Source organism: Physcomitrium patens, chromosome 18, assembly GCF_059467195.1.
Source record: "Physcomitrium patens ecotype Gransden chromosome 18, ASM5946719v1, whole genome shotgun sequence".
NCBI lineage: Eukaryota > Viridiplantae > Streptophyta > Bryopsida > Funariales > Funariaceae > Physcomitrium > Physcomitrium patens.
This window is the reverse complement of record NC_143427.1, coordinates 5,134,409-5,195,356: the sequence shown is the minus strand read 5'-3', so window position 1 is coordinate 5,195,356 and position 60,948 is coordinate 5,134,409. Positions and strand designations below refer to the sequence as shown.

Sequence of the window (60,948 nt, the reverse complement as noted above, 5' to 3'; positions counted from 1 at the left end):
GTGATTGGTAGGTTGAAAACTTGGCCAACAAGGATGCCATGTGTCAACATATTGACCACTTGTAATACAAGTTGGACATATGGCGTACACCTAGGAAACTTGCCTTACAAATTAAACATGTGTCTTGTAAGTTGGATGCATATTAGAGGTCTTATAGCATGTCGCCACGTATTTTTTATTTAAGTAGTATATATAGAAGCAAGAGAGAGGCCTTTCTCACTCTTATCAACTCTTTTTTTGCTTTTATTCTAGTTTCAAGAATCTTATGTTTTTTAGTCTTTAGCAATAGCCATTCTTAAATATACATACTTTCTTTTATTTTTTCACTTTCTTTTTGATACAGATCCTACAAGTTTATACATCTTCTTCTAGTTTGTATCCTTGATATATGCTCAAAACATATTAGAGACATTTTGCATAGAGAATTGTAAGCCAACATCAACACCAATGGAAAAAAAAAAAGAAAAAAAAAAAATTAAAACCAAACATGAAAGAAGAAGAAGTTGATTCAATGTATTATAAGAGCATTGTAGAGAAATACCTGCATTTTATATATATTTGACCATACATATAATTTATAACTAAATTGATTAATAGATTTATGGCATAACTACAAAAATTACATCTACTTACAACAAAGAGGATATTAACATATATTAAAAGCACACACGATTTTGGCATCTTATATTATAAGGATTACAAATCAAAACTTTTAAGATATATGGATTCAAACTTGGTGAGCAATATAGATCATGCTTGTTTTATAACAAAGCTTATATTCAATATTAAAACACCATCAATCTCATGGCTCCCAAAAAAACAATCTATAGTAGTATTATCATCATCAACAAAGGTTGAATATAGAGCTCTAGTAGATGTGTTAAGAGAAATCTTGTGGCTTATTATGCTTCTTCAAGATTTATACATTCATGTCAAATAACTATTCAATATTCACTAAGATGCTGCTAAAAATATTTAAATAGCTATAAATCTAGGTATAAATCCATGTAGCAAAAATATTATAGCTTATTATCACTTCATAAGAAAAAAAATTGAGTCTAAAGGTACTAACCTTAAATACATTAGAACAAGTAGCTCATATATTCATTAAGTGATTAAGATGGATATTTTTTAATAAAATTAGAAAAAAAAACCTTGTATTGTAAGTATACAAAGTATTACAAAAAATTATAGATTATCCAATTATTCTACTAGAATAAAAAATTAAGCTTTTTTTCTAGTTTTAAATACTTTAAATTATGCTCTTCTAGAGCCTTTTACTTTTTTATTTTTTTAATTAATATAGAATCTAAGCTAAAATTTATATTGAATAATATAAAATTTATTAGGTTGAAGAAACTTTAATCAACAATATAGAACATGAAAAGATTGCTCTTATGATATAGTATTAATCAATACATCATCAAGATTAAGAACCTTTGATGAAGAAAGCTGATCACTGGAAAAAGTATTTCTGACAAAGATGGAATTTTTAACCTATATTAATACCTAAAATATAAAATTCTCTAAATAATCCATCAACCAATCAAAGATGTTGAAAAAAAATTCAAAAGGGCCCAGATTCCTAATAAAAAAGCCTAAAATTGCACACAAAAAGATTATCAATATCAAAAGAAGAAAATATTATTAGACATAGTTTTTTTATTTTTTCAAATTTGGATTGTATATAGATACCTCTCCTCAAGTTTTCTCTCAAATCCTACTCTTTGGTTTGAAAAAGAATCCTAGAGTTGCCATAGGTATGGAATTTTGTGCCTTGGGGTCTGATTTTAACCTAAGTTGCCAACTGGTCCTCTCTGGATATTAATTTTTGATAATTTGAGGTAATTTTTACTTTAATCTATTTTTAAATCTCTTCTAAACATGTCTATATAAATTTCTTATGTCACTTACTTTGATTTTTTTCCATTTATGCTTCTACAAAGTAAATAGAAGTTCTTTCTATAAAAGACAACATTAAGACTAAATCTTTTACTACCTTTCTATCATTTATCCTTATTTTTTTATTGTATCTTTTTATTAGGCTCTTCTATAATAACATCCATATTTTTAATTTTTACTATATATTTTTATTACCACATAACACTGAAAAACTACTATACAATTGTTGCAAGCTATTTATTGAACTTAGATCATCCAAGACTAAGATTCCAACAAATTAGAGAATTTTTAATAACTTCTAGCTTGAACTTTTATCATAAAAAATAATAAAAAATAAAAAAATAAAATACTAATGCTCCAAAAATTCTAAGCTTTAGAAATATGGCATCTTAGTCTTGACAAATAACAACTATAGACAGAGTCATCAATATTGTATTACAGAGTTAAATTTTATTGTAGCTACAAGGATGAGAGAGGGAGTTGAGTAATCTTATGATACATCCTTATGACTAATTATCAACATAGATTTGCTAGCTATTACAAATCTAGATCTAATTGTATAAAAAGCAATAATTACATTAAAATATTTATCTAGGATGTATAGTTGTAATGGTACTTCATAATAGTGTGTCTTCAATGATAATCATTGTATTGTGATGGTATTTTTTCTCTTAGAATACATTACATTTTCCAAGCTACTACATCAGCAAAACATGTCAATAAACATTGCAATAATTAGGAACCACCTACAAGTTAACTTAGGGATTATTTGCTTGTACAAAAACATCACTATTAGCACAAAATGGTAATGGCTATATATAAAAATATTAGAGAAATTAATAGCAATAAATCTCAAGTAGATGACTTAATTAAATAAGTCCAAACTTTGACACACAAAGTAATGAAAGTAAAACCTTCATTCCACACTCATGCTTTGGTGTGATTTAGTTTCTCATTTCTTGATTCAATATGGTATCAAAGTATAGTTGCTAAACTAGATAGAAGAAACTTTGACAATACTATCTTGTAGATATAATAAGGACCAAATAGTAGAAAACAACCTAATATTTTCTAATTCTTGAGACAATAAGAGAAGTACAAGAATAAAAGGGATTTGCCATGACAAAGCATCAAAGCTATATTGTCCCATAAATTCAAGAAAATTACTAATCAGACTTTAAAGCACTCCCACAAGCCAAGAGTGGATGATTCCAAGGTAGAAGAGAGAGTTATTCCATGCTTCAATCATTATGGACATAGAACCAACCTTGTCAATAACTAAGCCACACAAGTTAGAAGAAACAAGTAATTTCTCAATATAGAAGATAAAGATGTGAATACTTTTCATAAAAGATAAGTTTTGGCATATTATTTTTTCAAAGAGCACAAATTTGCAATATGTAACTAACACCATAAGATCATCAATTTTCTCAATGCTACAATATTCCAACAACTACAGCATGATAAGTATAAAGTAATGGCCATGTTAATAATGTCCATATGATACAATACCATCCATTATATTGCAAACTTCTACAATCTTGCACAAGCTTGACAAGCTCTATATGTTCTTTTCAACAACAAGAATGTAATCAAAACAATGTTACTACTCAACTAACTCTATTCTACCATAATAGAAGAAAAAAATTATATTATAGATTATTTACAAAAAATCAACAAAATTACAATGCAATTGAGGTTATCTAGAGAAGAAATATTGAAATTGCAATTGGTTCTCATTTCACTCAACAAATTGCTGCAAGAATATAAAAGACTTGTCTAAAATTTACTAATTCTTCAAAAGCTCCTTACCTTTGATAAGCTAGGTGGTAAACTACTTGTCAAAGAATCATAATGGTCTTGAAGGTCAATACAACATGGAGAAGTATTGTTTATTAGATATTAGAGATAATATTCCATTAATAAGAAATATAATAGAGAAAAGTTATGAAGATCCAAAGAACTGCATCATCCATCGTAATATAGATTTTCTTCAACACCTTCAAGGACAATAACTAAATGAAACAAACAATAATAGTTGTGGCTTATGGACCTAAGGAATACAAATTCCTACTTGCATCGAGAAGATCAATCACCAACTCACAATCAAATATTGCAGTAGTAGAAAAAAAATCTAAAATTAGAAAGAAAATAATAAAAAGAAGAAGCAGAGTTCTTTGACATAGTGACTCTTGCCATGAACCTAGAAGAAAAAGAAGACTCTTGGTATCTCGACAATAAGACATCAATTCATGTCACAAGAGATAGTACCAATATTTTGCAATCTCACCTTGGCTTCAATAATAATACAGATAAGATCCGTAGATAGACATTCTCATTCAATTATACAATAAGGCTCCATTACAATGAATTATAGAGGGATGCATTGAGCAATACAAAAAATCCTACATGTACTAGGTATTAATAAAAACTTGTTATCAATAGGCATAATAGCAGATATGGGTTATATTGTAATTTTTTCTTTTGATAGATATTTAATAATGACAGAGAAATCACCACCCATCATTATAGTAGAAGGAGTAAGAAATCAAAATATTGGCCTCTATAAGCTTGTGACACCAAAAGAAAAAGAAGTCAACATGCTCAAATTCTTCAATGCACAATTTTGGCATCTACATCTATGACGCATTGGCATTTGCATCTATGACCATTTTATAAGAGTGAGTACAAGCATAACAATGTGTCATAGATACAGATGCCAAAGTGCTCACTTGGTGACAATTCAAAATACAAGCTGACATGAAATACTCAAAATTCTTGTGATCAAAATATACTATAACTGGATTTGAAGTGCCTTCTAGATAATGAGGCGATTCTTGAAATAAATCGTGAATTGCAAGAAGTTCTTTATCGTGGATCTCATAATTAATCTCTGCTATTGAAAATTTCTTGGAATAAAAAGCTATTAGATGAAATTTTTCATCTGCTTCCATTTGTTATAATATTGCACATTAGGCAAAGTCTAATGCATTTGTTTCCATAAAGAATACCTTAGAAAAGTCGACGCAATACAAAATCAATACAGAAGTAAATTCTTTCTTTAAAGTGACAAATGATGCTTTGATTCCTTTATTCCACTCAAGTTTGTCTTTATAAGTCAAATGTGTAAGTGGAGCTGTAACTTGAGAAAAGTTTTTGATAAAGATTTGATAATAATTGACAAAGTTCAAATAGCATTGCACATCTTGTTCTGTTCTTGGAATCTTCTAATCTATAATAGTTTGGACCTTCTTGGGATCCATCATAAGGCCTTTGTTAGAAATGATGTACCCTAAAAAGTCAACTTGAGTAGTGTGGAATACACACTTTTTTAACTTGGCATATAATCCTGCATCTCTAAGTTTTTGTAACATACGACAAACATGAAGTTCATTTGTCAAGTTCTTTTGTGTTCTTAGAGTAGATTAGAATGTCGTTTAAATAGCAAACAATAAAATCATCCAAAAATTTACAAAAAATATTATTCATAAGATGTTGAAAAGAAGCCGATGCATTCGTGAGTCCAAAAAGCATGACATTATATTCAAAATGTCCATACCTAATTCAAAAAGCAGTCATCTATTTATCTCCTTTGATACAAATTAAATTTTATGCTCATCGTAGATCTATTTGGGTATAGATCTTTGCTTGATTGAATTGGTCAAGTAGTCCTAAAATCAAACGCAAAAGATATCTATTTTTTATAGTAATCTTATTGAGTCCTTAACAATCTACACACATCTGGAAAGTTCCGCCTTTCTTCTTCACAAATAAGATAGGAGCCTCAACTAGAGATTTAGAGCCTCAACTATAGATTTAGAGCCTCAACAAGAGTGAGCACTTTGGCATCTGCATCTATGATACATTGGCATCCTTGTACTCACCCTTGTATCACAAATGGCATGTCTTACATACCAATCAACACAACCCTCTTCTACATATGTGCATTAGTTAAAATTCACAAACCAACAAGACCAAAAGTTAGCATCAAATGGATGACCAAAAGACACAAACTCTTGCATGCCAACTTAGTTTGCACCTTTCAAAAATATCTCACTTGGCAATTTGAAATATTTTTCACTGCTACAGACAACTACAGCCGGAGGGCATGGATCCTTTCCCTTAAGAACAAGAGCAACACTCTTGCACACTTCACCGAATTCCATCAACACGTTGACAAAACTAACATCAAAATACAAAGCCTATAAACAGATAGGGGGGCCAGTTCATGTCAATTGAATTCATAGAATCTGTAGAAAAGCTGGCATTATACAACAACTCAGCACCGCACATTCCATACTAGAATATAGTTGCAAAACAAAAGAATCGTACAATCATAGACAGGGCGATGAACATTACTATAGACGCACAATTGTCGCACACACTTTGCCTAGAAGTAGTTGCAACAGAAACCTATCTAATCAATATCAGCCCCTCGAGATCAAACCAAGAAATGTCACCAATGGAAAAATACATCGGTAAGCCCATTGACTTGAGTAGGCTTAAAGTCTTTGGTTGTGCCGATAATGTTTATGTGAAAAAGCCAGAGAGAAGTAAACTTGATGCACAAGCCAAGCTATGTATCTTCGTGGACTATGACTGCCAAACAAAGGGCTACCGCATCTATGCCCCGGAGAAGCAAAAAATCTTCGTCACAATAGACATGCAGTTTGACGAACAGACCATGGCTATTCTACTTCTCTAAATAGATACTAATCGACCAACAACAGACGCAACAACATCACCTTTGTCATTGTAGTTCTCGTTCACACAAGTGAACCAATGCAGATTCATGCAACTCGGTATATCGTCGCTCATTTGTCGGGTCCAAACAACAATGACGAAACTAGTGTCATGACCTTGCGCGAGACAACATTGTCGCCGCTCTAGCACGACCCAGCACCACCGCATTCACTTGAACCAAATCAACAACTTAGCATCATGCCCCCACTCAATACAACATCGAAGCATTCGTCAGACCTAGATCAGCAACCCACACTATTGCAAAAGTCCAGAACCACTACAACAGCGCCGATCCATCGGTCATTGAGGTTACGGGGAGCTCCACATTATTTCAAGGATTACTACATATTCTCAGCAGAAGCCATCCCAGAGCCGACAAATTTCCACAAAGCATGTACCAATCCCAGATGGCGTGCCGCAATGAAGAGTGAATTTGATTCATTCATCAAAAACAAAACCTGGATATTGGTGGAGCTGTCCCCCGGAAAGTAGCCAGTAACCACTAAATGGATTTTTTGAATCAAATTGAGCGCGGATGGGCTGTCCGAACAACTCAAGGCCAAATTGGTAGTACAAGGTTTTCAGCAACAATAAGGCCTCGACTACCAAGAAACTTTTTGCCAACTGTAAAATGGACAACCATTCGAATCATAGTTGTAATAGCGGCATGGAAACAGAGGGAGATTTTGCACCATGATGTTAAAGCTGCGTATCCAAACGGGATTTCGACCAACAAAGTCTACATGACACAGCCCAAAGGCTTCGAAGACATCAAACAAAGAAGCTTTGTATGCGAGTTGAGACGCTCCATCTATGGCTTGCGGCAATCCAGGGACGCATAGTACACTAAATTTGATGCTTATAACCCTCAGATTTGATCAAAGCAATATCCATTACAACCTGTACATCAAGGTATCCACATCCACACTATACACACTTTTGATCTTTTATGTAGATGACAGAATGCTCACATGGAATAACACTATTGAGATTCAAAAAACCGAAGAAGCATTAGAAGAGAGGTATAAAATGTCGGATTTAGGCAAAACAAAACTTTATATAGGACTACAGTTTGCAATATACCCGTGTTGAGCCAGTAGTAGCCCTTTCAGTTTGTGAACAAACCTAATCAAGAAGTTTGGCCCACAACAATCTAACCATTGTACCACACCAATGGAGGAGTCAGCGCATTTACATTCCCGCATGGATTCTGAACCAGTAGATGTTGACATATACCAAAGTTTGATAGGAAGTTTGATCTTCATTACCTACACCAGAGCCAACCTATCCTATGTTGTTACTATACTAAGCAAGTTCATGGCAAATCCGTTACAAGCACACATGAGTGCGACAAAACGTGTTTTATGGTACCTCCAACGAACAATCAAAATGGGCATACTCTTCCCAAATCAAAACAACATGCAGCTTCGTGCCTTTCTAGACTCGGACTGAGCATGTGATGTAGATGGAAGGAAATCAACCACTGGCATTCTCATCAAACAAGGCTACGCACTAATTACATGGAAAAGTAAACTCTAACCTACTATAGCAACTTCATTGACAGAAATCAAATACCGATCACTAACTGAAGCAGCAAATGAAAAAATATGGACTAGACTACTATTAAACATCAAAACAACCAAACCGGCTCCCTTCTTTTGCAACAATCTGAGCGCAACTAAATTAATTAAGAATCCCATCCTACATGCAAGAACAAAACAATCAATATCCAGCATCATTTCATCAAAGAAAAAATTACATAAAAAGAGATTGAAGTCATACATATTCAAAGCAAAGAGCAGCATGCAGACATCTTTATGAAGTCTCTCGCAAGAACCATCTTTCTACAGAAGTCCAGCAAAATCGGCCTCAAAAACACAGAAGGGTTGTAAATTGTGTCTTTCAATGCAGAGCACCAGATCCGTTGCTGAGGCCGCTCAAATACTCTACCACATTTTCTCCTTCACTCTTAGACCCAGTAAATTATAGAAGATTTTCAATCACCATATATTCAAAAGCTAACAAGTCATCATGAAAATAAAGCTATACAGGCTCTACAAGCAAGCCATATCAATGTGCATTTTGAAGATACCCAATCCTATCAAGTTTTGTAAATTTTGCTACCAACCAGTTGAGCTACAACTCAACTTTCCGTTGCAACCTCTTGTTCACCTCTCGAAGCTACACCAATAATACGAAATCTCTGTCGGCTTTCACCCTCAACCATATGTACTATGTTACTAGGTTGTCTAGTAGTCCAGGCAACAAACTTGTTTTTACAAAGTTTATATCATCGACACTCGCCTTCCTCAACAAGAAAATTGCACTCGATAGATAGTTCGACAGAGTCTGCAAAAATCGACGTGCAAGCAACCAAAATATTTATATAAAAACTCCAAGTAACTCGGCCGATGACAACTCTTCAATGTCAAAAAATAGCGGCATACCAAACAGAGGGAGAGAAATGTTTGAACTGGGGAATGTGACGTGAGAGAGTGTTGGAGCACATCACATTTTCCAAGCTACTACATTAGCAAGACACGTCAGTGAACATTGCAACAATTAGGGACGTCAAGTAAACTTAAGAATCATCTACTTGCACAAAAACACCACTACTAACACAAAATGGTGATGACCGCATATAAAAACATTAGAGAAAGTAATGACCACAAATCCCAAGTAGATGACTTTTTTAAATAAGCGCTAACTTTGACACACAAAGCAATGCAAGTAAAACCTTCATTTTGTACTCATGCCTTGGTGTGATTTAGTTTCTCATTTCTTGATTCAACATTTTCTTTGTAACATGTGTTCTTTGTATCACAAACTACCCTTTTTTCTTCTTCGAGTTTTTGCCTTGTGTTGAGCTTCCTCGCCGAGCGTTTCTTCTTGTCTGATCTCCATTCATTGTCTTGTGGTTGATCAGTAGGATCTCGACAAGCGCATGTAGTTCGCCGCTTGGAGGTATGCTCATCTGGGAGTCGCACTTGCAATCGAAGGCTGATTTGTTGTGCAAACTTGAAATAAAGTGCATCATGATACGATTGAATCTTTTGTGAAGATAAGAGACTAGATAATATTTTCTATACACTAGATATCATTATGTTATATTGAACATGGCTTGCAAAATGTATATTTTCTAGAATACTACTTCTTATTGGCTGATTTGGGTTTTAGACCCTCGTAGTATTAATGCACGATGGAATTTGCAAACAAACAATTTCTTGCGAAAATTTGACTCAAGCGAAAGAAGTTCAAAATCTAGAACAGATGTCAAGCCTACCACTCACAGTAAAAGCAAATTAAGATAATTCCTGTACACTCATTTATTCACGTGGATTTTTTTCAATATCTACTTCTTTGTTGTGTGTTTTTGTGTGAATAGGAAAATGATAAACAATTAAATAAAAATATTAAAAAAAACTTAAAACACTAAATAAAAAACAAGACAAAAAAAAACACACAAACAAGTGAATGCATTTAGATTGATATCTCACAATGAATTCTGATGATAACAAGTACCGTATTGCATATCAATGAACAAACATGATTATGAAAAAATTCTACTACTTTATAAACAAACAAATAAAAGAGTGTATATTTATAAACTTTGGTTTGATTTAGATGTTGAAGGGATATTTTCAGACTAATTGAAACATTTTGTTGAATATTCTTTAAAAATTTGATTATCATTTTGAGCTTATTCAATTCTAAAGTTTAATCTAAAAATAAAAATAAAAATAAAAACACTACAAGTAATATTTGATTCGTGAGAATTACCTTGGTTTACTTCCATGGCTGCAAGTAGACAAATATATTCATTTTGGTAACTAAGAATGACTAACTATATACATATAATATGATATGTATTCTAAGAATGACTAACTATATACATATATACATATATATACATCTATATATCTTTCAAACTTCATTTGACTTATTAAAAACTAGCAAGAAATTTCAATATTATATCATTTATATTATAAACATATACCAAGTTCAAAAAAGGATTTTTTCAATACATATCAAATATTCATATATTATATCAATTTAGAATTTTAAGAAAACTTGTATAAAATCTCACAATTAATATAAATACTTATTTTATTTATCTGTGATTATATTTATCTCAATATATTATGTCAATCATTTTTTATAACAAAAATAATTTTCTATTTCTCATCATTCTTATAAAGATGCTACTAAACTTTAGCAATTGGAACACTTTACCAATGTTATAGATTCCATGCACACACCAATCCATTCACTATGATGTGATATTTTATTTAAATTTTTATTTTAAAAAATTAATAAAAATTAATTTCCTAAAATTTTAAAGATCAAGATTCCATTTATGTCAAGAATTTCAAGGCATCATAATCTAATTTTGTAAATCAAATGCACTTGATTACACTATCATCTTCCTATTCACCAATTATAATAAATTCTTCTTTGATAGATCACCCTTCAAGTGGTAGTGGCAAAATAGGGGCATCTACTTAATAACATCACTTATTTATAATTAGAAATAAAAACACCTCCTATCTCCTCTTTTCATGTACAACATTGTAATATATATATATATATATATATATATATTAAATAATCAAAATTAAATTTTTCTTCAAAAAAATCACAATAGTACCACACTATATATATATATATATATATATATATACAAAAATTAGAGTTTCCAAATATTTGACACTCTTTTAGGTGAATCCATTCAACTAAACATCACAAACATTTCCACATACAGGCCCAACTTATGGAATCAACAGCCAAAGAGAGCAAATACCCATACACATTTTAAATTTACCAAATGTCGTATACCAAATACCCACATCTCAAATCCTCGCATCGTAAAACCACCACGAAAATATTAAAAAAAGAAACAAAAAAAACCAAAGTATGTTTCAACAACCAAAACACACACAAACACAAACACCAACACTGGGTTACATGCTCAACATCGTTGTCTACTCTTCCCAAATCAACCACAACCGCATCTCATTCAACACACACATGTGTGTATTTGTGAATGAAACTGTGTGTGTGTGTGTGTATGAGTGGGAGAGAGACAGAGAGAGAGTGGTGTGTGTTTGTTTGTTTGTTTGTTTTTGATTTACAGCATGAAAATGGTGTTGCAAGTGTATTCTCATCTCTTAACAAATGTGTTGCAGGAGATTCAGCAGCAGCAGCAGCATGGAACATGACTCCAGCGAGAGCTTGACCAGATCCATACGGCGACGACGGAGGCGAGTGAGAGAGCCACATCGAGACACGCAGAGTTGCTTGAATCAAGCACAGCAAGGCAAAGAAAGGCACGCAAAGCAAGCACAAGAAAGGTGGGTGTGGTGGGTGGGTGCGAATTGTGTGACTATGTTTGCAGTGCGCCGTGATGGGAAGGCAGGCACAAGGGCGAGCAAGCAAGCAGCGATGGCTTCTTCACGGCGTTAACGAGGAGGAGGAGAAGTGTTCAGTCAGGAGTGTCAGAACGTGGAGATGGTTGCAGAAGAAGAAGAAGAAGAGCCTGCTGGCTGGCTGGCTGACTGGCTCAACCAGGCGGAGGTCACGAACTTGGCCTGGCCTGGCCTGGGGGGGATGATGATGACAGATTGCCAGCACCCCACCCCCCACTTTGCAACACGTTACTTACAACCCTTCAGTGTCAAGGGGGTTCGGTCCGAACGCACTGCGCCAATAATACAAAGATGCTCAGAGAATGACATGTATGGTTGGCACACTCCAGCAGCGAATGATTAGACGTCGGCATTATAGGAGGTGGGGGTGAGGAGGGGGAGGGAAACAGGAGAAAAACCCGCAGTAGCCGAGGGAATAAAAAAAATAAAAAAAATAAAAAAAGAACAGAGGGAGAGAAAGAGAGTGAGAGAGCGAGTGAGAGAGAGAGAGAGAGAAAGTGAGTGATATAGATAAAAACCCAGCGGAAAAGGATCTCGCCTTCCCCTCTGCCTCTGACGGTTGCGGACAAAGGGAAATGCTGCTCAGTCTGTAATTTCATTAGGAGAACACTGTGCAGTGAGCAGCAGCCGGATCCGGCTCTGGCTATGGCCATAGCCACGTCCACGATGGCTGTGGCGTCTTCCCCTGCTACATCGCCATTTGCTCCCCGTTCCTGGAAACTCGTCGCCAGTTCAGCATCGCTGGGGCCCCGCGTACGTGTGTCGAGGTCAGATCCAAGCTTTTGGAAAAGCTTGCGAAGTGGGTATGTGGGGAGTTGGAGATCGAGGGAGGTGAGGTGCTGCACAACGTCATCGTCGTCGTCTTCGTCAGCTGCAGCAGCACCACCACCACCAGCGACCCAAGAGCTGCCAAGGAAGCTGCAGGAGATAGTGCGCATGTTTCAGAGTGTGACCGAGCCGAGAGCGAAATGTGAGCAGTTGTTGCTGTATGCCAGCAAGCTGAAACCGCTCGCGGAGGAGCATAAGCAGCCGGAGAATCGTGTGGAGGGGTGTGTGTCGAACGTGTACATTGTGTGCGAGGTGAAGCCCGAGGATGGGAGAGTGTACCTGGAGGCCGAGTCGGATGTGTTGCTGACGAAAGGGTTGGCGGGGTTGCTGGTGGAGGGGCTTTCTGGCGTGATGGTGGAGGAGGTTTTGAATTTGACGCCCGAGTTTGTTCACATGCTAGGGCTGAAGCAGAGCTTGACGCCGTCACGCAGCAATGGCTTTCTCAACATGTTGAAGCTGATTCAGAAGAAGACGTCGCAGCTTAATTCGAATTATGTGTCACCATCGACGATAACCGCCGACAATGCTCATGATACTGTGCCCATCACCTCCATCAAAACCAAAGACGACCGCTCGGATACTGCTTCCCTTGCCTCAGAGCACCCTGCCCTGTTGAAGAAGAAAAAACACGTTACTGAGAAGAAGAAGCTTACTGAAGGGTTAACCGAATAGGCTCATCCGCGACGCATTTCAGCAGTGAAGGCTGTGTTGGACCGATCCCAAGGATGAAGACTTGCTGCAGGATGAGCTTCGGGAAGGTGGTGTGTGCATGCTCTCTTCCTCAACACCGTGACACCAGCTGAGGCTGCTACCAAGTCCTAGACCCTGGGAGTAATTGTGTGCTCTAGTATCCGATCCCCAGTCAATTGAGGCGGAAAGTCCTACTTTTCAAGTGCGATGTAAATAAGCAATTATCTCCACCAGGAGTCTTCCTTTGCTGATGGAGCTCCTCAATTCATCTAACGCATTTTCTCGTCGCGAATATAATGCTCTTGATTAACCGGTGACTGACTTACAGGCGTATATGCAGTTATGGCCTTTTCCCATGCAGGGTTAAGGCTGTAGATACTCTTTAGTAGCTCCATAAATGCGGACGGAGCTCAAAAATTAGACGTGGAAGTCATTTTAGTTTGTATAGGATGGAGAAGATTCAGATCTGCAACGGTGGAGCATTTCTCATGCTGTAGATCACTATGGTTTTGCAAGAACCATCAACTTGTCACCGTTTTGTGGACAGATGCCTTGTTTGAATGCTAAAATAAGTTTTTCGATGACGGTATGCTTGTGCTCTTAGTCTTGATCCTTCCTGCCTGAGTCGTGGAATGTTTGGCCTGCAGAACGCTACAGAACATTTGAATTAGTATCCGACCGAGACAGTGGTCTCCATTGGAAGTCGTGAATGTACCTGGCTGATTGTGCTGGGACCAGAGAACCTCTCGCTTCACCTACTGCTGGCCTCCAGTTTCGTCTCGGTTGTTTAATTTAGTTCAATTGTCTAATGAATTGGTCTTTAATTAGTACTGTAGATATTCAGCTCAACTTATACTGGTCCAACTGCCATTCTCTCCTAACGTTGTTGGATATCCCTAGTATAGGAGATGCAATGCCAGTTGGTTGTGTTTTTTGTTTGCTTTTTTGTACATGTGTAACCAATTTGAATTCGTCAGAAATGCATCGCTGCATGCATCTTTAGACTTCAACTTAACCTTAAAAGTTTTGGTATCGACTTAGAACCAAGCGAAGCCCAGCCTAAATCATATGAGTATCCATCTCTACTAATGCATATCATAAGTCGAAAGGCATTAGTATTAGAGCCACTGTGAAAGTTGGGTAACAAGAGGCAACTGGCAATCAGAATTTTGCTGTCACCTTTTTCTCCTTTGTGGACAGCAAAAGCTAGAGGTAACCGCTAGAGCTTTATTCAAGAGGGATCACTCAATTTCCGGATTTCTGCTCTGCGAAATGATGATCCCAACATAATTGAACACTCGAGAACTCCAAAAAGGGTATATTCAAGGCACACCAAGAATTACCATAATTCAGACTTAAAGAGCAAAGACTACGAAGGCAGACGAGTACCTATACTTGCCATCAGGCCATAGTATTTACATAGAATATGAACAGTATGGTACAAAGTAAAACAAAGTAGTTCCGACCCACGCGCCTCCACTTCTTCTAGGAGAGTTATTCAGTCTTAAAAGAGGGATGTCGGAGCTCTCAATTGTGAGTTTCTATTCCGTCACTTACCCTCCACGATCAAGAAAGGCTTCCACCAGGTGACAAGCACCCAATGGATGTTGCCTGCTCTAATACTGGTGCTATCGAGCCTAAACTGAGGGCCAGCACTTCCCAACACTAAGCCAACGCTTCTGCTGATGCCTCAGAATCACGTTCAGAGAGCAACGAGAAAACGTGACTTCGAATTGATCAGAGACGGCGAAACTTCACAAATGAAAGGCATAACCTACACACTTCTGATGGGCATTTTAGAACAGCCCTTCAATAACATCACTTCGCAGTAACTTTTCCATCGACCAGAGTCTCTCGTACAATGTGTTGCATGCACACCTAAGGCGCAATCACATGCATGCAAACCTGACAAATAGCAAACCGGAATAAATGGAGGACGGAAGCAGCCTGTGAGCTGGGTATCATGACGAGCGTGCGGGTAATCAGAGCATATTTAGCATCAGACACTTTTAGCGGATAGACCTGAAGCACTCTTCAATACTACGAATGCGATAAATTCCATGACTCCAAAGTGTGAGAGTTCTGCAACTACCTGTTGAGGATGGAACCAGGTTCAAGTCACCCGTCTATCGCAGCTTTGAGATCCTTCACAACCATTGTCAAGGAACTAACTGATCAGGGAGAAGGTTCCTCTGAAGAGCTTATCAAAAACTTTGGCTTTTCGGAACCAATATTGTCATCCATCACTCCAACCCTGGACAATTTGTTCCTCGGACTTGGCCTGCTCATGAAGCTATTTCCTCGAACTGATCTAGGTTTGAGTTGCGTAGACATAGATATCATTGAATTCTTAGGCATACCCTTGTCAGAGTTGCAGCGTGGGCAAGCTGGGTCTTGACGAGCACTTTCAGGAGTAATTTGCTCGAGGCATTCAGTATGGTAGGTGTGGCCACAAACCAGTACCCCAATAACGTTACATTCGTGAAAGCCCATGACGCGCGAAGAGGCCCAAGGAGACCGTTGAGCAAGTGTGCGCGAACACACTCCACAAATCTGCACAAAACAAGCAGTCTCAGCACACGATTGAGGATACAACGGGACCTTCAGCATCTGCTATAGAGTGTATTAAATAGCGTTCTTTTTTGTCTTCGCAAAAGAGATCGATCTACTTCAACGCTAGGATAGACGTTTCATGTTCATGAAATAGAATTATTCATTTTCTCCTGGACGAGGCTGTACTAAGAGGCGCATCCTGCGTAAATAACGAACACTATCCTTAATGCCAATCAATAAAGACACATTCAAAAAACAATTCCTTCCCAATCACCTCCAGAGTGCTTAACATACAAGAATGATGTCAAGAGTAACAACAAAGGAACACCTACCTCTGAACGCGGACTGGGCAAGGCTAACTGGGAACCACCAGCGGTGATTTTCTCCATGTACACATGACCAAAACTTCTGTCATAACTCTCTCGACTAAGATTCCAGCCGCAATCATTTTGGCTTGTGACATTTGCCATCCTTAACCATTCCTGCCGCGCGTCAGGACCCACTTCCATGAACCCATGGAATGTTGACCAGTCAGAGGAGCTCCCCCCCGGACTAGAACTCCTACTAGAGCTTGATCGGTTAAAGGAGAACCGACCATCTAAGGATGGCACTCGACTTGGACCTGCCGGGAGAAAACGTCCTTCATAATGCTCTCTTCGTGCAGGATTTTCAGGCACCAGGAATGAGGGCTTGGACAAAAAAGAGTCGTCCACGTGGGAAGAGGATGAAAATTTTGAATCCGGATGAGTGGAGAGGGGTTTTGGGGCATTGTCACATGGCAACGAAGTACTCTCCAACTTGTTTGAAAATGCACGTGGGCGGGTAAAGAATTGCTCCTGCAAATATGTGCATAGCGTTTTTTTTTTTTTTTTTTTTTTTTTTTCGGATCCATCAGATGCGTTTTCTTCTATAAAAAATCATAATTCAAACCAAATCACTAATAAACAGGAATATATTACGACATATAAACAAAAAAAACCAGTACGACATCAATCACGATTGAGAAAATTAAGTTACATTTTTTTAAAATGCTTTTATCTTCAAATATCATGGATACGAAAGACGGGATTTTGACTCCCAACACCGAAGGCAGGGGTAGAATTGCCACGTTCCGCATTAGCACTTACCGCTTTGGAAGAGGGTATCGAAGTTGACGGGCTAGCTGCTATTTCTGCAGTAGAAAAGTCTCAACATTTTCAGACTGCAAGCCCTAACTACCACGTCTATCCATCCAAAAAAGACCAAAGACATGATTGAGAGAAACCCTCCGTATTGATCAGTTCAAAAGCTTACCGTAGTCTCTGGACATAGTTCCGACAATTGGCAACTGAATCTACTTTTCTTGAGACACCTCAGATTGTACTGACCAAGCCAAAGTTCAAGAACATGAGTGGAACATCAGTAAAGGGCGAATTAGATCGAGAAAAACATATACCTGATTCGGTTGTCATTGAACCAGCAGTACGATGACTGGATGAAGCAAGAGGATTCCATATAAAATTGTTGGGACTGCCTCCATATAGACTCCCAGATGGAGTGCGGAAATGGTTGTAATGCCTACCACCGTCTACCCTTCTCCAGCTTCTACTTCCGCGACTATTTGAAGACAAAGATCTCCTGGGAGTGGGAACCGTTCGGGACGAAGTACCCAGGTAGTCATCACTTTGAGAATGACCCAAATGCGAGCTGGCGTGCGGCGCTGCAAATCCCTCATTGGTATGCCAACGAGGCTTGTCCCCCACATTCGGCCAATTGTGAGCATTCTCGGACGGTCCATGTGGCCTTGCGGCCACACAGCAAAGGGACCCCGTTTTGGCTGCCTGGGTACACACTCTTTTCTTTCCTCTCTCAATATGATGGACTTCCTCCTCCCTACGACTTGGGACAGGTATCGCCGCCGTTGTGCCTAACTTTACGTTACTATGTTGGAATAGGTGTTGCGTGCGTAGATGTTAGAGGTGCTAAAATTCCTGCATTGCACAAAATCATAGACCAACATTATTAGACTATGCGAAATCGGACTCGATCTCTCTGCCAGCAGCTAAAAAAAATTCATCGAATACCACAAATTGCAATAGATTGATTCCTGAATATCCTCACTGCAAAACCAGCTGCATTTCAACAATTATTCGCCAATTCCTAATCATGGGGTAGGGACTGACCTGGCAAGTCGTCGCAAAATAATATCCTGCACCCTCCAAGCATGATATCCAGTTGTAGAGCACGCACTTGTGACAATGCAATGCAACTATGTTGATAAGCGTTTGTCATGTCCTGAATATCATTCTGTATAAGTTCCAGCGTCTAGATGAAGTGAAATTGGATAGAATGCTTCGGCGTGAACGCTACGCCCAACGCACACACTGCGCACACGAAAATTTTAAAATCCTTAAATTAGGCATGAACCGCGGAGGTTGTGCAAATACACCGGCTAAATTCAGAAATCAGAACCTGTTGTTGAGAACCATCAAGGTAGGCCTACATTTTTCATCAAGACTAAGCAAGACGATGTGACCACGTCGCAACTCCTTGATCGGGTTAGCACATTAAGAAATTCAGGCACGGTCGTACTGTCGAAAGGGCCTCCAAGAAAGCGAAGAGCCATCGCTCACGGCCCAAAGTCTGTGATTCCACAGTCCTTGGCAGAGCCAGCCAATTCTACCTAGCGCGGCCCTCCCAAATACTCAACACACCTTACATAAAACATGGAGAGAAACCTAACTCGGCAAGCGCATCTAGAACCTGACAAAACCCGAGGACGTGACCATTTTCTAATAAAAGTACACGCTTCACAACCTTGAATAAGGTGAATATATATATATGTGTGTGTGTGTGTGTGTGTTTGTTTCGAAATCAAATAAATCTCAGAGGGGCGTCACGATCAAACACGCAACACGCTACAACCACAAACACGGAAATAGAAGGATGAAAAAGCAAAGAAAACAATACAAACAACCCCACAACTCCACAGAACTTCGCCAATCCCGTACTGAAAATCGTACGCCCGTCTCAAACAAAAAAAACACCACCCATCGTTCCCGACATGACACGAATCACTCACTAAAACCCACGTTTCACTCCACACCTGGAAACAGCACAACGGTGACCACAACCCTCGCCCATCCAGGCACGCTCACAAGAGCATCGCACGCAGAGAGAAAAGGGTGCATTCGAAGACGGGTAATGACTCAAGAGAAAAGCACCGGCACCTCGGCGGCGGTAGACGAGAGGAGAAATCCTTTTCTGCGACGCGAACTTAGAGATGCGACGAGAGCACGATGCCCAGCAGGGAGAGCAGGAGAGCACGATGCCCAGAAGGGAGAGCAGGAGAGCACGAAGTGCAGAAAAGGGGGGTGAATAAAGCGCAATGAGCCTGAAAGTCTGCGACAAAAACAGAGAGAGGGAGAGAGAGACGCGATTGGAAATGGAGGAGAAACCGAGACGACGGCAAGTCCTTCGTCCGACTTTCGTCGCGAAATTAAAAACTCATCTCCGTTCCCATTTTCATCGGCTCTTCGTTAGTTTTCCGCTGCGGCTCGGTGAAGACAAGTGATTTGTCTGGTAGCCGGATGATGGGGCGACGACGCAAAGTAGAGAACCAATGCATCAAGCACATGTCGAAGGATTCTCTCTCTATTTTTGTGGGAGCTTATTAAGTGCACCTAAAATGACTGAAAACATTAACTGCAGAGAGGTTACCGCAACCACCACGAGCAGCGAAGCCCTTAGCGATCGATCCGAGACACAAAGCTTTCCACCATCATTTTACAGTCTGTTTCATCTTCACAAAAATTGCCCCAATTAGAGCACCATTTGCCTCCCCCATTGCAACGAGTTGCTAAATAACATTCCAACGAAAAATCAGTCGAACAAACCATAAGCTTTAGAATGTTTAAAATGTTGATTGTCAAGTACAGATTTGTATTTGATATTTCTGACTTTATTTACAAGCCCCCGTACTTTACGCCCTAAGCGACAGGACAAGAAAATTTAAGATGGATGAGAAAAAATGACACGGAATTTATCATTATCATTCTTACTGTTATTCTAATTCACAGTCAGAATGAATCAAACAACACATACAGAATAAATAGCCAAGTCTTGATGCCAATGTGTGAGATAACCTTGACACGGACACGGAAAATGCCAACAAGACAAACCCATTCTCAAATAAAATAAAAAACCGTTTCAAACGAACTGGACGGAATCTGACATGAGACCTCGAAGAATGATCAAAAGAAAAGGAGGGACGAGGAGCTAGAAACGTAGAAAGAAGAGAGAGAGAGAGAGAGGGAAAAAAGGGCACAGACCCCAAAGAAAAACCAAAGAGGGGAGAAAGAAAAAGAGCAAGAGAGAGAGAGAGAGAGAGAGAGAGAGAGTGCGAAGGGAGGGAGGGAGTGAGTGCAATCGGGGGAGGGGGGTAGAGTGCTGGTGCTGTGCTCTATCTATCTAGGGCTATGGTGACGCAGGCACGCTGTGTGTGCGCCATTCATTCAGTCATTCATTCATTCATTCATGCATGCATTGTTGTTGTTATTATTATTATTGTGATGATGATAAGTAGCCCGGGTAGAGGCACACATAATACAAATTGCCTGCCTGAACCCAGATTCGTTGCTTGATGCCCCGCAACAGGAATCACAACAGCGCAGGAAGGACTGCACTGCACTCTCACACCCCCCCTCACTCTCTCTCCCCCTCCCTCCCTCCCTCCAGTGCCCTGCCTTGCCTTGCCCCTGCTCTGCGCCAGCCAGCCATCCCCCCCCCCCGCCCCCCCCGCCAGTGAGTGAGTCCGCTCGCCCTCATGCCGACCATCTCACCTCCGCGGGCCCCTCGCTCGCTCCGTGTGAGCCGTAAGGGCGGGGGGGGGGGGGGTGAGTGGTATTGTCCTCCAGGGTCCCCACCGCGCGGGGGGGGGGGGGGGGTGGGGCAAAGCGAGCTGCACTGCACTTGGCAGCATCGCTCGCAGCTGAACACCACGACGACGACAACGCACTCGCCGGTGCCTGGTTTGAATCCTGGTTCGATTCCTCGTTTGGTTCCTGGTGTGATGCCCCGATTTTATGCCTGGTTCCTTGATTGATTTCCTTTTCTTGGTTGGTTTCCTAGTTTGATGCTGGGTTCCTTACTCGATTTTCTTGTGTCTGGTATGTCTTGATTTCATTGCCGAGTTGGATTCCTGGTTCAGTGCCTGGTTTGTGTGTGTGTGGTAGAATGATGCCAGGCTGTGTCCCTTGGTCTGGAATGTATGTGGCCTGGTTTGAAGCGTAGTTCGTTGCCTGGATGGGCGGGTCCTGCTGGGTGGTGGTGGTGGGCTATGTTGCACCATTACAGAGAGAGTAGAGAGTGGACACAGATTCCATAGCTCCTTCCAAAAGTGTTTTAGCATTCACGTTACTTCTTTTCTTTTTTTTCATGTCTTTTGTTTGGTTATGTTTTACACAGTTTTGTGTTTTTTTTTTTTTTTTTTTTTTTTATCATTATTTTTTTAATCTGTTAAAACGTGGCAGTTGTTATCATCTACTGTACAGTGAAAAGAGAATTTTCTAAGTGGTCATTATGAAGTAGTTTATTTTGTAGAAGGAAGAGATGAATAACCAAATCCACATTGACCCTGTTTACAAATTGAGTTCAAGTTTTAATACTGGAATTCAAAGCCAAGGTTGTGAATAGTTTGCTTTGAAATGGTCATGTATTTTATTTTTTATGAATGATCATTGACTTTTATCTGATTATTATTAGTCAAAATATAAAGACTAAAAGCGGCTCAATGATGTTTCGGATGAGCTTTTTACTTTGCAAATAATATAACATTGATACATAAGAAAAAGAATTTTTAATGGTTTATATACTTGTGTTTCTATTTTTCAAAACTCATTGCATGATGTAGCATTTTCATTGCATTGTTAACAAAACATGTTGTTTGAATGGCATTTCAACCATTCTCTTTGCAAAATTAAGCTTTTTTAAAGTTTGATGTTCTTTGAAATAGAATTTATGAATTTGAAATTCATTTCAATAGTATTTGATAAAAGTCTTTGACAATTTATGCTGCTAAAAACAACCTAATATAATATCTTAGCAAAAGTATTTACTAAATTGACCCATCCATCCTAACCATCATCAAAAAATTATCCATTGCTGGATCTATATTGGTCAAAAACCAATGAAAAAATGGTTGGATCCTCGACCAATGATGATATGTGAGTTGATTAAGTAAATACCTGGATTATTTCAACAATTTCATAAATTTATTGACATATTCATCAATCTTAATTGGGATAATGAAATCAACTTTTGACTTTTTCTACCGACATTAATATTACAGATTTCTAATAGGAAACCTGAATGTGCATGATAGATTGTGGTTAACTTGAATTACAGAACGAAATTAATTACATTCTACACTTTAAATATTTGATTCAAATAAATTTATAGAATCTAATTTATGCCCTAAGCAAGTAAATTTGAATTCCACACATACAGAACAAAAAATTTGTGGCCTTTATTTAATTAAGGATGCATTGGAATATAATTAAAAAACAAATTGTTTCAAGAAAATTGATTTTCTGGATTATATATTGCTATCATGATATATAATTATATGTAATCCAGAAAATCCAGAAAATTGTATATTGCTATCATGATGTATTCAAAAAACAAATTGTTTCAAGAAAATTCTTTATTTCAAGTTTTTTTAAAATACTCTAAAAGTATATTTTATACCATTATATATATATATATATATATATATATATTGAAAAGAAATATTTATATATATGATATTTTTAGTTTTTGTATTCATTGCAATCATCAAACATCTAACCAATGTTGAAATTAAATTGACTTCTTGTGAATGATTCCTGCACCTTCAACTACCTACCTTCTTTTTGTTTTCTAATCAATAATTCAATAAAGTTCATCAAGTACATGAAATATATATGTTAAATATATATTTTGTCTATGTAAATGGTTGAAGACTTGAGTCTTTTTCAATTATTGATACACTATATAATAAAAATAGTTAATAGTAATTATTATACATATATTTAACAAAACATATATATATCTATATATTATTTTTACTTATTTATTGCTAAAATTGACTATTGTATAACCGCTGGGTGGACATCTCCTTTGTATTGCATGGATACCCATGTGCCATGCACCATGCCATACACATAGTAAAAATCCAAAAACAAATAGGTTAATTTTGCACCATTTTTTGTTTTTGTTTTTTTTTTTTTTGTTTTTTTGTTTTGTGTGCAATGGGTTTTGGATTTTTTTATTTATTCACAATTTTTTTTGAATATATTTTTGCATGATTTTTACATTAAATTTAAAACCTTATCAATTATATCTAAAGAATATTTTATTGTAACTTTACTCCATAACTTTTTAATGTAAATAAGAATTTTATTTTGTTCATGTAGGGGAATCTACATGGCAAAAGGGAAATATCTACACACAAGAAAGAGGGTGTCCACATAGCAATTCCCTAGTATAAATATGTCATAATGTGTACTATCATAAACATTTGATTAGTGTGATTTTATTTAAAGAGTGTTAAGCTTTTATTTACAATAACAAATATTTACATATGTAATTGATATATTAATAAGTATGAATATGTAATTAAAGTCATTTTTGTTAGAAGTTTTGAATTCTGAAAAGAGGACAAGTTTTCAATAACAATACAAAACCTAATTCCTCATAATTTTGATGCCATATAAGAAAGCAGGTGATTGACTGTTCAAATTTTATGTTTCAGATTATTAAATAATGTTATTATCATTAATAATACTTTCTGAAGAGTGAACAATTTCATATACAAATATACACACTCACAACTAAATGAAAAGTCTTGTAATGATCACTCCAGTGTAAAAATCAATGTAACCTCAAAATAATTTACCAAAGTTTTTACCAATACTTGAGCAACATCCAAATTTGTTAACAACCTTCAAAAAACTTAACCCCATAATTTTTTTATTTGTTTATTTGTTTATTTTTTTGTAGACAACATGTGGGCATTTTTTTAATGAATTCACTCCAAACTTCATAATTAATTAATTTTAGATCTTAGATGGGTATTATCCACCATGGCTATTTTATTTTTCACAAATAGTAACTCCCACAAAAGGTTCAATACAAAAATATGCGGATGTAGTAAAATATATCCCTCTCATTCATTCCTTTGTGGGTTTAGGGTTACAAAGGTGCCTTTCGTCCACGTCAGCGACAGGGTCGCACGGCCCCGTCACGCGCCTGCCTCGGTGTCAGAGCCCAGAACGACAAGGCGGCAGCGCTCGTCTGACGTGGAACTCATGATCGGATGACGTGGATGCCTTAATTGTCATGAGGTGGTGTTGTCTGAACGTTGACGATCGATTCGAAGCGAAGTGTCGGTGGATGTCTCGGCGTCGGTGGTAAAGGAGCAATGCCGGATCCTCTCTTACGGATCTTCGCAGCCAAGCTTCAACACTCGTCTCCGCCTCTGATCTTCGTCATTTTCCCTTCTTTCTCAATCTTCTGTTTGTTTGTCATTTTTCTAAGGGATTTTAGATGTTTATTTTATTTATTTATTTTTGGGTGTTGTGTTGTGATCGTGACCATTTGAGCTGGGGATTTCAACCTGAAGCGAATGATTCTAACTCTCAGTTAAATGAACATGTCTGGTATTGACAATTTTGAATTTGATTATTTTAGGGTACCAGCAGGATGTATGGATGTGGCGTTGTTTTACGGAATGAACTCATCGCATCTTTTTGTTGGTTGTGTCGGTGAGTTAGGAGCGAGAGTTCTTTTCTCATGTGTGTATTTTTTGATGGCTGGATTGAATATGTGTTTGACTCGTGGAAGTGTTGATGGTTAGCATTGGGCTCCATGGGCCAGGAGTCTTCCTCAATCAGGTGTTTTGATTACACAACTTGCAGTGTTTGCTGTCTCCAACTGTGGGTATCTGTCTCTTGCACCAAATTCCGAATAGGAAGACTCTATCAAATAACCAAACACAATTTACCTTCTACATTCATCACATATCCACCGAACACTCGAAACCAGAATTACACAGAAATGTCATTCTGCGGCCTCCAAGTTATGCAGCCCACAATTGAGTGAAAGATAATATACGAAAACCAAACAGCATCCAAGAAGTAATCCACATCTCACTTCATCAAAATGCCACTTACCTGGGCATTTCAGGAAGTACAACGAAACCAAGAATTCTCTTCTTTCATCATCGATCCAATCTCAATCCTTCATTTCAGAGGAAAACTTTCAGCTGACTAACCTCTTTATTTCTTAAAGAAACTAGCGCATCCAAGGCGCAACATCGTATTTATTTTTTTCTTTATTACTTTGTTTGTATAACTTGGGATTCGAAAAGAGCGCAATATCGACCTGTTACTTCAAGGAGTTTGGAGCACATACCGGCAGCTTATTTGATCGAATTCCCTCCTCTTGCTCGCACATAGATTCATTTCATCTAAAGCTTTTGATCAGTATGTAGTCCGTATCTCACGTGAAGGAGCTTGTTTGTTTTTCTTCTTGCAGAACGTTAAGAGAGACAGAGCTGCTAATGCGCCTTATCATCCTTCCGGAGGCTTGGTTGACTCTGTTGCAGCAGTCCTCATTTAAGTATTTTTTGTTTTTTTTGCAGGTTTCACGATTTGGTTTGAGTTGCAATTTTTTGCAGGCGTACTAAAGTTTGTGACCTGTTCGGTGTAGTGTCAACAACGAGTTTCAAGAGCAGAGTTGTTGATGTCATGCCCTGATACAGATACTGCTGTAGTCCATCAGCTCGCCTCTGCTTAGAATAGTGTGCGTCAACAAGCCATTCCGAACCACGTGGGCATAGACTTCAGTGCAGCAGGAAAATCCAATGCAGGACTACTTGCAGATTCAGAGTTTACTAGGTGATTTAACTCTTGCGCATCAGAGAGCTTCATTAAGAACGCAATCCGCCTTTTCTTAACGTGACACCTAACTTGCATGTCTTGATAATGACTTGCAACAGTAAAACAAATGTTTAGACACATAACAGAGCATCCTTTGAATTGATTGAGCTTCAATTGTGGCTGGCTATCAATTTTTTCAAATGTTAGGAACAGCATTTTTGCCGAGAAAGTGTTGACATGCTTTTGTACAGAAAACAGAATGGTGAATTCAAAGGTACTGTAAATGTTTGATAATCATTCACAGAGACGTGGCACTTGCAATTTCCATGGTGATATCAATCATCCTTTGATTTACCATGACTATTAAATAAGTGTTTCTAGAGTTTTAACCTAAATACAGGTTTCCAGAATTTTTTAGTAACGCGAAGCGTACGAAGTGGACTTTCAGTGCTTGACTATCAGTCGAATACACGCTGGTAGCTACTGTGGGACGAAGATACGAGTAGGCTTGATGTCCTGTTCGTGACAAAAGCGAGGGACATCAGGTCTACAGCTAACAACCGCCACTAACATGGTCTCCGTCATGCAATGTCATCCATAGATTGTCAACGGCTGACATTGTTCACATGGAACTGATGCTTGGAAGGTGTTGGATGAGAGTGGCTCCTCGGAAACTGACTCTGTCCCTTGTGGCTGGACAGAGAAAAACTTCCACTTTAACCTCGGAGAAACTGTTGGTCTGACTGGGAGAGTTTTGAGAAAATTCCGAAAGTATCGACACATGCGGAGGTTTGGAGGAAAAGAAGTCCTGCGGTGGAAGCCTTAGGGGACAGCGTGTTTCTTCCATTGATGTCAAACCGAGCTGGGATTCCACTACTATGAACTGGATCAAATTCAAGCTTGGATAGAGCTCTGTATGGTCAATCATTCAGGGTCCACAGAGTACTGGTGTGGCAGCTAATCAGACTTCTTCTTCTTAACAGGTGCAGAGGCTATTCGAGATCACATCGATAGGAGGATTAAATCACGTTGCGAGAAGATCAGGTTGAAGTGGGCACACCCAGTAAATTTGTGACGATTAGAGAAACGAACGATTACGACAGGAAGGCAAAGTTTAGATGACCCACCATCCTCGAGACCAATGTCAAAACGGTGAGTGCCAACTACCCGGACAACTTTGCTTGAACTTAGATTCTCATTTGAAAGAGGTATACCTTCATTCATGTCAATTATCTGCATTGTACAGAAATCCTAACTATGGTTGGAGGTCAGATTACCTGATGTGATAAGCGAACTACTACTTGGAGGTCATGAGCCCCGCATGTGCCAACGCGACACAGGGTTTACGACGTCCTTCAAAAATCCATGCTGGTTCCAGCCCAGGTCGAACCCCGGCAATTGTATCACATCCACAACACCTTCAAACTCCTGTAAACCCATGTTTCGTTTCACCACGTTCTCCGGCACACACATCTGAGCTCACGGCACTACAATCAAACAATCAGGAACAACAACGCAGTCTGAAAAGCAGGATCCGGACCCAACGTGCAACGGTGCCGTGTGACATGCATATCAAGGTACGTGCAAACCAACTGAAAGCCACACCCGAGTGACGCAGCTTTTTCAATAGGACCCCTCATACCAGTTTCATGTTAGCATCCGTGGGAAAGCATCGATCCCACCTCCCAACTAGAAACATCATCACCATCGCTACTGTGCAACGTGATTTTGAAATTACTTACTGTAACAGCCGTCTCCTCCGACCCCAATCTCAGCAAAGGAAGCCACAAGTTGGGACATTAGGCACTTATTATGCAAAAACTATGTAACAATCTGGCCCTTCATCTTGCCTTCTGAACTGCTGGATGTTGACTCAGTGTTACTAGCTTTAATTGCTTTGGAAGTGGAATAAGTAAAGAATAATTAATTGTGATTATAACAATGAAAAAGGATATCTTTATCTCTTTCTTCTTCTCTTCTACTTCTCTCTCTCTCTCTCTTTTTTTTTTTTTTTTTTTTTTTTTTTGTGCCTCCAGTGGTTATGTGTTGGAATTTTGGATTATTGTTTGTTACATAAAACATCAGTGTGAAAGACTTTATTTTTTTTAAAAAAAAGTTTAATAAACAGTGTCGGTTGCAAATTTTAATTTCATAATAACATAAAAATCTCAATTTTTAGAAAATGCAGTAAAAAATTTAATATTTTGAAGTTTTCTGTATAAAATTGATATTACTCTCAAGTTGACTAATTGATGAATGTAAGTAAAGCTTTTTAGAGACAATCTCTTTGTTTGAATATCTGTTGAATGAAAACAGAAATTATGAAAACCTTATTCTGATTCACGATTTTTAAAATGATAAATTTTGTTTCTAAACGTATGACCTTATTACCTATGCGATGTCACAGTGATGTTTTTCACGAAACCAACAAGCTTCAAATTTTTGTTTATTTTGAAAATTATTCTATCCATCAAGGCTTCCATATTTGATGTACTTCCTAATAAACAGTGAAGGTTGTTGTGTAATAAATTACAAAAACTGTTTTCAATAAAGTTCAATTAAATGGCCATCAAATATTGACCTCATCACATTAAAGTTTGTACTAAGTGACAACAATTGGCCATCTTTTTTTTTTTTTTTTTTTTAATACCAATCACAGTCTTCTTTTTAACCATGTACAAAATTTATTCACTTCAAAAAATAAATCAAGAATAAATCTCATACACCACGCTTCATTGTATCTGCACAATTATCAATAAATTTTATTTGTCCAAGATATATCCACACTAGATTGCACTTCGAAATTCCGAAGATATCATAAACCTTATTAAAAAAAAACGAAAAAAAAGAAGGATAGAAGGTTATGAGAAAATCTTGCACCATGGAAAAAGTCTTTAGAGAATATTTTGTTAAACCCACACTTTTCGGAAGAAAATGTTCTTACACACTCTAGTAAAGAACGAGCTAAGGTCACCAAATTCAATGGGTTACAAAGATGGTATTACTTCTTCCCTAAGGGTGGGTGGTATAGGCTCATTGCCAAATCATGCTCTTGTTATGCATGTTGACCAAAGGAGATGAAACCTTGAAATATCCATGATTCCACCAAAGCAAATTGCTTAAATGCACCATTGCCATGCCCTTTTCAATTTGATACTACCATGCAGAAGAGCAGTTCAATTTTTCCACAAATACATGTACAACCTTGACAAAATAAATTCAAATGTTCATCTTCCAGTTTCTGAAAGAAAATATAAAATTGAATTTATTGATTGCAAACCCAAAAACCAAATTCACTTTGCAACGTTTGTGAGAAGAGGCAAAAGGAAAGAAGTGAATTTTAGTTTGCATCTTTCATCACACTTAGTAACAGTAGAAGCAAGGGACGCAATCTAGTTAGACACAGAAATTGTAGAATTAACGTTGTTGTTTTTGTTGTTGTTGTTGTCATTACTATTATCACCATTGTTCATACCATTAGCACCCTTCAATGGTAGAAATTGGTTTTTCTGAAGTTTTTAAAGCCAACACTTGCAGAAAACATTATTTCCCAACCCAGTAAGAATATTATAAAACAAACACCAACAGTTAAGCTTGGTTGTTCATTCCAGTACTGACAAAAGGAAACTCTCCACACCCATCCATACGTAGCAAAATTGTCACAGTGTCCTGCACTTGAGACTGGGGGAAAAGAGGCTTGAAAGGCACAGACTCTGCAAGATGTGAATCGACATCAAGCACATCAATGTCAAGGCAATAAAGTCACAATTTTTTTTTTCACAGAAACCCATATAAAAACAAATAATTAAGTAGAATAGAATAGAATAAAGAGGAATGCACACGGCCAAGTACTGTGCTCACCACGGTGGTGAAATCTGCTTCACCCAGGCGATGTCACTGTTTACAGCTTCTCAAAACGAAGGACCAGGACAAAAAATGCACCAAGGAAATATCAGAACTCAAAATTAGCAAAAACTACGAGTAATGAAGCTGCGTGGCGCACATAAACCATGCCAAGTGATGCAAACCAGCAGCGTGGAATCCACCCCCAAATCTAGACACTCTACAATATTGTCACCTTATGGGTTTCATTCTTCGTCTCTCGGTTTGGGTGCGTTTTTCAGCTACGGTTGTAACAGCGCCCTCCATGATAGGTAATCTGTAAGCTGTTGGAGACAAAGTACTCCGGCTCAAGCTCAAGGAGAGTGAATGCTGGTTGACTGCAAAGCTCTCGTGGTTTATCATGAAGCTCAACTGTGGGAGCGGAGTCACGCAAGCTGAACTTCCCGGTTGCCGTTCAACACGAAGCTGTGGACTCTCCAGGTGGCTGAGTTGCAGCAGCGTGTGGTGGAAGTCCAGGTTGACAAGTCGATGCAATGAGAAATGCCAATTCAGCTGCGAAGCAAGCAAAAAAAAAAAAAAAAAAAAAAACAGGATTGTGCCAAATCTGAGCATGGTAAGCTGGTCCATTTGCAGTCGTAAAATGCGTTGGTTAGTCCGGGTTTTGATCTGGTTCAATCTCTAACCGCAGCACGAAAGAATGGCTAACCCCGTGGGTTGTTTTTGATTATTTTTCATTCCGACGAAGGGATGAAATACTGAAGCAAAGAGATTGAAAGGGCATAGAGAACAGATTCAGAATGAAAGGGAAGTAGCTGGGAGAGCAGAGTGTGGATTGATTTAGAGGGAGAGGACAGATGAGGAGCATTGATCAGCGTCAGGATTGACGATAAGTGGATTCAATATTCTGCTGGCAAGGAGGAAAAGATACACATGCGGTCATTAAAGACGAAGCAGCATAAAGCATGAGCGGGAGAGCATCCCAGCCGCTGGATAACCCCATCATCGACTCCTCAACCATTGCTCTGCATTGATCGGCCTGCAGGCGACTCATCTGGACAGCTGCAATTACAGTCAACAACTCTCCACTTATATTGCCCACCTACCATCGTCTTCGTGCTGCAGTTAGGGGCCCATCCAGAAAGCAGAGGTCATCCTTGCTGCTAGCTATCCGTCGCATTGTCAGCTGTGTGTGCCTACCCGCCATTGTTGTTTTTCACGGTGACCTTAGCCCTCTCCCGAGCTACTGATTATCTCCTGCAGGAGGTTACGAGTGTGTTCTGTAGCCGTGCTAGGGAGGTGCAGGGGCGAGTAGCGAAGTATTGCCCGATTCTGGGTGAAGGTGTGTGTATTGTAGAGTCCGATAGCGTCATTTCGGTTTCTTCGAGCTCGTAAGGATGTCTCCTAGTTTGCTCCCGCAGCCCATCGTGTCTGAGTCTACAGGGGAGTCGGTAATGAAGATGTCGTTGCAATCGGAAGTCCGAGAGGCAAGCCTGGCCACTGGTGAGAATCCGGAGCCGTTCCTGTTAGAGACTGATGCCGAGAGTCAGATCATGGAGCCAGTGCACGCCGAAGTTCACGACTTCATCTACAGGTCCAAGCTGCCTGACATTGATATCCCCAACCATATGCCTTTGGCCGACTACTGCCTCGAGAAGTCATCCCAGTGGCCAGACAAAGTCTGCTTGATCGATGGGGTCACAGGAAGAGAGCACAGATACGGAGAGATAGAGCTCTCCTCTCGTCGAGTGGCCGCAGGATTAGACAAAATCGGAGTGAAGCAGGGTGACGTGATCGCCTTGCTTCTCCCCAACTGCGCAGAGTTCGTCCTCGTGTTCCTCGGCGCCGCAAAGAGGGGCGCTGTTGTCACCACGGCTAACCCATTCTACACAGCGGCTGAACTAGAGAAGCAAATCGAGGCTTCCGGCGCAGGGATTGTGATTACCCAGTCCAGCTACATTGAGAAGCTTGCGGGGTTGAACGTCCAGGTACCACACATCCCTAACCGGTCTGCATCGTTTCTGCTCATCGGTGCCGGACGTTTAACAACCACCCTGCTAACCTGCCAGATTGATGGCCACGCAAAATGTTTCATACACGAAGTTTCACTACACTAGCCTCGAGGTACATGCATATTCCAAAGTTTTCTGTGAACGTAAAGCGTGTCAACGACTATGGTTCTGATTGTCGTGGTTTTGATATGTTTCCAGATCATCACTGTCGACCAACATGTTGCCAATTGCATGCACATTTCGGTTCTTCTGAACGCCTGCGAGGATGAGTGCCCTCAAGTGAGAATACACCCTGACGACTTGGTATGTCTTCCATATTCCTCCGGAACCACCGGATTGCCGAAAGGTGTGATGCTCACTCACAAGAGCTTGGTCTCCAGCGTGTCCCAGCAAGTCGATGGCGAAGCACCGAACTTCAACATCACCGTTGAGGATACTTTGATGTGCGTGCTGCCAATGTTTCACATCTACTCTTTGAATTCCATCCTTCTGTGCGGGTTGAGAGTTGGTGCTACGCTGGTGATCATGCCCAAGTTCGAGCTCCCCAAGCTGTTGGACCTTATCCAAAGGCACAAGGTGACGATGGGGCCTTTTGTGCCGCCTATTGTGCTTGCAATTGCGAAGAACCCCATCGTCGAGAACTATGACCTTTCTAGCATGAGGATGGTGATGTCGGGTGCTGCTCCTCTAGGCAGGGAGCTCGAGGACGCTTTCAGAGCTCGCCTGCCTAATGCTGTTCTAGGCCAGGTAACTAAACCATTCACCAATTCTTGCGGCCATGGCGACGAGTGTCTAATTTTCTTCAAAATACTGGGTTTTTTTCCTTAAAAAGAGAATTGACGAGTGATTGTTTGGTTCGTGATTCACAGGGCTATGGAATGACAGAAGCTGGTCCAGTGTTGGCAATGTGCTTGGCATTCGCGAAGACTCCATTCTCGGTGAAGCCAGGGTCATGCGGCACAGTAGTCCGGAACGCCGAGGTGAAGATTGTCGACACGGAGACTGGGATGTCCTTGCCCTACAACCAACCTGGAGAAATTTGCATCCGAGGTCCTCAAATCATGAAAGGTAAATTGTAACCGTTGTCCGCTTCGGTGGGTTTAAGCGATGCCAAAATACGCTCACACACGAACTCTGCATCAGGAAAGTTTTGCTTCTCGTTCTCAAACAGTATCTTAACAGCTCCATTGAAATTCTTTTCAAAGGCTTTAGAAGAATAAACATTTGGTCTTCCGCAGGTTACTTGAAAAACCCTGAGGCAACAGCCAACACAATCGACAAGGACGGTTTCCTACACACCGGAGATGTTGCTTTCATCGACGAGGACGAGGAGATGTTCATTGTTGACAGAGTGAAGGAAATTATCAAGTTCAAGGGTTTCCAAGTACCCCCTGCCGAATTAGAAGCACTCTTACTATCCCATAAAGAGATTCAAGATGCCGCCGTAGTCTCGTAATTTCGAAACCTGACCTCTCATTCTTTCAATCCTGCAGTACTTCACATGAACAAGTCAAATTTCAACGATGACAAACTCAATGCAGCGTACAAATTCAGGAAGTAACTGACGTCGAAGTGGAGTTTGAAAGGGTGGCTGTTCATGCAACGGAATTTTTTGTTTGCTAATCTGAAATCTTTGTGAAAGTCGAATGGACTGAATGTTTGTGATGCCATTGTCCACAGACGCAAGGACGATGTTGCTGGAGAAGTTCCAGTGGCCTTCGTTGTGCGAGCAACAAGCTCAACAATCACCGAAGACGAAGTGAAGGATTACATTGCGAAGCAAGTCGTGTTCTACAAGAAAATCCACAATGTCTACTTCGTAGACTCCGTCCCCAAATCTCCCTCTGGCAAAATCTTACGAAAGGATCTAAGAAACAAAGTATAGAGCAATGTAGGGTTTTCTCTTTTATTTTTATTTTTAGGTCTATTCATTCTTTCAATCTGCGTGTATGTATCTAAATGTTTGGAGACGAGCATAACTTAAGCGTGTTAACCTTGAATAAATGTCTATCCTGTAAATCATTCACCTCAGGAGCCAGATCCTGCAACTTAGGGTTTATAGAGTAGGACGCGAAACGAGCTAGGTGTACAGGCAGACTGGTCCAGCTGAGGATGGAATTACGAATACAAGCGTTTCCCTCTAGAATTTTTCGTGAGAAAGACTGCGAAATGTCATCAACGGGGTGCAATCGCTAGATTCATGAACTGGACTATTTCACAACATCATTTGCAATACAATTAGTGTTCCTAACAGGCTGATTCACCAACCCCAAAAGCAATCTCAGAAGCTGCTCTATGCTTAGTGTCTTTCATTGACGACTGTGTTCACGAGTGGAATGTTGGCATCATGAATTCAATCTCTACCTGGAGGATTAGGATGTCTGTCGTGAGGTCTTGTAGCAATGCAAACACTTTACAAGACGATGCATTCATTCAGGGAGGTGGAAGGAAATGTTCCATGCAAAGGTTTTATCCGTAAAGATGGTGAGACCGTTATGATGAAGAAGATTCAAACAATGGGAAGAGATCTACTCGACAAGTACTTGCGCCGAAGTTGCGAAACTCTCACCTGGGATTGGTCCAACTCTGCAGTGTCTTGATTCGATTGAATCAATTTCTGCCTCCTTTTGGGAATGGCATCGAAATGGGTGCGAAACGTGTCGAGAAATTGGAGTTGAAACTATTCCAAAATTGTTTCCCTCTCGCGAGCCTCTTAGACATTATGCGTATGCCGCAGGAACGATCAACTAAGCCATAACGATTGCGAGAATTTGAAAGATAAATCATGCGACTATAAATTTTGTTAGTTTTGACGGGGATGGAGCGTTGCTTCAACACGCAGGAGCTGGATGAGGACGACGAGATGTCCTACGCAGTGATCTTCTGTGCATCGAAGTATTTAGCAATGGATCTGTAAGGTGCTAGACATTCGAAGAAATCTCTCGCAATTAAGATCGAATCAATCTTGCACCCGCATTGGGTGCGACCTAATTGCCACCTCTTCTCGGATCTATACTTCGCCCAGGGTTTCACGCCTAGAGTATCGATTGCCGAGTATTCGAAATCGAGCACAGAATACTCGATCTGAGAGAAAAGAATGCGGCCATGGTAGAGCTGAGACGGAGTCAACCGGGCCAACTGACAGCTACGTGCAACGACCGCTTCTTACACTTAAATTTCGAGGACCGATTCATCTTTTGACTGATGGAGGTAATTTGGGAGCTGTAAGACGGGCAGATGCGAACTTGCAAGCTCAGCAGTTTGTCTTGCATCAGTCACTGCAACAATTTGATGCTTTCGGAGAGCCTGGAGGTTGCCATTAGTGTACAGACTAGGTATGCGTCTAGGTGTTTCCGGCGAAGTCCCAGACATGGCGACGCCAGCGTTAGCTTATAGCACAGCTCTGTTTCCATCGTTCTATGATTCCATGGTCGATTCGCTTCCGCCTGAATTCGAAGTCGCTGAGTCCCATGGATTTTACAGCAATCTGGCACTGAAATCTGTGCCGGAACCGGGTGGTGCAGTCAAGATCCTCGACCTTTGCACTGGGACCGGTAGCATTCCTCGATGTATTGCTAAAGCGTGGGCGGACAAGTGCGGAAAAGAGAGTAAGTGTAGGATAATTGGGGTAGACAATAGCGAGGAAATGCTGAAGGTCGCTCGGAGGGGATGGATTGAAGTGTCCGGGGTGAACGTGGAGTGGAAGCTGGGGACGCTTGGACAAGAAGGAGCGCTGGCGGGAGTTGACAACGTGGATTTAGCGGTGATCTCAGCTGGATCGTTTCACCATCTGAGAACGCACGAGGAGCAGCTCATTGCGTTGCGAGAAGTGAAAGCCTCGCTGAAAGAGGGCGGCCTTCTGGTGATGAATCTCTTTGGACTTGACGAGATTGTTGAAGAAGTCAGCAGTGGCGATCACGGTGGGCAGGATGTCTGGCACTTGAAGGACGGATTCTGGAAACAGGTAAGCATTCTTTGATGATTTGGGTGGAGTATCTGGTGCGTTGAATGTCGTGATTGCACAAGAAGGTCGCTGTGGAAAATCGTCTGCGATAGACCTTGAATAAAGAATTTGCCCGAAACAGAGTCGACGCTTGCCAGCTTGGGTCTTCTCTGTCGCAAGCTTATGCGAAGCGATGATACGTCTGTCCAGTGTTGCGCGCTTGGTCACTGTCCATTTCGTCATGCGGTTGGTCATAATATGAATCTTGATTTTCGGCTAAGCAGACCTTGAGTAAAGAAGTGGAGACATTAGAGGATGGGGGGATCACGGGAACAGAAACTTTCAAAGTGGGATGCGAGATGTGGAATGAGGAAATGGTGTGCAAGTGGACATTACGCGCGGTGTGGTGGGAAGATGTGCGGGAACTCTGCGAGGAATTAGGTCTGGTGATTCTTCAAGAGTTCCACAGCTTTCGTGATGCATTGGATGGGAGTAAGGCTGCCTTGAAGGAAACAGGAGAAACTGGAAGAATCTTTGTAATTCAAAAACAGAATGAATTCCACGGCGACGTTCAGAAAATGGCGACGCCTACACTGGCATACAACACAGCCCTATTTCCTTTCTTCTATGACGCCATGGTTACCTCCCTTCCAGTAGAATTCGAAGTTCTCGAATCCCGTACATTTTACACAAATCTGGCACTTAATGTTGCGCCAGAAACCGATGTCGATGTCAAGGTTCTTGATCTCTGCACGGGCACCGGTAGAATATCTCGAGATATTGCGGCTGCCTGGTCGAAAGTGGCCAGTAAGTGCAGATCGTGTAACAAAAACAGGTCATTGCAGTTAATTGGTCTTGATAATAGCGAGGAGATGCTTAAGGCGGCCAGAAGAGAATGGATCCAGGTTCCTGATGTGGAAGTGGAGTGGATGCTTGGCACCCTTGGGCAACGTGGAGCTCTGGCGAGCGTTCGGGACATAGATCTTGCAATAGTTTCGGCTGGATCTTTCCATCTTTTGACAACGTACGAAGAGCAGCTAGTTGCGATGGGGGAAGTGAAGGAGTCCTTGAAAGTGGGTGGCATTCTGGTGCTAAATCTCTTTGGAGTAGACGAGATTGTCGAAGAAGTTAGTCTTGGCGACCACGGGGGGCTAGATATCTGGCACTTGAATGATGGATTCTGGAAACAGGTGAGCTGCCATTTATGAGCGTTTCATGTTGAATTGGGTTCCTATTTGTCGGCAGGGTTGTAGTGCTGCCATGTATTCTCGTAAGTTAGGAGTAATCATTATATGCGTCTGGATTTTGGGATGGCAGACACTAGATAAAGAGGTGGAAACCTTGGAGGACGGCGGCATCACAGGAACGGAAACCTTCAAAGTAGGATGCAAGAAATGGAACGAGGAAATGGTCTGCAAATGGACACTACGCGCTGTGTGGTGGGAAGACGTAAGAGAGCTGTGCGAGGAGGTGGGATTGGTGGTTCAGAAAGAGTTCAGGAGCTTTGCCGATGCATTGTGTGGGAGGACTGCCGACACGAATGAGATTGGAGATGCAGGAAGAATTTTTGTGATACAAAGAGAGAGTTGATTCTCCGCATTGCCGCGTCCGGATGACACAGGTGGATTGGCTAGGTCAATATTTCTGATATTCCTTGTATCTTTGAATGTGTCTGCACTCATTCAAGTACTACACGGTGTCCTAGGTGTCCTCAACAAGGATAAGCCTTGTGAACCACCTTTTTTGGGTATCCCGAATGTCTAACTAGAACATGAGCTCCTCACTGTTCTTTACACAAGTAAGATCATCCGGAAGCGAGGTCTTACGAGTGAGGAACTGAAAGTCCGAAAATACTGACTACGATCGGCAGCATGAGAGTGTTTAACCACTTGTGAACGTGAAGATTGGACTGTAGTGGTAAGGAGGTTGTACAAACAGCCTGCTACATCCAACAGTGATTCCGATCTTGTATTGTGTAGTGATGTATATCTATGAGACTAGAAACTTGAGTGCAATATTCTAACAGGGTCCGAAACCACAATATATGTTTTCAGAACAGTGTTCTGGCCTGTCCGGTACAACTACTAATAACGATTGATAGTGCAAATGTGCCTATTCTCCTTATATGATATAATTTGTACCGTTCAGATTCACCAGTTTGCGGATTGTGAAACCCCACTATGGGGCGAATTTCATGCGCTCTTGAGCATATGGGTTGTGAGTAGATGACCCTTCTCGTTTCACCTGAACGTTGAGAGTCTTACGTTGCACAGAAACAGTCCTTCGCAAATGTTTCGCAAGTGCACCAGGCCACTGGAGGTTTAGGTGTCTCCAATTAGATAAGGAGGCCAAGGTGTGAGGCAAGTCAGATTGATTTAGCTTGAGCCCATTGTAGGAGCTCCTGCCCTTCAGGACTGTACTGCGATGTTCGAAGTTCTTGTATGAAGCCGCAGAACTCCCGCAACTAGAGACTAAGCATAGTGGGTTGTGGTGAAGTGCATTATCCATGTTGACAATGTTCAGTTCGATGCACGGAGTTTCGATACACCGAAAATGCACAGAACTTCTGCCTGGAAGTATGTATACATGCATCTCGTAACTAAAAGTTGAACGAAGAAAAGGTCAGCCAGTAAAATATCGACCATGAGGGACTGTCGTGGACTCAAATACTTGTGATCAAATTACTGCGTGTTCACGTTTGATTCATAAGGAAACAAAACAGTGATTCGATTACTGGGTTATTTCATTTCATTCTAAGAGCATGCGAAACTCTCAACATTTTCGTCCAAGTGTGCATTCCTCTCTCTTTGGAATCCAAGGATACTTGGTCTGCAATTTGGCTGGTAAACTATCTTTGAAGTACTGTTTTGATTGCCAACTTCAAGCCCAAATAAGATGGTGAATGATTTTAGATGAATTTTTTTTCAAGCTTCCACAACATTTGCATTAACAATTACACAAGCTTTTGACATCCAAATGCCCTCCTGTGTGGCATATTTCAGAATGTCTTTGAGACTACAATCAGAGTCTCACACACATCCAGTTCCTGTTTGTGCAGCTTTTGTGGAATGTCGAAACAATGAACTTCCTTCTACAAGATAGTGAAGCTAGAAAGGATTCAAACATGAAGTTGAATGTACAAACATATGCAGTAGAATACCAAGTTTGTAGTATTTTATACATCATTGATGTATACACTTTCTTTGTCTTTAAAAACATCCCTGAAGGTACACCCAATCTTTCATGTTTCTTTGTTGGAGTCTTATCGAGAGTCGTCTTTTCTTGAAAGAATGCAATGTCAGCCACCTAGTATTGAAATTCAGAACCACAAGGAATACGAGATAGAAAAGGTACTAGATTTGTGGCATAAGTGGGAGAAATTGAAGTACCTAATGCATTGGAGCGGCTATGATATCAATGAATGCACATGGAAACCACCGAAAAATCTTATCAATGCATCACAAAAGCTTCCCTTGTACAATAATTTCTAGGAGAATTGGATGTTTTTAAATAATAATAATAATTTTCTTATAGGTTGTTTAAGTGTATGTATATATGTATGTATGTATGTATATATATATATATATATATATATATATGTTTTTGTGATCTAAATAAAAGTGTAGGTTGTTGTGAATGTTTTAAATTAAATGAAGATTCAAGGATTTATTTTTGATGTATTTATTATATATTTTTGTAAAATAGTAAGATAAATTATAATTTTATTAATTATAATTTTATATTTTATTTTTATAAAAACATTCTCTCAATCAAAAAAAAGAAAAAAAAGAAAAAAGAAACATTAACCTATCAGACATCAAAATGGTAGAATATGCAAAAATGGCTTTTCAAAAGATTGATTGCTATAATGACAATAAAAAGATTGTTTCTTTTGATATTAACATATTCAAGTAAAATTTATTTTTTATAAATTTTTACTTGAATTATTCTATTTAATTTTTAAGATGTTTCTTAGTTCTATTCTATATTATTTTAGTGTAAAAAGTAGTTGTAAAAATAATAATTGTTTCATCTACAATACAAGGATATTTAAGCTTATGCTTCATAAATAAGAAGTATTTTTAAATTTATCAAATAAATAAATAAATAAATAATATATATAGATAATAATTTTTAGAATCTTTACCGTATCATGTCATGGATCAATAATATCAAAGACAATTAAAGATATTATTATTTTATATATAATAATCTATACATCAAATTAAACATAAAGTAATTATAAAGTACTTGAAGAAAATTTGATATTCTAAGTAACATAATTTATAAAATCAACTAATGACTTTAAGAGGATCTAAAAAAAATAAGTAATTTTCCTAGAATGTCACATGATATGGCATTGGGTGCCAAATCTTCTTGAATGTATATAGTTTTCTTTGGCTAGTAGTTTTTTATCCATTGAAATTTTTTTGCTACTTGATTTTGTTAATGTCTACTAGGATTTGGATACTTATGTAGAAAAGAAATCCTTGACTTGACATTCTTATCAAGTCAAGCATTGTAAGTGATTTTGAAAGAGAGAGGACTTCTTGCAAGGATTTACTTGGCTATGGAGATGTAGCCATTTTATTAAAGTTTTAGGGTTTTTCTATTTTCACACTTGCATTCTTCGATTCCTCTTTTATGGTGTAAAAAATATCTTAAGTGAGTTTTGTATAGATTTTTAATCTTTTACTTGAAAAGAATGTCTCTTTTTCTTTAATTTTTAGTATAGAAAATTAAAAAAGGAATAAATAAATAAATAAATAAATAAATAAATAAATTCTTTCTTTTATTATTTTTTAAATATTCTTGTTTTGTATTTTACTATTACATTGTACTATTAGAGTATTGAGGTGCTATTACAAAATTGAAATCATAATGTATTGGAATAGTATTATATTGAGATAATATTAGATACTATGGTATAGTACTAAGTAAGTGGAGTACAAAATCATAGCATTGGCAATTACACATTGATGTTAGGAAGTGCAAAATTGCAAAGCTAAATTGCAGTACTAGAATGTGGTGATAGGTTATTGGTTCAGCTCTTATGGTAGCTTTGGAGGGTCATAGCAGGGTTGTAATATAATACAAGTCATGGAAGCTCTTGCAACATTGAAGTTATGATATAGTATTAATTTGTACTTAAATGTTATTATTTTTTATTGCATTGTGGATTAGATAGTGCAATGCAATGATTTGGTATTACAAAAAGTAGCTCAAAATTATAATATTTTTGTGATATTGATTTTATTCTATACAAAATTATATGAAAAAAATGAAATGCATCTACAGTGTTGTGTTGTAACACAACTATATGGTAAAAATATAATCAAAAATTATTTTTTAATTAATATCTAATCATCTTAGTTCAATAATAATTCAAGATATTTAAACATGGCTTTTATAAAAGCTTCTTAATTTATTTTTTTATTTTGATAGTTAGTAAATTAAAGGTTGATTAGTAATTTTAACTTCTAGGCTAAAGAAATTCTTATATTTCCATAAAAGATTATAAATTAATAAAAATAATATAGAAGAGATAAATAATTAATATGATTGATACTAGGATTGAGATGAGGATAGATTCAAGCTAAAAATCCCTAGAATAGGTTGGATTGATACCCGAAGGACAACCATGTGTAGAATAGGATCAAAACCAGACCTCTAGCTACTAAAATAGTTGCCTAAGACAAAATATAAGAACATTTAGAGATCATCAAGTAAGAATTGAGAGTTAGCTTTGAATTTGTTTCAAAAGCATAAAGCTTGCTTTTATAGGATCTTGAATGACTTTGCAATTGTAGTTCAAAGTTATGGTTTGTATTGGTGACTTTGAATTTGTGCAATATAATTCGAGCTAGTACTCTCGGTTAGTTTGTACAATTCGTGTTACATCTATAATTCAAAATTTAAAAATACTTGTTTAATTGGATGTATTAAGTGTGTATAAAATTTTGTATTAATCTAATAATATGGTTGAAAGATATTTAGTTTTTGATACAAGAAGGTATCAGAAGTTGCTAGTTTAAGGTCAGATAGGATTTCTATGATACTTGAAGTTCTATTTATTGGAACAAGGTGAATTTGGCATAGTGTTAGAAGACTTAAAGATTATGTCACAGATATACAACTGAAGAAGATTTGAGAAGGTTCTAAGAGATTTTAAAAGGTTCTAAGAGGGTCTTGTAGATCTTAGAAGATTCTAAAAGGTTCCAATAGATTCTAAGAAAGTTTTAGAAGATCATAGGAGATCTTAGAAGGTTTTAGGGGACTTTAGATGATTTAGGAAGTTTTTGAAGAAGGATCTTAGATTTGCTTTGTTCCCAAGCCTCATGGAAACTTGTCAAGAAGCTTCTCAGGACCTAGTATATATAGGAATTGAGGCTAAGGGGATCCTGAGTTTCAACAATTTACTTCTTGTGATTTAGCTATGACCTTTTTGCTTTATATTTAGTTATTATTCTAATATCAAGTTAATTCCATTTTTTGGTCTTAAATCCTTGTCTTGTATAAGGTTCTTAAGAATTTGTCACGACTACCATAAAATAATATTAGAAGCTTGGTCTTTCTTGACAGAGAGTGGATTATCCCTCTTCTTGGAAGTACTATAGCATTCTAGAGGTTGCAAATTATCCTTTCCTACACTAATATTGTTCTTTTCTTAATACTCTTTTGATTTTTTTCTTTATACTATAACTCAATTATTTATTTATTTATTTATTTTCTTTGAATGCATGTATTTCTCTGATTTTCTATGATAGAAGGTAAAAAAGTCAATATGACAAATTCTAAAAAGATCAAGTTAGATTCTATTATTAATGCTTTTGAAGCATTGAAGATTAGGATAGAGACTTTTTCGAAGTAGAATGAAGAACTATATATGACCATACATAATAGTCAAGAAGCAAAAGTGCCTCAAATACCACATCAAATAGCAATAGAGGTCCCAAATTCTCAAACAACTATATCTGCTTTAACAAATATGGAAGGTTCATCTACTCAAGGCAATGATTTGATAATAATAATAGCAAAAGAACTAAGGATTAGCCTTCCAAAAAAATTTGATGGCACACACTTAAAATTTTGTGGCTTTGTAAATCAAGTACGACTAATCACTTTGCTTCAACCTTAATGATATTCCACTGAAGCATCTTGTAGAATAGATATTAATTTATTTTTGAAAGATATTAATAAAATATATTAATAGTCCAGAAAATTTAGGAGGACAAATGAGTGATTTAGTTCTTAAAAGCAATTAATTATAGAATTACGGTTAGAATCTGGAGAATCAGGGAAAAGTATATAGAAGTTGTAGAAGTTAATTAAAGTGCCATCACTGTGATAGTTATGAGCCGGGGTAAGCTTGGTGCTACCTCTTTTCTTTTGTTTGTTATTTTCTTTGAATAAGAGGATTGAGAGTTTCTGAATATTATGAAGTGAATTATGGAATAGAAATGTGATTGGTATTATTTGAGAAGAAGAAAGATTGAATGCTGAAATCTGATTGTAGTTCAGCATAGAGAATGAGTCTGTGTTTGTGTGAAACACTGTAATGTGAATGGTAGTTCTGTGTGAAGAATTCCAGTGATTGGAATGAGGGTAATTATGTGCTAAAATCTGTGAGGGCACAGTATTACAGTTGGAGATTATGAGGGTGAATATATTGGTGGAAATAGCAGTTATTGGTATGACTGAATTGCTATAAGGAAGAGACCGATAATGTGAAGGAGGAGATTATAGTTTCCTTGTGTGTTCAGATATTGAAAATAGAGAAGATACATTCAGGAGGTAATTGATTGTGTGACCCTAACGTGAATGCTTAAGGAACTAGTCATTCCCCGTGTTTGAATCTCCCTATTCGGATTTATTTCCATTAGATTAATTTGAAATAAGTAAAACGAGCAATCACATTTTGGTGCCACTGCCAAGAAGTGATAATAGCTTTGAATGTTAGGAATCAATTACCAAATGTGTGAGAAAATTGGCAATGGAAGACAATTTCAGTAGTATTTGAAGCAAGATCATGGTTAATAAGAACGAGAGCATTGCATCAAGGAAAATAAATTAGTTGAGAGAAAGACACGAAAGAGCGCAAGGAAGGAACTTGCTTAGAGAGGAGCAAGAACATAATCTTAAAAAGAAGCATCGACAAAATTGGATTAAACCATGGTTGCAAGCTTGTCGGTGCATCCGAACATATCAAGAATTGGACACACTATTAATTCTGCAATCGTATGTACCATTAGAAAAACTACCAAGAGCACTTGTGGGAAATTTTGTTAACATTCCAATGGAAATCTTGAGGCCATTAACTAAAAGAGAAGGAGGCATAGAAGAATTTGGTACTCCATTGGATATTTTTTCATCAGGAAGTACCACTGAAATGAGTAATAGTGGCTCTTTAGATTGGTACAAATTGGTCACTAATAAAGATAACTATATTGTATTTAAAAATCTGACGTTTTCACCTGCAATTCAACCAATAAAACTATTTGTGGAAAATAATAGTAAATTGAGGAGCAGTGAGAGCTCAAAAATTAGAATAATGGAAAATAGAGATTATTTTAAAATAGAGTTTAGCAGAACAAGAAATTCAATGACGTCAGGAGGACCAGCCATTTCAATTGCAATATAAATGGGTGCAGTAGGCGATCGTACAACTAGTAACGTGCCACTACCTATTTTTTGGGGATATTCGGATACAGATCCCAATCAATATTTGTCTCAGTTTTTTATAGCATGTGTAGCTAATAATGACAGAACTGAAGATATTTGGTTGCGATGGCTGCCAACGACCTTAAAAGACACAGCATTTGAATGGTACAACTGCCAACCAGTGGGTCAATTTCGGAATTGGAAAGCATTGAAGAATGCATTTTTATCTCATTTTTGGCCAATTGGTTTTGAGGACCGCCTTCGAGAGAGGTTAATGAATAGCAAAATGATCTTAGGAGAGGTGGTGGAATCGTACTATGGCCGAGTGGTTGATATACTCAGTAAGTGGCCAAATCACCAAATGTCGGAGGTATTTATCTTATCCATATTAATCAATGGTTTGCACCCACCAGAGCTAAAAATATTTGTAAAGGAAGCTCAAACTGTTATGGTGGCTACGTCCCTTAATAGAGCCAAGATTTGAGAGGAATACCATTATGATCAGTTTTTAATTGAAGGAGCCACGATGATTCCAGTTCAAGGTAGATATCAAAATCTGACTTGAAACGAATCAGTGGATAGTTATCCACGGATGTTAAAAACAGGGGCCAATTCCAATACCAATATTCAAGGGCCAATTAATGTCACCCCATTGCAAGCTATACCACTGAACGTGACAACAATGTATACTCCATATTTTTCGTATTAACAACAAGCGTTAACTATGACAGAGATACCAATAATGTCAGCCCTAAAAGATTCCAATAGAACCTTGTTATTGAATTTGACGAAGAAAATAGAGGAAATGGCCATCAATATGGCCAAAGATAAGGAGAAGAAGCAAAAGCCTACTAATATTAGGACCAATGTATGGTGTAGTAATTGTAAGGGCCATGGTCATTCTGTAACAGAATGCCCCTCACCCTCACAAATAATGGATCAATGTACATTTTGTGGAGAAAAGCATCTAACAATAAATTGTTGGAATTAGCAAAGACAACAACAACAATTTAGTAATCAGACCATGATCCGACCAACTTAGTGGGAAGTCAATCAAGTATAAATAGAAAATACGTTTGGATGGAATAGAAATCAATTTAATCGACAAAATCGAGTATTCAATAACTTTCAAAGTTTCAATTTTAATCAGGGATTTGCATCGAACCCCCAGAACTACGATAAAGAGCAGTAGAGGTATCAGCAATATGCTCCACCAACGTCATCAAACCAAGTTCTCTTAGTACCAACGGAACAACCATGATCATTTTCTAACCCTACATGGAACAAGCCTAGTAGGTATATATCAATGGAGGCACTAATATGCCTGATGGGAGTGCAAGAAGACCACTTCATTGTTTCCGTTGCAGACAAATTGGTCATTATGCCAATGAATGTCCCAATCCCAGAGCTAATGACGATTATGTACCAATTTGTGGGAATTGCAAGTAGTCAGGGCATACGTATCAGCAATGTAATGCTCCGTTCAATGTCAATAATTGGGATCAGCAGATTTAAAGCCAAGGAAAAATTGAGGAGATAAATCGAGGTTCTCAAGATTCTCCGATAAATCGGGTGGAATGTGTCCAAGCCATTCTTACCCAGAGTCAGCAAAAAGGAAAAGGATCAATTCAACATTTGAGTAATCCCAATGCGAAAGACCAATTTGACCCAATTAAGGGACCATCCAATCCAAGTCCTGTTACGGGCTTCGTACCCAGTATGAAACCTGATTCGGTGGCACAACCCAATGAGGTCCCAATTATGGAGGCTTCGGTTCCGTTCCAAGTAGTTCCGATCTCTATGCAGTTCTGAGAAATGTCCTATCCATTGAAAGATCCTCTCGGAGGCAAGAATTGTAAGAAAGCCCCGACTGTTGTTCCAATTCTGAGTCCAGGGCAGAAGAATATCTTACCTCACGAAGTTAAACTCAAACCAATGAAAAGAAAGAAAGCATTGGAAATTATCCTAAATATGGAACCATATGATATTTTGAAGGATCTGGATGCTATTCGACCTTCTATTTCTATGAAGTAACTTCTAGCGATTGTATCAGAGTGTCGTTCTACATTGAATTCATCGTTAACACGGCATAGGCACCGTAATAAAGAAGTTTATGAAGTCAGTTTGAACCTTGACCCTGGTGCACCAACCATTGATGTTTCGATTGACGATGTTATGATCTCGGCTATTCAAGTGGATGGTGGTTCCAGTGTCAATTTAATGAACGCTGATACAATGGATGCTTTAGATTTGAAACACTTAGTACCCACGATATTAGTATTATGGATAGTAGATCATAGCCAAGTTAAACCAATGGATATCTTACAGAGTGTTCAAACTATGATTGTCAGTATTGTATATGAAATCGACTATATCGTCTTTTGGTTACAATGTTCGACTTTATCATATCCAATTTTATTGGGACGACCCTAGCTTTATCAAGCAAAAGCCAAGAATGATTGGGATTTGTAATTGGCAAGGGCGGAGACAAAATGGTATTATAAATGTACCCAATACACTATCACGGGGAGTCTCAATTGCCAACATTTGAATTAACGTCAGACGATGAGCTTAGCTCCAAAGACGACACAATAATAGCAATTACGGAGGTACCCGTGGAAGCAACACTATACCTTGGAGTGGTGTACCAATGTAGAGGTCCGGGAGAGTACTTGATATACCTGATGGACTCAAAAAACTCAGATTATATTAGTATTGATTGGATGACCAAGTATAATGTGCACCATGTTAGTGCCCTGGACACAGGATTCAATACTTCGTACATGTCAAACTTATCGACTGACTTTAAACTTGTGCAAGGATTGAAACAGAACATCACCTTTGCACCTTTATGTCAAACTATCAACTTGGCGACCACAGCAGAACCTCGAACAATTAAAGTCTATGAAGGTATTAAGGAACAAGAATTGACCTACTCGACTGAATTTTTCTTGCATCATAAATCTACTTTTGCTTGGACTTATGATGATTTAAAAGGTATTCCCGCTGAAGTCTATGAACATTATATTTTTTTAGAAGAGAATGCTAAATCGGTCCGACAGAGGCAACATCGCCTTAATCTTAAATATTTTCTCATGGTGAAAGAAGAATTGGACAAGCTTCTTGCGGTTGATTTTATTTACTCAGTACCAAATAGTAAGTGGGTTTCTCCAATCGTGATGGTGCCGAAAAAGAATGGAAAAATTTGAATTTGTCAGGATTTCCAAAAACTTAATACAGCCACCAAGAAAGATTACTTCCCATTGTCCTTCACGGATAGTATATTGGACGCTGTAGCAGGTCATGAATGTTATTTGTTCTTAGATGGATTTTCCGGGTATAATCAGGTTCAAATTACAATGGAAGAGTAGTTGAAGATGACCTTTACTACGGATTGAAGCACATTTGCTTATCGCATGATGCCTTTTGGGTTATGTAATGCCCCAACCATGTCTCAGAGAGTGATGACTCAAGCCTTCCAAGACTATCTCCAACTGTTTATGGAGATCTTTTTAGTTGACTTCTGTGCATTCAGTACAAAATAAGATCATCTTAATTGTCTTGGTAAATGCTTGGCTCAATGCGCTAAGTTTGGGATATCGTTGAACTCGGATAAGTGTCAATTCGGTATTCCGTCAGGAAAATTATTGGAACATATCATCTCTAGCCATGGTATCGCTACGGATCCAGATAAAGTAACACATATAATGAACTTGTCCAGACTAAAGACGATCTCTAGTGTTCGAGGGTTCGTCGGCTATGTCAGTTATTATCGACGATTTATTTATTTGTTTGCAGTTATTTATCAACCTTTAACAAACTTACTGAAGAAACCTCTATTAGATGGAACTAGTCCTATCTGGACCATAGAGTGTACCATGGCCTTTGAAGCATTGAAGTCAAAATTGGTCTCTGCACCAATATTGGTGGTCCCTCGTTGGACCAAGCCCTTTCATGTGTATGTTGATGCATCCAATGTGGCTATTGGATCGGTGCTAAGTCAAAAGAATGACCAGGATTTGGATCATCCTATCTATTATGCTAGTCGGTAATTGATGGCTATCGAACATAATTACACTACTACTGAACGAGAAGAGTTGGGTATGATATACTCGATTCAGAAATTTTGGCACTATTTGCTTGGGTATCCCTTTGTCTTTTATGTAGATCATGATGCCATCAAATATATGATTAATAAGCTTCAATTGAGTGGACGCATTGCTTGATGGATATTATTACTTCAAGAATTTAATTTTACTATCAATGTTCGACCAGGAAAGAAACATGCCAATGTGGATCACTTGTCCCGATTGTCCAATATCTTGGGTAATGAGCCTATTAATGATGTACTTCCTGACGCGCAGTTATTTGCCGTCGAAGTGATTACAACCGACTATAGTGAATTGATTCAATATTTGACATTTCAGACATTCCCACCTACATATAGTGAGAAACTCAAGAAATGACTGATTTTAAAATGTGCATCATATACGATGATCGGAGACGCCTTGTATAAGTAAGGCCAAGATGGAATTCTATGCCATTGCATCTTTCCCAGTGAAGTACAATCGATACTAGAGGGATGTCATTTGGATAGTTGTAGTGGACATTTCACGGGAGACAGTACTGCTTGCAAGGCTTTAATGGCTGGATATTGGTGGCCCACAATGTTTTCTGATGTGTACTAATTTATTCATCGTTGGGATCCCTGTCAACAAATTGGTCGACCCACGGGTACTTCAGCGATGCCGTTAGTACCAATCTTAGCACATGCACTATTTGAGAAATGGGAAATTGATTTTATTGGACCCATTGCACCAGCATCGAGACATGGACAAAAGCGGTATATTTCAGTTGCCATGGACTATGTAACCAAATGGGCGGAGGCTATTGCTACCCACAATGATAATGCCAATACGGTGGCCACTTTTCTATACGAGAATATTATTACTCGATTTGGGTGTCCAAAGGAATTAGTTAGCGATCACGGCACCCATTTCATAAATGCTACCATAGCAGCCTTGACAAACACATATGAAATCAAGCACAAGAAAACAACACCATATCATCCTCGTGCCAATGGGCAGATGAAAAAGACCAATGGTATTCTATATAAGATTTTAACCAAAATAATTTTGGGCATGGGAACGGATTGGGATACTAAATTGTTTGCGACATTGTGGGCGTATCGTACTGCATATACAGTGACTACCAATTCTATACCATTCCAATTGGTGTACGAGCAAGAAGCAATATTATCAATTAAATTGGAAGTTCAGAGTTTGCACATTGCATTGGATGAACATCTTGGAGATAAAGAATCACTCCAATATCAGTTGGCAGAGTTGAAAAAATTGGATGAAATACGGGCTAAAGCTCTCTTCAATATGGAAGCAACTCAAAAATGACAGAAGAGTTATTATGATAGTAAACTGTGTCCGAAGAGTTTTATGCCCAATGATTTGGTATTGTTGTATGATAGCATGTTTAATCATTTTTCGGGTAAATTTTAAGTTCGTTGGCATAGGCCATATCGTGTGATTGAAGGATTTTTCAATGGGTCTATTTAATTGGAAGATTTCATGGGTCATCAATTCAGTACTTGCATTAATGGGAATCGATTACGGTTATATCATACATAAAACCCAAGATGGATTTTCAATTTTTGGAAGAGGTCACGTCGAATGTACTTAGGATAGATCTAATTAAGCACATTAGGATGTAGAGGTAGCTGAAAGGATAGTTAATAATTACTAATGTATCAGATGGGACAGAGGTGAGAAACGGACAGTAAGGGTAACATATTGTCGTTATCACTACTAGGTAAAAGAATAGGAATGAGGCACCCATTTACGATCATTCTCAGGTGTCGCATCCTGTTATTGTTTCTTTTTGGTATTACAATTTTGGGTGTTTCGGAGTACTAGAGCATAGTATTGATGGTTAAAGCTTGAAAGAGTGTGTGTCATGGTGATTGAGAGTACAAAGAGAGCTACGGACAGAGAGGAAAGTGGCCAAAATGTGAAAGCTAAATGCAATTTAGGACCACCATCCATAGTAATTGTTACCAATATGGAGCCTATGAAGCTGGAGATTTGCTGGATGCCAAGGAGAATATAAGATTTTTGAAACGCGAAAATGTTTCAGTTTTTGCGAAAGTCAGATAGTTTGCCTTCAATTAATGTGGCATTAGTGGAAGAATATATCATGAACTATGACCCATAGGATGGATCGAGCGTAGTACAAGGGCACGTTATTGGTATTGATGAGAAGATCTTTGAAAAAGTATTGTTTCTTCCAATTGGAGAGATTGCGGTGGGTGTTGAGGAGTCCAGTGACTTTCGATCGGGAAGTTATTTCAAAGGTGGCATGTCATCGTTTGAGAAGAACCAAGGTTGGCGGACGACTGAGGCAATTATATCAGAGCTCATAGAATGGTTGTACTTCATGTTGAGGCATCTACGGTTGTATCGACATAATACATATACGTTATGATGGTTAATGTTTGCAGCAGTAGAGGCGTTTGAAGGGATGGTGTTTAATTGGACAGCTTATGTAGCAACCCGTATTCATGTAGAAATGGGAGTCAAGTGCAAAATAGGGAATTTTACAGCATTTCTATGTTCCAATTATTTTTATGCTGTGATCACGTATATATTACGGCAAACATCTCTAATAGAGGGAAGCAATGCCAGTGCCTCCGCAGTGAGAACAAAATTTATTGGCACAGAATGTCAATACAATAGAGATAATACATGAAATTGGAGAATCTAGTCGTCGAGTGGCACCAGAAATAAATCCGATTCGTTCGATGATGGAGGAGGAGAATGAAGTCTCGACGTTGTTAGATATCAATCAGTTAGCGTTTCCACAGGGCCGACTACCGGAAGGCGTACATCTTAAAAATACTCTATTGAAGTGTATTTTGCAAATACATTACATAATATGAGCATTGGATATAGAAGGCAGTGGTAAACAAGAATTAGAGGCAAGCAAAAAAGTGATATCGGAGCAGACCCGAAGAATTGAAGTGTAAGAATGGATCATCAAGGCGAATGTGGAATCCAAGCTGCTATTGGAGTAAAAAATTGGGAAACAACTAGAAGCTTGAGACAAACAAAGAGAAGGCATGGTGGAGATCCACAGGTAAGAACTATTTTGGGCTCGCAGTTATTCAATTTTAGAATTGAAAAAAGTAAAGGGTCAGTTGGTAATGGAACGAGAAAAGGCCGAGTTATTGGCGCAAGAGAAATTGATATTGAGTGATCAATACAGATGTGAAACGGAGCGGTTAAGGGCTGAAATTGAGGCCTTGAATGCTGAGGTGATAAGATTGGCAGAGCATTTAGTCAATATTGGTCAAGCACAAGTATCAACGTTGCCAGTTTTTGAAGTTCCAAAAGAGAGGAATCACTTTCAGTGCCAATTGGAATTGAGAAATGCCCAGATCCTCAAATTGGAAGCTCAAGTCCATGAACTGGGCGAATACAATGAAGACCTTTCAACTCAGTTGAGACAAGAGCCGATGGAAGGATTGGAGGAGGACGAAGATTTGTAGTTGGAACCTGAATCAGTGGAACCAATAACAGATACTGTGGCAATTGATTAATTAGATAGGCCAGAGGGATCACAATTTTTGTAGAGTTTTGTTAGATAATTTTTAGATAGGTATCAATTGAATATTTGTGAGAACGCTACACAGATAGTAGTGGGACTATGTAGAATAGATATTAATTCGTTTTTGAAAGATTTTGATAATATACATTAATAGTCCATATAATAGGAAATTTAGGAGGACAAATGAGTGATTTAATTCTTAAAAGCGATTAATTACAGAATTACGGTTAAAATATGGAGAATCAAGGGAAAGTATATAGAAGTTGTAGAAGTTAATTAAGGTGCCATCACTGTGATAGTGTAAGCCGAGGTAAGCTTAGTGCTACCTCTTTTCTTTTGTTTGTTATTTTCTTTGAATAAAAAGATTGAGAGTTTCTGAATATTGTGAAGTGAATTATGGAATAGAAATGTGATTGGTATTATTTGAGAAGAAGAAAGATTGAATGCTGAAATCTGATTGTAGTTGAGCAGAGAGAATGAGTCTGAGTTTGTGTGAAACACTGTAATGTGAATGGAAATTTTGTGTGAAGAATTCCAGTGATTGGAATGAAGGTAATTGTGTGCTGAAAGCTGTGAGGGCATAGTATTACGGTTGGAGATTATGAGGGTGAATATATTGGTGGAAATAGTAATTATTGGTATGACTGAATTGCTATAAGGAAGAGACTGATAAGGTGGAGGAGGAGATTATAATTTCCTTATGTGTTCAGATATTAGAAATAGAGATGATACATTCAGGAGGTAATTGATTGTGTGATCCTAACGTGAATAATTTTTAACACTCGATAAGCCAAAATTTAAACAATATTTATTTATTAGGACTAGAGCATTTATGAAGAGGGCCAAACAGGGCATTACGTTTGTTGTTTACGCAAATCTACAATCAAAACCTATGGTTACTACAACAAAAATTTCAGAGACGTATAAGGATTTTACAGATCTATTTGAAAAGAAAAATGCAATGATCTTGATGAAGCATCATCCTTACAATTGTACGAATGATTGTCAAGAAGGTACTCAACTACTATTTGGATCGATATATAATTCATCCCAAAATGAGCTTGTGACTTTAAAGGAGTACATTGACGAAAATCTAGCTTAAAATTTTATTCAATATTCCAAATAATGAGTTGAAACTCCGATATTATTTGTAAAGAAGATAGATAGATCTTTATGGATATATGTCAATTATTGGAGTCTTAATAAAATCACGATAAAGAATTGATATCCATTGCCATTGATATCCAAAATTTTTGATCAACTTAACGAAGCAAAGATCTTTACAAAAATTGATCTACGAGGTGCATATAACTTAGTACGCATTAAAAGGGGAGATGAATGGAAGACAATATTTTGCACCAATGTTGCATTGTGGTTGGGCTACCATATGAAAATAATGTGATTATATATTTAATGTACAATTTACTTAACAACATGGTGAGAGCCATGTTATTGGATTTTAGTTGGTTGTAGAATGTGGTTAAATTACTACTTTAAAAGGAGGTTGTTTAAAAGTAATACTATTAAAATTTATATAACTTTATTTTCTTTTGATAGTAGCTTTTGAGATTGATTTTGTTGGTAGTAATTTTAAATATTTAGAGTCACCTTTATTAGACATTGGTGACCCTTGAAGTCTTATTTTGATTCTTTAATTTGATGTTTAGAGCATGTATTGAATAAATCTTGTAAAAAAAAGAGTTGGAGAAGGATTTTGGCATCCATATAGATGAATGGAGATGGATGATGAAAATCTCCATTTCTATTGGTCAAAAATCATGACCAATGGGCTTCGAGGAGGCTGCTTGAGGCCATATTAGAGATTTGGATTAGTTTTTTGGAGCCATTCGAGCTTTGAAGGCTAGAATCAGTAAGTTTAGGTTTTTGACTATGGTATTGGTGCAAATCTTGTATGATTTGGAGTTTATATGAAGGAAATATAGGCGCTCAAAATTTAGGTGTTGATTTGGGAGCTATTTTTACTATTTTTGATATAACGCACGCATACAGATGGCAATTGAGGATCGGTAATTGTAACTAAAGAGAGAACTTTTGCGGCTATTCTTTTTGCATATTACTTGCTGGATTCCAAGTTAAAATAAAGGAGTTATTGGATTTTGAAGTCAGCGCATGCAATCTAAGGGTAGTAAATAACTCGATTTACTAGTAGTTGTGTCTTGAGCTATATCTTGAGCAATTTGACAAGGTTTTGGCTCAAAATTTCAGAAAAATGTGTATATTTATATTAATAAACTTTTTACATGAGTTTGATAGCATTTGAATATTGGATTCTTGATATATTAAGAAAATAGTACTTGGATGCTTATAAATTAGGGGTTAGAGCATCTACTTGGATTTCTTGGATGTCAAAAGATCAAAAGTGATTTTGTAATTAGTTTTTTTTGAAATAAAACTTAAGAATAAATTCTACCTACTCTATAAGTTTGAGACAAATTAAACGGTTAGATCAAGAATTATGAATTTCTAAAGTTTGGAAAGAAAAAATCCTTCATAGGAAAAATATGTTTTGAAGAGATTTTACTATATTTTGAATTTTGTGCAAAATATAGGAGTTTTGGAAGCTAAGACAAGATACATATAAAAGTTTAAGCTAAATTCTCTATAGTTAAATACCTAGTGTATTTCCATATAGCAAATCATACTATATGACATCGAATATGGATATTTTGAATACAATTATATGCCTTTTGGACTTATCAATGTACTAGCCATATTCCAACACTTAATAAATGACATATTTTGCAAGTATCTCAATAACTTTGTTGTGATCTATTTGAATGATATTCTAATCTTTTCCATGAATCTGAAAGACCACAAAAAAATATGTCTTTCTTGGGTTAAAAAGGCTATGAAGTATTGGGCTATATGTAAAATTGAAGAAGTGTATTTTTCATGCAACTCAAGTTGAATTTGTTAGATATATTATTTCTAACAAAGGCCTTTTTATGGATCTAAAGAAGATACAAGCATTCTTTGATTAAAAAAAGTGAAGAACTATTCATGATGTCTAATGCTTTCTTAGATTTGTAAACCTCTATGAGGTTTATGTTAGGAATTATTCTAAGATTGTGACTCCACTTATGCTATTGACATGCAAGAACAAGCTAGATTGAGGCCCTGAAGTAGAAAAAGATTTTCAAAGCTTAAAAGATGTTTTGACAATAGTTCCAATTTTGATACATTTTGATTTCAACAAGCCCTATTTTATGGAGATTGATGCCTCAGACTTTGCATTGGAAGTAGTCTTATCGCAATATGGAGAAGATAGCAAACTTCATCCAATTGCATTCCATTCTAGAAAATTCTCAGTAGCAAAAATCAACTACAAAATCCATGATAAAGAGCTGCTTATTATTCTAGATTCTTTCCAAGAATGGTGCCACTTTCTTGAAAGTGTCTGTCATTAAGTGACTATATATACAGATAATAAGAAACTTGAATACTTCATGTCAGTCCAAGTCTTAAACTGTTGTTAAACACATTGGAATATATCTTTATCATGATTTGATTTTTACATCACATATCAACCCAAGAACCAACAAAGATTATCAAATGTATTATCAAGACATCTCTACCTTGAACCAAAAATAGACGAGGCAACATATGATCAACAATGGACAACCTTGTTAAAGCCTAAGCAATTTCATCTTTGAGCAACCAATGTATCAATGCTTATGAATTTATCATTTCTTGATCAAGTTTGTAAAGCCTCAAATATAGACCTTGTTCTTAATATCAAGCATCTTACCAATAACCTTCTTAAAAAATCTTCTAAATTCAAGTATAAAGACAATATCTTATTCTTTGAAGAATATTTATTCATTCCTAAAGGACCAACTTGCTTATACATTTTTCAAACATGCCATGACTTTCTTGTAGCTGGACATTTCAGATTCAACAAGACCTTGGAACTTTTGTCTAGAGACTTTTTGTAGCCTAAAATATGGAAGAATATTAAGGAATTTATACTATCATTTGATACTTGTTTAATTTCAAAGAATCCTTGACATCAACCATAGGGACTAGTCAACTAAATTTAACTTCTTCCTATTCCAAATAACCATGATCATCTATCTCCTCAGATTTTATTACAGATCTTCCACCATCAAGATCATTTGGCATAATCTTTGTACTTGTTGATTGATTGACCAAGATAGTATATTTTATATCTTATAAGAAGTGAATTATTGATAAAGAGACAGCAAGACTCTTTATTGATAATGTCTATCATTACCTTGGATTATTATACAATATTGTATTGGATCATGGGCCACAATTTGTATCAAGGTTTTGGAAGGCACTCTTCAAGATTCTTATGGTTGACATCAACCTTTTTTTTGTTAGGGACATAGTCCTTAGAACCTTCTAGAGATAAGTTTCTAGAACCCTCTAGAAGTAAGTCTCTGGAACCTTCTAGAAGCTTTCTAGTTGGTGGAAGTTGCTTGAGAAGCTTCCTAGTTGATGGAAGTTGCTTGAAAAGCTTTCTAGTTGGTAGAAGTTGCTTGAGAAGCTTCCTAAATAGGAATATATATTGGAATCGAGGCTGAAGAGTTCTTCAATTTTGACAACACATCTCTTAGAGTTCTAGCTCACCTCTCTGGTGTTGTTCTTGTATTCATCTGATTAATCTAGTTCTTGCCAATTCTTCTTGAACTTCTTGTTAGATCTCGAGCCTGTATTTCTATGTCCATGACAGTTTGTCAAGACTGAACTCACCTCATATATCAGAGCTAGTTTCTTCCTCGTTAGAGTGTGGATTACTCCTCTGCTTGAAGATGTACTAGCATTTTAGAGGTTGCAGATTACTCTCCTCTAAACTGATACTTCTTTTGTTACAATATTGGAGTCTTATTCTTCTTGGAGAGAGTGGATTACCCCTTTTCTTGAAGCTCTTAAGGCATTTTAGAGGTTGCAGAGTACCGTCTTCTAAACCAATATTGTCTTCTTATAGAGTCATTTCTGTCCTTCTCTTAGAATGGCTGGAGGCCAAGACATTAGTATGACAGAAAGTTCAAAGTCCAAGTTGGATGCTATCATGAATGCCCTCGCTACGTTATTGCAAAGAACTGCAAAAATTGAAGGAGTCGTGGCAAGGCTTCATAATGATGGAGCATCTGGGATGGCACAATCTAGGTTGCACCAGTCTTAAACTTCTACACTTGGAGAAGCAACTTTGCCTCAGGTTCGACAAGCACCGTTAGTTCTACAATATAAGAAGCCCCAAGTTAGCCTTCCGGATAAGTTCGATGGTATGCATTCCAAGTTTCGAGGATTTGTCAATCAAATCAGATTGATAACAATTTTACAGCCCGAACGCTATCCAACGGAGGAATCACGTGTTGGGCTTGTTGGAACCTTACTTACAAGACAAGCTCTATCATAGTTTGCTCCTTTGTTTGAGAAACGATCATCCATACTAAACAACTTTGAAACCTTCTTGGAGGCATTTGCGAAAGCATTTGGTGAACACGACAAGGTTCGATGGACTACAACAAAGATCCGGTTACTACAACAAGAGATGCGCTCTACATCAGTCTATGTATCGGATTTTAGGCAACTAGCATGCGACATCAATTGGGACAAAGAAGCATTGATGAGTCAATTCTATTGGGGTTTAAGGGACGATGTGAAGGATTTGCTGCTAACACTTTCTGATCCGCGAACACTCAGCAAAGCTATTAGCCAAGCTGTGAAGTGCGATAACCACCTATTCCAACGTCGCCAAAACCAATGCTCAAGATAACATATGGTTTGTCACGCCTCAACTATGTTGGCAAGTAACGCGAATTCATATTTAAAGGTAGAAGACATGTAAATTGATGCGGTACGTGTCAAATCCCTTATTCTAGAAAAAAAAAAAGCAGCGTATGGAGGAAGGTCTATGCTTATATTGCGGTGAAGAAGGCCACAAAGTTGAAAACTGTCCCAAGAAGTAAAATCGATGCATTGTCAGGACCAGGGGTGCGTTTATTCAGGAAAACAAGGATGCCCAGCCATAATAGGAATTGTGCGGCTAGACAGTGAAATATCGCAACAACAATCAGGTTCTTTTTCTTTCCGCTCAATCTGCCCTTTGTTTTACAATCCCTTTGTTTATTGGCCCTCAAAAACTGAGAACCTTAACATTATTAGATTCAGGAGCATCTGCTTGTTTCTTAGACGAAGAATTTGTGAAGCATCGTAAGATCCCTTTAGTACAAAAATCCAAACCTGTTCACGTTGACGTCATAGTTGGGTGACCTTTATTATCTGGTAGTGTCACCCATGAATCAAAACCTATAGAAGTGATGTTTAAGGGCCATAGTAGCCATATTATTTTCAATATTATTAAAAATCCCATCAAATCCTATTATTCTTGGTCTTTTCTGGTTGAAAAAATAAAACCCATCCATAGATTGGAGGTTGCGGTGTCGTATTACGTGCTTTCCTACTCGAGAACGCGTCGGGCGTCTGGCTGTAGAAGGTAGTATGGAGATTCGCTAATATTCAAGCAGTTTATCGGTTTTTGACTATTGGAATATAAACAACTGTAAGAATATACCATAAATCTATACGGATGTCCTTCGACCACTCGTCAAAATCCTTTTTGCTCCAACCGGTAGGTCTTAAGACATTACAGAGAACCTCGAACAACCCAAACTGCTAATCTTCGATAACGCTTTATACTCATGATCTTGTATCCAGTGACTGTCTTGGTAGATTAACCTAATAAATTTCATTCACTTCCCATACTCAATCCTATAGACACCCTTTTAATTCTTCATCACAGACGTAACTCGATTTCACAAAACAGTCAAGAGTAATCACACCCACTTCATTAAAATCCCGATTCACCAGTATAGCACTGAATTCAACAACGATTGCCTCAGTCTTCCCAAAATCCTATGAAGAAAAAAAACCCAATTCTCTATCTTTTTCCCCGCTCCGAAGCATGAAGTTCACTCTCTGATCCTTTTCAAACCCTTATTCTCTCTCCTTCCATTTCTTAACCTATCCTCTCCTTTAACCCTAATTCTCCCCTCTCTCAAACCCTAGCCTCTGAATTTCTTCAATCTTTCGTCTTGGATTCGGAATTGGCTCCCGCTGTCAGAGCTTTCTCCTCCATTTTTACCTTTAAGAGATCCTTTTACCGAAAGGACGTTCCCGGACTGGCACAGAGGACGGAACAGCCTGAAACTGAATCGGAGCCCAGTAATCGGGACCACATTGAGTTGCCCGACCAATTCAGGTCTCATATTGGCTAAGAGGCCTGTAGTAAGACCTATATGTTCCCGTAATTGGACCGCATTGGGTTGTCCGACCAAGTCACGTCTCATATTGGATAAGAGGCCCATAATAGGACCTGGATTGGATGCCTTGAAATTGGATCCAATTGGCTCTTCGAACCAGGCTCACTCGTCGTTGAATTGGTCCTTTTCCTTTCTGCTGACTCCCATTATTGGAATTGAATGGAGCATTTTAGTATGCCCTGGCTGACTATAACGGGGTGACTGAACTTGGCCTCTCAGTATTTACACTGAAATTGGTCGTTGCTCCCAATATTTGAGGTAACTAAATATTAATAAAAGTCTTTTTTCTTTATATTTTCATGATATACTCATATTACAACACGACATCCACCCCCTCTGAACCTGTACATCCTCCGATATGCACCAATTTACCCAATTGCTGTTTAATTTAGAATATATCCTATACCTCTTTATCCAGTTCGTCTTCTTCACCTTCATTATCCAAATCACTTTCATCTTCTTGCTGTGAAATCTCTATACCTTCATTAAGGTCTTCCATATTCATCTCCGCGTTGTCGCATTACGTGCTTTCCTGCTCGAGAATGCACCGGACGTCTGGCTGTAGAAGGTAGTATGGAGATTCGCTGATAGTCAAGCAGTCTATCAGTTTTTGACTGCTGGAATATAAACGACTGCAACAATGTACCGTAAATCTATACGGGTGCTCTTCGACTGCTTGTCGAAGTCCTTTTTGCCCCAGCCGGTAGGTCTCTAGACGTTACAGAGAACCCCGTACAACCCAAACTGTTAACCTTCAATACTGCTTTGTACTTACGATCTTGTATCCACTGACTGTCTTGTTAGATTAACCCAATAAATTTCATTCACTCCGCATACTCAATCCTAGAGACACCCTTTTAATCCTTCAATCACAGACGTAACTCGATTTCACAAAACAGTCAAGAGTATTCAAACCTACTTCATTTAAAAATCTCGATTCACCATTACAACACTGACTTCAGCAGCGATTGCCTCAGTCTTTCCCAAAACTCTACGAAGAAGAAAAATCCAAATTCTATGTCTTTCCTTCCCCGACCCGAAGCATGAAGCTCCTCTCTCTAATTCCCTTGATCTTCAAAAAAACCTCCAATGAAAACCGAACTAGTAACCTTGCAAAAGCTTGAAAACTCGCTCCCCCCGATTCCCCCTCAAAAAAAAACCACCCCCAAAACTATATCCCACCTAACCTTATCCTCTGAATTTCTTCAATCTTCTGTCTTAGATCCGGAATTGGCTCCCACCTCAAGCTTGGATCCGAAATTGGCTCTCGCCGTCAAACTTTCTCCTCCGTTTTTGCCTTTAAGAATCCATTTACCGAAAACAATGTTCCCTGAGACGGCACAGAGAACAGGACAGCTTGAAACAGAATCGAACCCCGTAATCGGGACCACATTGAGTCGCCCGACCAATTCAGGTCCTATATTGGTAAAGATGCCCGTAGTAACCTGGATGTTCCCGTAATTGGGTCAAATTGGTCCTCGCGTCAGATTGGCTAAGACCCGTAGTAAGACCTGGATTTCCCGT

At 38.2% G+C, this 60,948-nt stretch overlaps 4 protein-coding genes across 13 annotated transcripts; 3 read left to right on the top strand and 1 right to left on the bottom strand.

Annotated features, from left to right (window-relative positions):
* The first annotated feature begins 12,716 nt into the window (after nt 1–12,716).
* LOC112295401 (uncharacterized) lies at nt 12,717–14,173 on the top strand. Its single transcript, XM_024546931.3, has one exon. The coding sequence runs from the start codon at nt 12,717–12,719 to the stop codon at nt 13,569–13,571; it is 855 nt and encodes a 284-aa protein (XP_024402699.1). The 3' UTR covers nt 13,572–14,173.
* LOC112295399 (uncharacterized) lies at nt 13,252–20,063 on the bottom strand. Of its 10 annotated transcripts, none has more exons than XR_012219547.2 (7): nt 19,352–19,642; nt 18,305–18,505; nt 17,578–18,112; nt 17,270–17,313; nt 16,475–16,978; nt 15,682–16,142; nt 13,252–14,240 (listed from the first exon to the last, which is right to left on the bottom strand). XR_012219547.2 is itself a non-coding variant. In XM_073540780.2 (6 exons), exons 3-6 carry the CDS (start codon nt 17,591–17,593, stop codon nt 15,765–15,767), a joined length of 942 nt encoding a protein of 313 aa, XP_073396881.1. In that variant the 5' UTR covers nt 17,594–18,112; nt 18,305–18,505; nt 19,842–20,063; the 3' UTR covers nt 14,976–15,764. The 10 variants fall into 10 exon arrangements, 5 of the variants coding, with proteins under 5 accessions (XP_073396881.1, XP_024402698.1, XP_024402697.1 ...); XR_012219548.2 differs by having other exon boundaries at nt 13,252–14,230; XR_016498169.1 differs by lacking the exon at nt 13,252–14,240 and adding an exon at nt 14,976–15,494 and having other exon boundaries at nt 19,228–19,641.
* Nucleotides 20,064–31,012: 10,949 nt separating this feature from the next.
* Nucleotides 31,013–34,168, top strand: LOC112295246 (4-coumarate--CoA ligase). Its single transcript, XM_024546540.3, has 5 exons — nt 31,013–31,869; nt 32,092–32,640; nt 32,763–32,961; nt 33,132–33,345; nt 33,574–34,168. The coding sequence occupies exons 1-5, from the start codon at nt 31,279–31,281 to the stop codon at nt 33,776–33,778; spliced, it is 1,758 nt and encodes a 585-aa protein (XP_024402308.1). The 5' UTR covers nt 31,013–31,278; the 3' UTR covers nt 33,779–34,168.
* A 498-nt stretch (nt 34,169–34,666) lies between these two features.
* LOC112295245 (uncharacterized) lies at nt 34,667–37,989 on the top strand. The gene is made up of 3 exons (XM_024546539.3): nt 34,667–35,857; nt 36,121–37,026; nt 37,154–37,989. The coding sequence occupies exons 1-3, from the start codon at nt 35,231–35,233 to the stop codon at nt 37,424–37,426; spliced, it is 1,806 nt and encodes a 601-aa protein (XP_024402307.1). The 5' UTR covers nt 34,667–35,230; the 3' UTR covers nt 37,427–37,989.
* Nucleotides 37,990–60,948: the final 22,959 nt, after the last annotated feature.

Coding starts and splice junctions, on each gene's coding strand:
- LOC112295401 (XM_024546931.3), top strand. CDS start 12,717: ATGGCCATAGCCACGTCCACGATGGCTGTGGCGTCTTCCCCTGCTACA.
- LOC112295399 (XM_073540780.2), bottom strand. Junction 16,979..17,269: donor CGATACCCTCTTCCAAAGCG/GTAAGTGCTAAT, acceptor ACATATTTGCAG/GAGCAATTCTTTACCCGCCC. Junction 16,143..16,474: donor TGCCCAGTCCGCGTTCAGAG/GTAGGTGTTCCT, acceptor TGTTTTGTGCAG/ATTTGTGGAGTGTGTTCGCG.
- LOC112295246 (XM_024546540.3), top strand. CDS start 31,279: ATGTCTCCTAGTTTGCTCCCGCAGCCCATCGTGTCTGAGTCTACAGGG. Junction 32,641..32,762: donor CTAATGCTGTTCTAGGCCAG/GTAACTAAACCA, acceptor CGTGATTCACAG/GGCTATGGAATGACAGAAGC. Junction 33,346..33,573: donor CAAGATGCCGCCGTAGTCTC/GTAATTTCGAAA, acceptor CATTGTCCACAG/ACGCAAGGACGATGTTGCTG.
- LOC112295245 (XM_024546539.3), top strand. CDS start 35,231: ATGCGTCTAGGTGTTTCCGGCGAAGTCCCAGACATGGCGACGCCAGCG. Junction 35,858..36,120: donor AGGACGGATTCTGGAAACAG/GTAAGCATTCTT, acceptor TCGGCTAAGCAG/ACCTTGAGTAAAGAAGTGGA. Junction 37,027..37,153: donor ATGATGGATTCTGGAAACAG/GTGAGCTGCCAT, acceptor TTGGGATGGCAG/ACACTAGATAAAGAGGTGGA.